Here is a 72,089-nt window from a genome sequence, read left to right as displayed (position 1 = left end):
TCTGCACCCGGCCGCCCCAGTGCCGCCTGTGTGACCTACTGGTGTGGTTCTGATCAGTGCCCGGTACTTAACTTTGCTTCCTGAGCTTGACTTTGTAAGTTGTTGAAACCCTGTTGTTGCTGAACATTCTTTTTCCTCGAAAGGATAACACTGAGAGAACTCACAAATTACTCTGCGTTGATTTCTGAAACTGCAAAGTATTTATGCTTAAACTTATACTTACCTGATTACTAAGTTCTTGGGTTTGAAACATATATAAAAAGAATTCTTATTTTTCGAAAATGATCTCAGATTTATTCTTTGAGTTTGTGTCTCATTTCTTGATAAGCCTAACTGCTCATCCACACTACCACAACATAGAGCATTAGTCCTATCTACATTTGCCTCTGCAAAACCAATTGGGGGTCCACTGGACTGTCTGCAGAGTGTACTTCATTTTAGTGCACTATATAGAGAGCCAGCTTCCTACATCAACTCAGTTCATTCCAATAACAACATTCTTCAAATGGAATTACAAATATGAATAATACATCAACACAACAGTAATCAATCCGCCAATATAACACAAAATCATCATCACCTATGTTCCCTGTAGGCTGCGTGCGTGCATGCAGCCTTGCTACTTCCAGCACTCAGACTCTCTCAGGGAGCATGCGCGTCATTCCCAGGACTAATAGACATAAGAGTAAGGTGTGAAAACTTCCCTTTTCACTTTTCATGGCAGGTGGCGCACCAGGAGCCCTAGAAAACCCACCAATGATAAAAGGGGCTGTTTCTTTGATTTGAGTGCAAAATGTTTTAGGAGGCCGGCAGCAGGCAGTGTGACATAAGCATGTGTGATTGTGTTTCACATGGCAATGAGAGGGTGAGTATGTGGAATTACTGCCAGAGCTGCTGACTTTCGAACTAGAAAACAGGTTCTAGCCTCTATGCTCAGGTAAGGCCACTCCAGTACTTTCTGGTCCTGTTTGCTACATGAAACTGCACAAAATTAAACTTTCAGGAAGTGTCTCAGTTCAGTTTAAAAACTCACTTTTAATAAATGCTTTGCACATAATGTGATGTACTATGGTCAGTGCCACTGGAATTATAATGCAAGGGCGCACCAAATTATGTGGCAGGGTAGACTAAACAGTGCGGCAAAAGAATGCAAATTATGCAGCATAATGTGCCCATCTTTTGATAGAATTTCTTCATTGTTTTTGCATTTTTACACATAATAAAACTATCTCTGCAAATATTTCAACTCATTAGTACCTGGTTAACATCCAAATGCAGAAATAAGCATATGAAAGATGACCAGTTGATATTTGCAAAGCGCCTTCTATTGCATGCAAACATATGTAGCCACATTTTACCTAATGTTTGATCTGTTTGAGTTAAAAAAAAAAAAATTGTCAAAATCAGCAGATTATTCAGCTGATGATGGTTTATGTGTTAAGTACGGCAAATCCATAATTATGAGAAAAAAGCCACAGCCGCGGGATCCAATAATTCCAGACTAAGATGAAACGATTGCACAGTTTAGTTTTTGAATCTTGCAAACACCTTACCATATACTTACATGATCTGTGCTGTATGACTGACATGCCGCAAATTTTCAATGCTAGGCTTGTGCATGGGCTCTTAAGAGCTAGAGTCGACCCTTGGGAATGTGGTCCCTGTTAATTTGTTGGCCCGCTGTCCTGCACCTTGCATCATGGTCAAAGCTACTGCAACTATGTGGCAGGAGAAGATCAAATTATGCGTCAGGGTTGAATGACATGGCAAGAAAAGGCAAATTATGTGGCATGATGCAACGTATTTTGTGATAGAATTATTTTCTTATTTTAGTATTTCCACACATGTGAATACTATCTGGGCAAATGTTGCACCTCATTGGTATCAATTTAACTCCCAAAAACAAAACTTTGCAACAGAAAGGTGACCAGTTAACCTCTGCAGAAGGGTCTTCCACTTCACAGCAATGCAAGTAGTCACAGTTTTAGTAACTTTTGATCCATTCGAGCTAGAAACTATTTCTTAGGGTTAAAATATGCAGATTATACAGCAGATAATGGATTATGTGTCACATGTGGCAAATACATAGTTATTCAGAAAAGGCCATGGCTTTGCATAATTCCAGTAGCTCTGAACTTAGAACAAAGGTGTGAGGATTCTGTCAAGTATAGGTTTAGGTTTTGTACTGGAAGAGAATCGTTCTTGTACAAAAAATAACACTTAAGACGTGTCCAACTGTATATGTGCAGTATAGTGCAGTGCAACACGCATACAAAGTTTGGAAAATATGGAGACTTTTGAAAGTTGTTCCACTGTTATGCCTGCCTCAATGAGACATATATTTGGTTCAAATCCCTGTGTGTAAATGTTAGTACACAGAGATTTACCTCAAAACCCATGCATGGTTGCTTTGGAACACCCATGTATCACCTATGTTACGCTCCCCTAATGCAAAGAGGCGTAAGGTAAGGCATTCTGCTACTTTGCGTTAATATGGGTGACTTTCCCACACAAATCCTGATTTTCATTGGAAAGAAAATCCCACCACAACACAGTGTGCTGGGTTTGCATCACTTTTGTGATGCAAACTCAGTGCAAAGTGTTAGTAAATCTGGACCAGTGTCTCTAAACAGGTACTTTTCAATATTTTTAGGACGATTCGTGTTCTTACTGCGGTCTATTGTAGATGACCATTGAAGAGCAAATTTGATGTGCTGCGTAAAATCAGAAAAAAATGAAGAAGCCAAAGACAAGGGGCCCCTGAAGCATGAGAGAAAAATGGTTTGCGCCTGGCATTGAGCATGCCAAATTTCTGTAGACATGTTGTGGATTGTAAAGAATGCCTAAACTTGCTCGAACAGCTATGATTTAGTTATGGTTAGCGAAGAGTGCTAAATCAGAAAATGTACTAAAAATGTAGCTGTGCCAATTCGTCTTACTGCACATTCATGTTTTAATCAAAATAGTAGGTCAGTTTCACTCTATTTTGGCACCTCATACTTATCTGCAGCAATCTTCACAGCACCATGTTTGAATCATGTCTTTGAACTTTATGAGCCTCAGCCAACACCTCCCATACAGTATGCACTACATCCAACATCCTTGTCAACCAAAGGGGTTCTTAGGATCACAATGCAAATTAGAATACATCACAGCATTGACCAGAGTGTTACGCCTTCTGTAAATACAAGAGGACCAAGCAACCACATCACTAAGTGTACTCTATAGCCATCAGAAGTGGTGAGGTGTGGATACTGGGGTCTTAGTGGTGGCAAGGGTAGGGACACCTGGCCTGACCCAGGCTGCCTGCCCCATTCCCTTGTGTGGGTTCTAGAGGAGGTTAGACAAGTGGGGCAGAGGCAATAGCGAGTGCCATTCTATACTGTGGTGCTAACATATGATTTTAGTCAGGGATGTGGCTATTTTTGCTGCAGTCAGTACAAAGGCACCATGGCCCAGATATAAGAGATGCCCAGTCTTCTCTGCACTGGTTGATGTTTATTTAATATTAAACACACAAAAGGTGATGGGAGGAATGCTTTCAATAAGTCTAACAACTGCCAATTACTCCAGGTAGCATTCCAACCCATTCTCCTTTTGCCAACCTTGCCACCTCTATTTGGACCCAGATATATGCAAATCAGTCTTGACCCTGCTCCAACCGGAACAGACCAGTCTGGGCTGCTAGACAAGGGGCTCCCTGAACTGCAACACAAGCAACCCATGACTGGTTTTGCCTTGATTGAGGCTCTTATTTTGGGTATAGCTTTGTTCCTGTGGCCCAGTGAGCAAGGAGCCCATGTCTTTGCATACCCTATGCATCTTAGTGCATTACAGCAAACGCACAAAAGGTTATGGGAGGAATGCTTGCACTAGGTTTAACCACTGCCAATCACTCCCGGTTGCATTCCAAACCATTGTTCTTTTGACCACCATGCCAACTCAGTTTGGATCCAGCCATATGCAAAATAGCCTTGACTCTGCCCTAATAGGAACAGTTCAGCCAAACTGCCAGGTCAGTTCTTCCTGAAGCAGTTCACAAGACACCATAGACAGGTTTGGCCCTAATTTGCTAAAAAAAATTGAAGTGTCTCTCTGGGTTTAGCTCTGTGTGGTCTCTTCAACAGGGAGGGGTTGGGAAAGAGTCACTAAAACACAGAGTGAAACCGGTCCCAGACAGGCACTGGTAAAACTCAGAACAGAGAATACAGTTGGAGCAGAGGCCAAACATTAATTCAATGGGTCATACAGGAGCTTGTCATAAGGTAGAAAAGAGAACAAGGAGACAGGGTGTAAGCTGATGGATGAGGCAAACGGGCAGCAGAAATGAAGAAAACCAGATGGATGAGATTCAATAGAGGTAGACAGAATGATGTTGGGATGAGGAGGTCAACTGCGGAGGCAAGATATTAAGGAGGGAAAAATGGAGGGGTGAGATTGTCATGTGCAGTGTAAGGAACCTTATCAAAACCAGACGATCTTGAAAACTAGAAACCCAGGGGTCTTTGGTGGTGTGGAATGCAATTTGCCTTACATTGTTTAGCCAAAATCACCAGCAAACATTCCTCTATGGCTAAACTGTCCCTGCCACACATTTATGAGCAAACCCTCTGGAACTATTATACCAAAATCTCAACCATTCTGTTTTCCCACACCATCTCTGTGAGAAATTTAGTTGTTGGTTGAAGGGAGTGGAGGCCTTCTCAAGCAACAGCCATAATCCTTGTCAGGGTGAACCACAAAAGTCACTAAATTAATCTCTGCTTAACCCTCTGTTAGTTTGGTGCAAAAGCAGAGGCAATGTGTAAAGTATTTATAAAGCACACAAATGGTAATAAAGTGAAAAGACAACACAGGGAGAATCCCACACTGATTTAGATTTTTTTTTTAAAGTTTAATAAATTTACACTAAAGTGAAAACAATCCAATCATTTGGTCTAAAGATTTAAATAGATTTAGGCCCTCATTATGACATTGTCGGTAAGTGATAAAGTGGCTGAAATATCGCCACCAGGATTTCCGGGGCGGTGCCAACGCCATCAAAAGCCTGGCGGAAACAGAACACAGAAAATGAAAGACTCACCAACAAGTACACAGAGGACTCCACCGCTGCCATGGAACCGGAACTTCAAGTCTTCCCGATGCTCTTCTACGTCATGCTCCACCTGGAACACCAACGCCAACGAAGACGACGGCGGTGAGTACAGCCCACTAGCACACAAGGGAGGGAGGGAGGAAAACGAGAGTGACACACACACGCACAACACACACCATACACACAACCAGCTGCAGACGTAAACCAATCACACACAACACACAGCACAATAAAACAAGGACCAGATTTCAGAAGTACTAAAATGTATTAGCAAGGGAAAAGCCAACACATGAACCAGATATGTACAATTGTCCACAAAGAGCCACTGCCCAGTCCAAAGTACAAAGTGCCCACATGGTCACAGGGCACAGTCCAAGGCCCAAAGTGTTTCCTGACAGCAGCTGTACTGAACTCTGCAGGTGCATAATTTTGCAAGTGGGCAGGCACCTCAGGGGGATGAGGGGTTGGGGGCACCTCAGCCGAATTTGGGAACTTCCCCACTGCTTCTGGAGGGGGCTCCATGCCCATTTCTCTGTGCTGGGGAGTGCAAGGCCACAGCCTCTCAGGTGGGTGACTTTCCCACTGCTTCTGGAGGGGGCACCATGCCCAATTCTCTGTGCTGGGGACTACAAGCCCACAGTCTCCCAGGTGGGTGACTTTCCCACTGCTTCTGGAGGGGGCTCCATGCCCTTTTATCTGTGCAGTGCACAGCCACAGTCTCTGAGGTGCGTGACTTTACCACTGCTCCTGGAGGGGGCTCCATGCCCATTTCTATGTGCTGTGGAGTACAAGGCCACACTCTCTCAGGTGGGTGACTTTCCCACTGCTTCTGGAGTGGGCTCCATGCCCAGTTCTCTGTGCTGGGGAGTGCAAGACCACAGTCTCTCAGGTGAGTGACTATCCCACTACTTCTGGATGGGGATCCCTGTACAGCAGTCCCAGGGGGGGTAGCCTACATGCCCTCTGCTGGAGGTGAGGGCTGTACTGTCTCAGCAGGTGAAGGTGCAGCCTCTGCAGGAGGAGTGGGCTGCACAGCCTCTGCTGGAGGTGAGGACTGCACTGTGTCAGTAGGTGAAGGTGCCTCCTGGGCAGCGTCTGCTGGAGGTGAGGTCTGCACTGTCTCAGCAGGTAAAGGGTCAGACTCTGCAGGAGTAGTGGGCTGCACTGCCTCAGCAGGAGGTGAGGGCTCCGTGACCAATGGTGGTGGTGGTGGTTTCATCCTGCCAGCCTCTGCTGGAGTTGAGGGCTTCTTCCCCTTCATGACAGATGTCGAGGGCTTCTTCACCTTCATGGCAGGAGGTGCGGACTCCTTCCCCTTCACGGCAGGAGTCGAGGTCTTCTACCCCTTCATGGCAGGAGGTGCGGCCTCCTTCCCCTTCATGGCAGGAGTCGAGGGCTTCTTCACCTTCATGCAGAGGCTGTGGGATCCTTACCCTTCCTGGCTGGTGGAGTGGGAACCATCACTGTCTTGCCTCCACGACTAGGAGGTACCTCCACTGTCCGCGTGGACTGTTTGGCTGAGGTGCTGGGCTGGGTCATTGGGACCCTGCTCTTACGGGCAGGATGGGGGGTGGGGGAGGGAAGAGGTCTAGTTGGGTGAGGAAAAGCTTCTTAGGGATGGTGGGGCGGGAAGCGGGAGGAGGGATAGGAGTGGAGGTTGAGGGAGTGGTTGTTGGAGGAGTACGTCAGCTGGACTTGGGTGCAGGTGCATGGGGAGTGTGCTGATGTGAGCTGGATGACTGTTGGATGTCTGAGTGCTTGCGTTTCTGACCTTTAGGAAGTGGGGAGACAGACAGGGTCAGAGAGGACACAGGGGACACGTGCATGGATGTTGTGGAGGTGTCTGCTAGTGAGGTGTGTTTGATGCTTGGTGTGGTGATGCTAGTGGTGGATGTTGAAGCCGTGCATGCAGTTGTGAGTGTGGATGTGACTGTGTGGAAGGTGGAGGAGGAGGAGGAGGAGGGGGAGACAGTGGAGGCAGTGGATGTGGTTGTGTCTGCAACTGTCTGTTGTTTGTGTGAGTGCTTGTGTGTTGAAGTGTGGTGCCTGTATTTGACTGTGCCACTCTTGTGTGTTGACTTGCGTGCATGCTCGTCTGTATGCGTGCATGGGATGGATTGGGGTTGAGGAGACTGTGAAGTGGTGGTTGGAGGGGGGATGGTAGGAACAGGGACAATGGCTGCCATCAGAGAGGAGGCCGGAGCCTCAAACGGGCCGCCAATCCACTGTGGATGCCCTCCAGGAATGCAATGCATTGCTGCATCTGGGATGCCAGCCCCTGGATGGCATTCACAATGGTTGACTGCCCTACAGAGATGTTTCTCAGGAGGTCAATAACCTCCTCATTCAGGGCAGCAGGGTGCACTGGGGCAGGGCCTGAGGTCCTGGGACGAAGGAGATGCCTCCCGCCTGGGTGAGCGGGCAAGGGCAACTCGCTGAGGGGCTATTGGGAGGGTGGTGCTTGTACAGAGGGTGGCAGCTGTACCTGCAATTGGGGTGGCCACAGAGGTGTCCGCCACCACCAGGGAGCTTCCATTGGAGGAGGTATCTGAGTCTGTGTTGTCACCTCCTGTCTCTGCCGTGATGTGTCCCTCGCCCTCGTCCCACTGGTTCCCTCTGCATCGGTGAACTCTGCCTCCTGGGTCCTGTGGGATGCAGCTCCCTCTGTCACCGGTGCCCCTGCTCCTCTGCCAGATGATGCTAATGCACACATGGACAGTATGACAGAGGATAATTGGGGGGGGGGAAGAGAACACTAGGTCAATTACTGCAACAAGACCACAGTTGGCATACACAGCACTGTCACACACAGGGATCTGGATTGAGCACAATGTATTGCACTTCCATTGATTTGGGTAGATGCCACAGCACGATGAGGCCAAACACTGCCAACTGCACACCTCCTGGGACTCACTAAGCACTGTCTGACATGGAATGCAAGCTCACTAGGTTACCTTGTTTTCCCTTTCAAACATTACTCTGGAGCTGGATCATGCTGCAATATCTGGACTGGCATGGAGGGGCACCCACTAACTGACACCCACCACCCGGATCCCATCCCACCTACTAAATATTGTTGTAACGGCCACTGTACCCACCCCCTTGTGGCTGCTGTGATGCCATCAAGCGCCCATCCTGCTCTAGGTAGGCCACCGCCAGTATGCAGGCCATCAGTGGGGTCCCCTTCCTCGTTGGGAGGCCATCCCCAGCTGGGCCTCCATGGTCTTCTGTGCCCAGTGTCTCAGGTCCTCCCACCGTTTCCGACAGTGGGTGCTCCACCAGCCATAGACCCCCAGGGTCCGCACGCCATTGGCAATAGCACGCCATAGTACCTTCTTTTGATGGGCGCTGACCCGCAGAGGCGATACAGACAGGAGGACCACGTTACACATACAACCCAGCCTGTCACACATATGGCCCACCAATCCCATTTCCTTCACCATTAGCACACACATCGGCCGGCACACACCATGTACACCACCACATGACATCACCCCCGATGACACGATAATTGCACACACATCTCCATGCATCCTTCACACATGCATCGTGCCGAAGGTGTACTCACATGTTAGTCTGGAGGCCCACACAGATGTCCATACTGGGATTGGACCCCCATCCACCAGTCGCTCCAACTTCTCCAAAGTGAAGGCGGGGGCCCTTAACCTGGTCACACGTGCCATGGTAGGTTCCAGACACAGGTCACAGCAGCACACGCAGTGCAGGTGTTCTTCTGTTGACGGTCAGGAAACAAGTGAGGAATCAGATAGAAAATGGCAGTCACGTCCGCGGCTGTATACACCATCACCGCCGGCGCAGATCCCCATTGGCCACTGTACTCCATAGAGCCCCATATTATCCAATGAGGAATTGCACGGCGGTGCATGACCGCCTTCCGCCACGACGCACAACATCGGCGGAGTTACCTCACTTCCACCTGTTCCTAAGTACAGGACAGGCGGTCGCCATGTCATGGTGCTGGACAACCATCAGATTAACCTTTACTGCATCACTGCCTAGATTTGCACATACCCTGTCATTCCCACTGTCCCATCACATACATGCAAACTGTACACTGAGGTTGTGGTTCCATTGTTCAAATTGTGACAGCCTACTCACTCTTGTGTCCCTTAGATATCTACCACTGCGAATAAATGGGATGAGAAGACGAACCCCCGTGTACAGACCCCTTGTGGACTTGACTACACTGGAGGACAGGCACATTATACTCACTTATAGACTGGACAGGGCCACAATCACAGAGCTGTGTGCCCAAACGGAGCTTGACCTGATATCAGCTATCCGTCATCCCACTGAGATTCCCCCTCTTGTGCAAGTGCTATCAATGCTCCATTTCTGGCATCTGGTTCTTTCCTAGTGACAGAGGGCTTGGCAGTTGGAATGTCACAGCCAATGTTTTCTATTGTGCTGGCAAGGGTCTTGACTGCCCTGGTGAAACATATGTGCAGCTACATTGCTTTACCCCAGTGGAAGATTTGGGCACTGTGAAGGCAGGATTCTATGCAATGGGCCATATGCCTACTATAATTGGAGTGATTGACGGTACACATATTGCGTTAGTCCCCCCGCCGTCAGAACGAACAGGTGTTCAGGAATCGTAAGAGTAGCCACTCACTGAATGTGCAAATGGTGTGCCTGGCGGACCAGTATATCTCCCACATCACTGCCAAGTATCCTGGGTCGGTGCATGACGCCTTTGTCCTGAGGAATAGCAGCATCCCAAATGTGATGGCCAACAAGAGAATCACGCTGAAAACTCCTCACCGACACTCACAAGGCACTGCACAACACCAGACCAGAATACCTCAACAGACGGCTCTCCTTCTACACCCCGACCCGACGGTTTAGCTCCCCGACCTTGCCCTCGCCACTGTCCCACGTATCCACAGAACGACCGCCAGTGGCAGATCGTTCTACCACCTCACCGCCAAGACGTGGAACACTCTTCCCACCCACCTGCGACAGACACAGGACCTACTTACCTTCAGGAGACATCTCAAGACATGGCTGTTCGAGCAGTAGCAGCCCCCCTCCCCTCAGCGTCTTGATACCCTCACAAGTGAGTAGTGTGCTTTGCAAATACTCTGATTGATTGATTGATAGCCCAACTACGGAAGTACAGGGGGTGGCTAATAGGTGATAGTACACAACGGGAGAGTATAAGGGAGCGGGAAAAGACACCCATCGTACTCGACTCCCCAAACACAATACTAAATCACAAAAGAGAGTACGGGGTTTTGGAATTATAAATGGATTGATAGTGTGCTAGTTGCGACACTAAACCAATCTTAGACCTCGATTAAAGGTAAATTGTGGATGGAACGTGGGGTGGTATGTGGTCTGTAGAGGGGGATTTCCTTTACGGACTAGGTGGTCTCACACACTATATAGTGTCATGCTTCATCATATGACCACCTAGCCCCACCCAGGTAGGACAATACCACCTGGGCGGACTCAACCTCACTAATAGGTGAGACAGATCTCCCACTCACTGTATGTCAGTGTATGCCTTCAGGTGTTCTCCCCATAGGATTGGGTAAGGCTAAATGTTGTCCCTAAATACTTGCAGGTGACTCTGGCAACCCAAACCTATTATGGCTGCTGACCCCTGTGAGGAATGCCAGGACAGGGCCTGAGGACCGTTATAATGAGGCAAATGGGTGAACCAGAAGAATAATCGAGCTGACCTTTGGCCTCCTGAAAGCAAGGTTGAGGTGCCTCCATCTGACAGGTGGATCCCTGTGCTACTCACCCGTAAAGATCTGCCAGATATTAGTGGCATGCTGCATGTTGCACAACCTGGCCCTCAGACGACATGTGCCTTTTCTTCAGGAGGAGGGGACTGGAGATGACCCTGTGGCAGCAGTGGATCCTGAGGACAGTGAGGATGAGGAGGCAAAGAATGAGGATGAGGACAACAGAACATCAGTTATAATATAATACTCCCAATGACAAACAGGTGAGACAGTGGAACTGACCATTACTCTGACTATTGATTTATCTGTGTGCCTGTGGCATGATAGCATTCATTTCCTCTGCATCACAACTTACTGTCACCTATGGCTTCTCATTTTCCAGATGTTGGTGATATGACAACATTGTCCTGAGGTGATCACTACTGACAGTTCCAAGTCATTCTTTGTTAGCTATCACAGTGTTCAGATCATTTGCACTCGATGTGACAGTTCTCACAAATGCACATTTAAGACACATAAGACAGTGTTACTCAAATTGTTTTCTATGGTATTTATTGTAGTGCTATAAAATTGAGGGTAAAGTGCAATGGAATGGGGTAATAGTGGAGGAATGTCCAGGGTATTGTTTCAGTCTGTTTGTAGCACATGTCCAGTGTCCAAGGGGCCATAGGAAGGGGAGCAATGGCTGTTGAAAGTGGACAAGGTGACAGGGTGGAACACAAGGGGAACAATCAGGAGAGTCTCATTTCCTGGCTGTGGTCTTGGTCTTGGTAAGTGTCTCTGGCTTTAGTCTGGTTCGGAAGGAACTTTTGCGGGGTGGTTCACCTTCTGCCGGGGGAGGGGTGCTGGTGGCCTGTAGGTCCTGTGCTGGGGCCTTCTGTCCACTAGCTGCAGCGGATGTTGTGGGCTGGTCAATAGACTGGCTAGTGGTAGGGGCCCGCTGCTGTGCAGTCCATTTCCTCATGATGTTGGCCATGTCTGTCAGCACCCCTGCTATGGAGATCATGGTGGTGTTGAGGGCCTGCAAGTCCTCCCTGATCTCTTGATGGTGTTCCTCCTGCAGCCGCTTGTTCTCCTGGATGTTGTTCAGGATCTGGCCCATCGTTTCCTGGGATTATTGGTAGGCCCCTAGGGCATTGGTGAATGCCTCCCGGAGAGTAGGTTCCCGGGGCCTGTCTATCCCCTGGCGCACGGCGGTCCTCTCAGTGTCTCTGTTGCCCTCTGCCGCTGTCCCATGAATGGTGTACCCAGTGCCACTGACCCCAGGTCCACGATTGTCTTGGGTATGAGGTGTGGACTCAGCACACTGCTGATTGACGTGTCCTGGGGACAGAGGTGTGGGGATGCTGGGTGGGTTCTGTAGTGTTGGTAACTGATGGGGAGGTTCTGTTGTGGACTGTGAGTGGGCTGGGGTGACCGACTGACCAGTGGTCCCTGATGGGCCAGGTTGTTGATCCAGATCCTGAAGTCCGGAGTTACTGTCATCACTGGGGGCATCTTCTGTTGTGGGACTGGATAGTTGTAGCACCTCCTCTCCACTGAGATTGGCTGGGGCACCTATGGGGATGTAAGTCAGGTGTTGGGCTTCATGCCTGTGACATGTTCTAGATCCCTCTCTTCCCCTCTATCGTTGCTGTTACCCTGCCACCTTTGTTTGTGTATGGTGGTGTATTGTGTGCTTGTTAGTTCTCCATGCTGTGCATGATTTGCTGATGGGTGTCCATGCAGGACTGTGAGGGCTTTCCATGCATTGGTATGGCATGCAGGGCCTGGGATTGGGGTTAGTGAGATGTGTAGGTGCAGTGTGTGGGATGTAGTGGAGTGATGGGAGTGAGGGTGAGGGGGTGTGATGGCATGCAGGTATGGGGGGTGATAAGTGTTAAATGTTAACTTACCAGTATCCAGTCCTCCAGCTACTCCAGCGAGTCTCTCAGGATGCAGTAATGTCAATACTTGCTCCTCCCATGCTGTGAGCTGTGGCGGAGGAGGTGGGGGTCCACCGCCAGTCCTCTGTATAGAGAGCTGGTGCCTTGTTGCCAAGGAACATACCTTCCCCCAAAGGTCGTTCCACCTCTTTCTGATGTAGTCCCTTGTTCTCGGATGCTGTCCCATAGGGTTCACCTTGTCCACGATTCTCTGCCATAGCTCCATCTTCCTTGCAATGGATATCTGCTGTACCTGTGCTCCAAACAGCTGTGGCTCTACCCTGACTATTTCCTCCACCATGACCCGCAACACCTCATCTGTGAAACGGGGGTGCGTTTGTGGGGTCATTAGTGTTGTGTGGTGTGTGTGTAAGTGTGTGGTTGTTGGGTGGTGTGATTGGGTGTGCATAGTGGAGTGTGTGAGGGATGTATGGGTGTGTGTGTGTATTTGTCGCAGTGGTCTTGATGTCTGTCTAGTGGCAATGATTTGTATTCATAAAGGGTTGTGAGTAATGTGGAGGGGTGTTTTATAGTGGTGTGAGTGGGTGTGGTGTGTGTATCGGTGTCAGGTGTGTGTTTTTTTAATTGCCCAATGTTGTGTAGTATAGTATTTGGGTGTCCATTCTGAGTGTAGTGGTGTGTACTGCCAATGGTTTACCACCGTTGAATGTCCGCCGTGGTGATTCGTGGGTCATGATGTGGTGGGCGTTGTTCGTTTGGCGTAACGGTATGTGTGTTGGTACTGACAGTTTACCACTGACCTTTGGGCTGGCGGATTTGTGTATGTGGCTGTATTCTGTCGGTTTGGTGTGTGTGTGTGTCATAATATGCCGAACGGATATTCACCACCACAGTGGTATGTTGGCAGCCGTCAGCGTAGCGGTAAGTGGTTTTTACCGCCAATGTCATGATGAGGGCCATAGTGTCAAAAAACACCACTCACAATCATGTGGTCATGTTAGACTGGGAGAAAGTCACAAGTTCAGGCCGATCGCAATAGAGCGGGGGCCGGAAACAGGGAGCAGGTTAGTCCAGCTGAAAAAGTTACTTTCTCAAAGTCCGAATGGAAGAGTCCAGTCTGTGGTGCAGGTGGCTGCAAGGAGCAGGGAGAGCACTGCGGATGTTTGTTGCAGTAGCATGAACAGCAGCCTGGGTGCCGTCGGTGTAGCACTGAGATCCTTTGAGGCGTTGCGGATGGCCGTTGCTGGACTTGTTGCTGGTCACCATGGGCTGTCAAAGCTATAATAGTGCAAAGTGCAGTTCTCATGTTACTGGTAATAACCGCCGGTCACTGAAGCGTGAAGTGCCGGTTTCACCAGAGCTTTGTGTTGGTGGTCAGCACAGGCAGCAAGATCTCAGCGTGAACTGGCCCGTTTGTGGTCACAAGGAGCCCAAAACTTCAGGATTTCTCCTTGTATTGAACTATCATATCTTATAGCAGTGGAAAAATGTACTCGCACAAGCCCCACACCCACTTTGCCCTGGGAGGTTGGTCAATAAATGAAAAGTAATGATTCAGTCAGAATGAGAGAAGGTGCTACAACGGACAACACTTCTGCTGTAAAGGAGTGTGAACATGGAAATTGCTAAAAGCAAATACCAAATATAACACCTTATACTTATCAGGAGCACATCATGTTAATTTAATCACACATGAGGTTACAAATAATATTCCAATTTATCGTAATATATCTTGCAAAGATGAATGATTAGTTATACATACAAAACACAATTTTAATACAAATTTCTTTCTTAAGTACAGTACAGAAAGGGCACTGGACAACATGCTCATCTATAAAATACAGCCCAATATAACAGCAATGCACAAAACATATAAAATTGTTCAATGTAAATGCAATTAGCTCAAAGATCAGCCATTAGATGATGAGCAAAAATGTTGGTTAATGTCCAGTCTGAATAAACAGCCAATGTGTGATTCGTCTACTAGACTTCTTCAGGGCTGTAAAATACAAAAAATGTCAGCAAACAAATATCAGTAATACAATTTTAAATGCAATTCATATGGAAAAGAGATCAAAAGGGGGATTGCACATCATTACTAATGCCACCCTTAGTGATACATATCATGATAAACTAAGAAAACTGCATTGTGCATAAAATGAGAAAGCACAGATATCCAAAGTCAGGTATAACCAAAACCAGAAACACCAATAAAACCCCATAGTATTGGGCATATTTAAAATTATTATGTGGATAAGCCTGTACACCAAAAGAAATGTATAAGTTGAAAGCAACCTATTCTGTGTGCAGAAAGGAAAAAAGCCTTTGATTTGTAAGGAATTAAATGACTGTGCAACTGACAGCAGATGCCCTTTGGAAATGCAGAGTATCAAAAGCATCCAAAGGCTGGAAGGGGAGCATCTGAAAACGATGTAAAAACTAATCTGTGAAAAAGATTTTGTATGTACACCTGAATAGTTAAGCAGTGTCAGGGCATAGCAGCCAAACACAGCTCCAACTAAAAATAATGAACAAATACCGATTTACACCTTATGTTGTTGTTCCTTATTCCCTAAAATAACGTTATACAAGGAAGGACCGTTTTCAATTGTAAATTCCAAACGGCCAACTAAAGATGCTATTTCAAACAAAAGCTCAAAGTTAGGTAGTGATGTCTGCTCAAGAAACGGGGCTATTGGGAGCAGCTGAGAATAGGCCCCTACGTTCCCACTCGGGCAGTCTATCAGGAGAGGGAGGAAACTGCTGCCAGGAGTAGAGCTGCAGGGCTTCGGAGCCATGCAAGATGCAGGTCAGGAGAGAAGGGCTGCATGGAGCACGGGAGGGCTTCGGTGCTGTTAACTGCGGAGCCCCCCAGTGAAAGTAAGAGGACAAAGGAGAGGAGGCAGCCGCTGTGAAAGTGCTGATGCCTCAACAGGAGGCCGAATTGAAGGCCTGGGTATGTCCGTATTGCGTGTATTGGGGCCGGATGGAAAACTTACCCAGCGACAGGAAGAGCAAGGCAGCGCTTCTATCCATGCAGCCAAGCTCCATGCATCGTGAGGAGTGTGAGAGGATGATGGAGGGAAACAAGTGTTTACACCAGGAGGTGGATTGAGATAGTACCCCCTCAGATAAAGTGACAGTGGAGGATGCATATAGGTGGGGGGATGGAAAGAAGTCTCAAGGGATGATTGAGTGGGCCCCTGTTAACTGGAGGACCAGGCACAGAAGGGGAAGGACAGGGAGGGGCATTATGGATGGGATGCTAGGACTGGATCACTCTAGACCCCCAGGGCCTACTGTAAAGATGGTCGGATGGGTGCCCTGGAAATCAGGTTTGCAGAGAGGGGGGTTGAGTAGGCCAGCATAGGGTGGACTTGCAGGGGCAGGACAGGGGGGAAGGATTAGTGACAAGAAAAGGTAGGACATCTGCCATTGTAGCGGCCATGTTGGAATGGAGTAGAGAAGATGATGAGGATCAAAGGGTGCGAGCATCAGTGGGTTCTGGTGCTACCAGCAGAGATGAGGGTGGGAAAATGTCTGTAAAGGGAGAGCATTATTAAGAGCAGGAGTATAAGTAAAAGGGGATATGGGGGATCAGGCATGCACAATTCTGGGTCGCCAGCACACTGGACCGATTTATATTTTGCAGGGGGAGGACAGTCACCAGTTTCCAGACTCAGCAGAGCTGGGTGCAGCTCATATGTGCAGAGGAGAAGAGAAGGTTGGGCCCAGAACGGTTCACCAGATGCCTGCGTGGGAGCTTGGTGCAGCCAGCAGAAGTAGGTCCAGAACGACTTCATTGGCTCCGGCAGCAGGTAGGTCTGGGGCTACCTCTAGCATGTTTCATACAGAGGAAGGATGTGTGGGAACGGCAGATCGGTATGGTGGGGTCTGTACAGCCCCCCCTGGGCACCGGGTGTTGGTCCATACATTGGGAGGAATATGAGTTTGCCAAAAGGTCAGAGATCCTGCTGTCTAGCAACAACTGGCCAGTGGCGTTTCTAATATACGCCAGCGTCTATTGTGAGAAATTCACAGAATTCAGCACAGTGCTATTCAGAAACATAGACGTAATACACAAGGCACAGTTTACTTGGGGGGATATGCCTGGGCTTAATACGACAAAGACTGCAGGGCAAGATTGGCTTGGGATCCCCAGATTAGGGGGGGGGGAAAGCTGGATACTGACTTATGGCAGCACACCATGGGCCCGGCAAAATTCAGGAAGACGGTTTTCATAGACAGTGTTTTGCAGATAGTATACAAGCCCTTTCAGGGGTACCCCACCCAGGAGGGGTTAAAAGGAGTATGCTGGGACTACAATAAAGGCTTGTGTACTCGAGAATACTGTAAATTCCAGCACACATGCTCTAAGTGTGCAAGCATGCATGCACTCATTTACTTCTTTGGGAATACAGGGGGTTTCCAGGGACAGCACGCAGGCCAGTGGCAACCATACGTGAGTAGACAGGGATCACTCCAGACCCAGCAATTCTCAAATGGAGGGGGTAGAGGGGCACAAGGACCTGCAGGCAGGAGTTCATACTCCGGTTAAATTGCATAGATTGGATTGTTGGCTGGACTTTTATGACTGTGCAGTAGAGGTAGGGAGTTTGAGGGATGGTTTCAAATGGAGTTTTTAATTGGACAATGAGGGCCCCAGAGTTCGCTGGAGGGTGGATAATCTGTGCTTTGCACAACAGCACAAAGGGGCAGTACAGGGCAAACTTGACAAGGAAATTGCATAAGGGAGAATGACACGTTCTTTTGAGATTAGCCAATGAAGAACCTGATTGTGTCTCTGATTGAAGTGATGACAGAAAGAAAAGGGACAGTTCTGTCTTATTTAGCATTTGTTGTGGCCAGAGGGTGGGTCAGTGAATGACTTTATTCATGAGGTTTTTTCAGTATCATATTCCTCAGTGGAGGTGGCCATGGCCTTAGTGGCAGAGGCAAGTCAAAGAGCCTTGATAGCAAAAAGTGATGCCACGTCAACCTTTCAGCTTCTTCCGGTGCACCCAGATGATTTTCAGCTGTTGGGTATGTACTTTGAGGGGACGGGGTACATGGATTAGGCTTTACTAATAGGGTGCTCCACGTCCTGTGCCCTCTTCAAATGCTTCATTTCATTTTTTGCAGTGGCTTTTCAGTTGGTACACAGGTCACCGGCTAGTGATGCACTACCTAGATGACTTCTACTTTGTGGGGACGTCTGGCTCTGCAGACTGCCAACTTGTGTTGGCAAGGTTCAAAGAGCTCATGAATGACTTGGGGGTCCCACTCACACCAGAAATGATGGAAGGCTTAAGTACAGTTTTCTTCCTATGGATAGAACTGGACACACAGCACCTGGAGGTGAGGCTCCCGCGGGATAAAAAGATGGTGACGCTAGAACTAGTGACAAACTTGCTGGCAGAAGAGAAAGTGAAAGTGAAAGAAGTCCAAGTACTGCTGGGTCATCTCAATTTTGCTTGTAGAGCCATCAGGGCAGGTGGGACTTTCTGTAGGGGACTGGGCTTGTCTGTCGCAGGGGGAGCCACACCAACACATGAGTTTGTTAGCATGTGGTCTTCTTTTTTGATGTCTTTCAATGGCATTCCAATAGCGGGAGGAGGTGATGGAGTGGGATGTTTAAATATTTTCTGACTTCTGACAAATATTTTGCCAAAATCGGTGGTGTGCAGAGGTGTGGCCTGTTTCTAGAAGACAGAAGGTAGAAGCACTGCTTTCCTGGAGGTTTTTCCTGCTAGTGGTGGCAATCAAGCTGTGAGGGGCAGAATTGGCACACTGCAGGGTGTTGTTCCAATTGAACAATATGGCTGTGGTACATGACATTGCAGATGCTTTTTCTTGCTTTCTGTGGGAGATATTCCGTGGGTTGGCCAAGGAAACAGACAGATACAAGACAACCATTCAAGTGGAGCTGTGGTCAGTAGGCAAAAAAGAGTGGTACAATTGATGGTAGGAGCCCTTGCGGAGTCCACTAAAAGAGCAGACAGGTCCGCTTGGGCAGAGTTCTTAGAGTCTGGGGCACAACACAGGAGGGAGGCGCTTGGAGCAGAGCCGAGTCGAGGATGTGGTTCAATATATTTTAGATCTGATGGACAAGGAGATGTCTCCGGTGACCATTGCGTGGAAGTTCGTGGGTATCTCCTTTATGGGAAAATCTTAGGGTATGGTCCATCAGGTTGGGAGCTGAGTCAAAGAATGCTGGAGGGTTGGACACAAGAACAGGGACGGTCAGGAAGACTTTGGAGACCTATTTCATTTGATATGTGTGGATGTATGCTGAAGCTGTTACCTCAGAAATGCAAAGGTGAAGAAGAGGCATGCATATTTTCCGTGGTCATGACCTGGATGTTTTATGAGGCTTTTAGAGTGTCTGTGTTGTTTGGCACCAAATACAGGAGCAGGATTCTGTGGGGGATGTATCCTTGAACTTGGGCAGTGTGTAGTGAGACTGGGCAGTTCAGAAACTGATCAAAGGGCTGAGGGGAACAATGTGGTGCTGCAGGGTTTCTCAGTCAGAGATTTGTCCAGTAGCCTGGGGTACAAAATGGGCATGCTGTACGGCGAGCGGGTAGGGATGGTGTTGCAGTAGCAGGGAATAGGGTGACCGCATTATAGCTGCTTTCCATCTTGCACAAGGCCATTGCACTTTTGGGTGTCCCCCCTTCTTGTTTTGGAACACATTCATTCAGAATTGGCGCAGTAACTGAAGCAGGCAACTGTGGATAGGGACGGGAGGATATTATGAGGTTGTGCTTATGGTCTTCAGATTGTTATTGAATAAATGAGCGCACTGGAGAAGGGAGCAGCAGCGTTCCTTCCTTTTCTGCATGATATTTACCTCCTTTTCTGTTGTAGGCTCTGTTTGGAGGCCAGAGGTGGAGGACATATCCATTTGGGTGGTAGGACACTCCTTAGTCAAGTGGGCAGAACAGCAGGCGGCACAGAGAGCAGTTGGGCCCAATTTGGGTTGACATCTTCATGGATTTCAGTGACTTGGAAGAGAAAGGGAGGCATGAGATTGAGTGAGCCTCAAGTTGTATGAACGGCATGTTGGTGAGGGCAAATTCCTGGATGTGTTGATCTTGCATTTAGGTGAAAGTGATTTGGTGCAGGAGAAGACTGTGGGGCTGATGAGCGCCATGAAACATGACTTGAGACAACTGAAGGTGCAGTGGTTAGGTTGCTTCATTCTTACCACCCAGACAGTCGAGGTGGCAGTGAAGCTTGGAGCTGTGGACAGAGCTTGCAGAAAGGTTGACAAGGAAATGAGTCATTTTTGTAGGCACTTAGGTTTTGGCTGGCTTTGCCACTCAGAATTTCACTATGATAATGTTGAATTTGTTCGCAGCGATGGTGTACATCTCTCTAGGATGGGAATGGAATTGCACATAAGAGAGTTGAAGGAAGTAGTGGATAGAACATTAAATGTCTGGATCAGAGGGGGGAGACAGCATGAGATCAGAAAAGAGACAGTGGAGAAACAAAAGGGGAGGCAGAAAAGTCAGGGGCTGCCTTATTCCAGGTGGAGGTGGCATGGAAAGCTGTTTTCAGAAGGTTACACTATGTGATGTTGAGTTTACAGTAGTAAAACACAGCGAATGGGGGGTAGGCAAGAAGTTTAAGGTCAACAGATAATTGATTAGAGAATAGTTGTTTAGAGTTAAGACTTCGTGGGCAAATAGTTGGGGTGAGGGTGTAGGTTTTGGTCAATAGGTTAACCCCTTCTGTGCCGCGGACGTAGTGGTTACGTCCCACGGCACAGTGCTGCTGTGCCGAGGACGTAACCACTACGTCCTCGGCACACAGCCCAGAGGGAGCGCTCTCGCTCCCTCTGTGCGCTTCCCTCCCACCCCCCAAAGTCGGGGATGGAAGGGGAAGCCCTTCCCCTTCCACCCCCGACCCCCCCCACCCCCCCATAATGACGTCAGCACGCGATCGCGCGCTGACTTCAATATGGGATCCTCGCCGCACAGGAAGCCATTTGCTTCCTGTGCGGCGACGATAGAAGAGGTGAGTTCCTCTTCCCGGTGGGTGGGGGGTTGGGGCTAAAGAGGCACCGGGGAAAAGGAAAGGCTTTTCCTTTTCCCCGGTGTCTCTTTGAGCATTCCTGCTGCCCGATCGCATTGCGATCGGGCAGCAGGAATGCCCACTAGACACCAGGGATTTGTTTTCTTTATTGTTTTTTACTGTTTTTGGCACGCGGGGAGCGGCCCCTTGGGCAAGGGTCGCTCCCCTTTAGGGGGGCAATTACTACGGCCATTTCTGCCCCCCTTGGGGGCAGATTGGCTACTTTTCAGCCAGATCTGCCCCCAAGGGGGGCAGAAAACACTAGATCACCAGGGATTATTTTTTTTTTTTGCATTTATGTGTTGGGGGTGCCCCCTTGGGCAAGGGGCGCCCCCCCCAAGGGGGCAGAGAACTGTTGGCCTTTTCTGCCCCCCTTGGGGGCAGATCGGCCTATTTTTTTTAGGTCCATCTGCCCCCAAGGGGGGCAGAAGCCACTTAGGCACCAGGGATTGTGTGTGTAGTGGATGGGGGGGCGCCCCCTTGGGCAAGGGTCGCTCCCCTTTGGGGGGCATGTCTTTTCGGGTCATTTCTGCCCCCCTTGAGGGCAGATTGGCTACTTTTTAGCCAGATCTGCCCCCAAGGGGGGCAGAAAACACTAGATCACCATGGTTTTTAATTTTTATGTGTATTTATGTGGGGGGGTGCCCCCTTGGGCAAGGGGCGCCCCCCCCAAGGGGGCAGAGAACTGTTGGCCTTTCCTGCCCCCCTTGGGGGCAAATCGGCCTATTTTTTTTAGGTCCATCTGCCCCCAAGGGGGGCAGAAGCCACTTAGGCACCAGGGATTGTGTGTGTAGTGGATGGGGGGGCACCCCCTTGGGCAAGGGTCGCTCCCCTTTGGGAGGCATGTCTTTTAGGGCCATTTCTGCCCCCCTTGAGGGCAGATCAGCCTATTATTTTTAGGCTGGTCTGCCCCCAAGGGGGGCAGAAACTACTAGAACGCCAGGGATTTTTTTTTATTTGTTTATTTTTGTGGGGGGGGCGTCCCCTTGGTCACGGGGCGCCCCCCCAAGGGGGGCATTGACCTGTTCCCCATTTCTACACCCCCTGGGGGCAGATGGGCCTATTTTCTTAGGCCCACCTGCCCCCAAGGGGGGCAGAAGCCACTTAGACACCAGGGATAGTGTGTGTGTGTGTGTGTGTGTGTGTGTGTGTGTGTTAGTGGATGGGTGGGGCCTTGGGCAAGGGTCGCCCCCCACTTTGGGGGCACATGTACCCAGGCCATTTCTGCACCCCTTGGAGACAGATCAGCCTATTATTTTTAGGCTGGTCTGCCCCCAAGGGGGGCAGAAACTACTAGAACGCCAGGGATTTTTTTTTATTTGTTTATTTTTGTGGGGGGCGTCCCCTTGGTCACGGGGCGCCCCCCCAAGGGGGGCATTGACCTGTTGCCCATTTCTACACCCCCTGGGGGCAGATGGGCCTATTTTCTTAGGCCCACCTGCCCCCAAGGAGGGCAGAAGCCACTTAGACACCAGGGATAGTGTGTGTGTGTGTTAGTGGATGGGTGGGGCCTTGGGCAAGGGTCGCCCCCCACTTTGGGGGCACATGTACCCAGGCCATTTCTGCACCCCTTGGAGACAGATCAGCCTATTATTTTTAGGCTGGTCTGCCCCCAAGGGGGGCAGAAACTACTAGAACGCCAGGGTTTTTTTTTTATTTGTTTATTTTTGTGGGGGGGGCGTCCCCTTGGTCACGTAGCGCCCCCCCCAAGGGGGGCATTGACCTGTTGCCCATTTCTACACCCCCTGGGGGCAGATGGGCCTATTTTCTTAGGCCCACCTGCCCCCAAGGGGGGCAGAAGCCACTTAGACACCAGGGATAGTGTGTGTGTGTGTGTGTGTGTGTGTGTGTGTGTGTGTGTGTGTGTGTGTTAGTGGATGGGTGGGGCCTTGGGCAAGGGTCGCCCCCCACTTTGGGGGCACATGTACGCAGGCCATTTCTGCACCCCTTGGAGACAGATCAGCCTATTATTTTTAGGCTGGTCTGCCCCCAAGGGGGGCAGAAACTACTAGAACGCCAGGGATTTTTTTTTATTTGTTTATTTTTGTGGGGGGGCGTCCCCTTGGTCACGGGGCGCCCCCCCAAGGGGGGCATTGACCTGTTGCCCATTTCTACACCCCCTGGGGGCAGATAGGCCTATTTTCTTAGGCCCACCTGCCCCCAAGGGGGGCAGAAGCCACTTAGGCACCAGGGATAGTGTTGTGTGTGTTTTATTTTTTTTTTTTTGCTTTTTTTTTTTAGGGCTGTCCCCTTTGGCAAGGGTCGCTCTCCATGGGGACACACTACTAAAGGTATTTTCTGGCTTCCTTGGGGTAGACAGGTCTATTTTATTAGTAGGCCCATCTGCCCCATGGCAGAATCCACTTAGGCACCAATTTCTAAATGTTTGATGGTGGGGTGTTTGTCAACTGAAGAAGTCTTTGCATTTGTGATAAAAAATGTTTTCCTCCTTTTTGTTCTAGTTCAAAGCTTTTGCTTTATTTGCTGTGGCTCCTTGCGGTTTTGGCGGTGGTTGACCTGCAGTTTGCACAGTTGCATGTTTTAGGTAAGTAAAAACAATTTACTCCAAAGGAGTATTGTTGCCATGCATGAATGACATGTTTGTAGGGGGTGTACTAAATGCAGGATTGTGTGTGAAATTGTCCTTAGGTTTGTGCACAATGATATTTGTTTTGTCTTATTTCTAATTTGCCTTTCTTTCTTTATTTTTAGTGGGATATCATTGGTGATTGCTGTGTAGTTGCTGGTGAATCAAGCTTTTTCAGGCAAGTGAGCGGTATAGTTTTTGAGTTTATAACTCTTACTAACAAAGCTACACTTTGTCACTTGTCTTACACAGTGCTGGTTGTTGGTGGTGAATTTGTCCAGTTAATTTTAGCAGGAGATATCATGGCTAGCCGCAGGATGACCGCTCAGCAGGTGGTTGGTATGCTTTTTGAGTCACAGTCTGATCATGACTATGAGACAGACTCTGCATCTGAGGCAGAGGAGGAAGTCAGAGATTCTGGCAGTGATGTTTCTCTTGGAGGGGAATCTTCTGATGATGAAGCCACACTCAGTGCAGATGAAGGGCCTGTTGTAGAGGAGGACATTGATGTGCCAATAGTGCAGCAACCTGGGGCTGAAAGGTTTCCCGTTATAAGACCTGATGTCTGGGTTGCCCCAAACATGCAGCAGCCAGAGTTGCCTGCCTTTACTGGTCTCCCGGGGTGTAACGCCAATACAGAGAACTTTATGCCTATCAATTTCTTTGAGTTATTCATGGATGATGTGTTTTTGGAAGAGATTGTTGAGCAGACTAATTTGTATGCGGAGCAGCATTTAAGGGACAACGCTGCTAGACTTAGGCCACACTCTAGAGCTGCCCAGTGGATTCCCACTAATTTGGAGGAGTTAAAAAAGTTTTTGGGTTTGACTTTTTTGATGGGGTTGATAAGGAAGCCGTCACTGGCTTCTTATTGGTCTACTAGTCCCTTGATGGCAACAGCTATATTTCCAGCGACCATGAGTCGTAATCGGTATTTGCTTCTTCTTAGGATGCTGCATTTTGTTGACAATGCATTAGCCTTGCCACGAGATCACCCAGATTCTGACGTCTTTTTAAGATTAGGCCTGTCCTTGATCATTTTGTAGATCGGTTTTCGGAGGTCTATGTTCCAGGCAAAGAGTTAAGTGTGGACGAGTCTTTGGTCCTCTTCAAGGGTCGTTTGGTTTTTAGGCAGTACATTCCTAGCAAAAGGGCACGATATGGAATTAAATTGTATATGCTGTCTGAAAGTAGGACAGGATATGTGTATAGTTTCCGTGTGTACACTGGTAGGGATTCCAATATTGACCCCCCTGGTTGTCCTCCCACTTTTGGAGTTACTGAGAAAATTGTGTGGGATCTTGGTAGACGACTGTTCAACAAAGGTCACCATTTGTATGTAGATAACTTCTACACTGGTGTGCAATTGTTCAAGGAATTGTTTAGAGTGGACACAGTTGCTTGTGGCACAATCCGTTCTAACCGGAAAGGCTATCCAAGGGAGCTTGTCTGTAAAAAACTTGAGAGAGGACAGTGCTGTGCCTTGCGGAACGAGGAGCTGCTAGCTTTGAAATTTTCAGATAAGAGGGATGTCTACATGCTAAGTACCATCCATGATGAGAGTACTTCCCCTGTGACTGTTTGGGGCCAGGTTGCTGAAGTGCGCAAACCTGTGTGCATTTTAGATTATAATAAGCACATGGGAGGTGTAGATAGAGTTGACCAGAGGTTGGAACCTTATACTGCTATTCGTAAGTCTTACGTTTGGTATAAGAAGTTAGCACTTCACCTCTTCCACTTAGCAACCTTCAATGCTTTTATTGTGTTTAGGGATAGGTCTCCAGAGTCAAAGATGACATTTGTGAAATTTCAGGAGTCAGTGATAGAGAGCCTTATTGTGGTGGAACAGGCCAGAGTTCCTAGAGAAGCAGTGGTGGAGGATGTGGCTAGATTGAAAGATCGCCACTTTGCTGAGCACATTCCTCCCACACCCAAAAAAGACTTTCCAGCTAAGAAATGTAGAGTGTGTTTTCGAAGAGGTATCCGGAGGGAGTCTCGAATGTACTGCCCGGATTGTCCTTCAAAGCCTGGGCTGTGTGTCGGTGCTTGTTTTAAGAATTACCACACCCAGAAGAATTTCTGGGAACAACCATGAGTGTAAACTCATGTCTGTTTTGTATTTTCATGTGTTTAGTTTCATGGTTAGCATTTCTGTCATGTTCTTAGTTAGAGCTTTTGTGTTTGTAGTTTTGTAATTCTTTCTACTTAGTTAGGGGTTCCTCTGTTAAAAAAAAAAAAAAAAAAATGATGCCATTGTGGGTGGAGTGGGGCTTGGCTGAGAGTGTACATATTGACTTGCTATTGGCTACTGCAACACACTGCCAGCCAAACACCAGTCCACACACTCCCATCAGCTGGTGTGATTGTTGTATCAGGCACGTGGGCGTATGTAAGTGTTGGGCCCTTGAGTGGCGCTGTCTGTCGATGTGAGTGTTGTAATGTGCTGGGCCCGTGGCTGGCGGTGTGAATGGCCTTGTGTGTGTCATGTATGAAAGTTGTGTGAATGGACTGTAAAGCGGTTGGTGCCTTGTCGCGGCTTTACAGCTCACGAGCTGTGAGTCATTGGTTCAGTTTTTTGCCTTTCAGTTACTAACAGTGCATTTCATTTTTGTGAAAGCTCTTGTTAGTAAAATTTGATCCACTGAACCATCACTCACCCTCGTGCCAAATCCAACCAGTATGTGTGGTAAAAATGACAAAACCTGCTCCGCTGTAATCAGGCATCGCAGCACACCTGTGACACGCTAGGTGCCTCAGGTGGGACCCCGATGATGAAGCATGCCACCAACTTGGTTGGTGGGTGAGGGGTCTTTTTCACATAACCTAACTGTGTTTCTTTTCAAAATTTTAGTGTTTGGCACATCACGGACGTATGTGGGCACATCAAAACGATATATTACAAAACTACCTGTGTTTGGGGGGGAGAGGGCACCTATGTTTTTGGTCCTGTGTGCGGCCTTCATCTAGGGAAACCTACCAAACCCAGACATTTTATAAAACTAGACACCCCAAGGAGTCCAGGGAGGTGTGGCTTGCGTGGATCCCCCAACATTTTCTTACCCAGACTCCTCTGTAAACCTCAATGTGCTTAAAAAAAGCATATTTTCCTGACTTTTCTTCGTAGGATCACCACTCCAGCACAAAATTCCTACTCCCCAGTGTTCCCCTCAGCCTCCCAAGTAAAATGACACCTCACTTATGTGGGTCCCCAAAGCAGAGTCAGTCTAAAGATGTATAAAAGAATATGTCCTTATAAACTTGCTGTGCTATCCCCTCTATCTCTACAAGTTTTGGGCCTTATTCGGTTGCAGGCACCTGGCCCACCCACACAAGTGAGGTATCATTTTTATCGGGAGACTTGGGGGAACGCTGGGTGGAAGGAAATTTGTGGCTCCACTCAGATTCCAGAACTTTGAGGTTTGCAAACGATTCTGGGTAACATAACCTGGTCCGAGCCACACAACTCACCCCATCTTGGATTCCCCTAGGTCTCTAGTTTTCAGAAATGCACAGGTTTGGTAGGTTACCCTAGGTGCCGGCTGAGCTAGAGGCCAAAATCTACAGGTAGGCACTGTTTTCAATGTTTGCAAAAAACACCTCTGTTTTCCTTCACCAATTTGGCTGTGTCCACGTTGCGCTTTGGGGCGTTTCCTGTCGCGGGCGCTAGGCCTACCCACACAAGTGAGGTATCATTTTTATCGGGAGACGTGGGGGAACGCTGGGTGGAAGGAAATTCGTGGCTCCTGTCAGATTCCAGAACTTTCTGCCACAGAAATGTGAGGAACATGTGTTTTTTTAGCCAAATTTTGAGGTTTGCAAAGGATTCTGGGTAACAGAACCTGGTCCGAGCCACACAAGTCACCCCATCTTGGATTCCCCTAGGTCTCTAGTTTTCAGAAATGCACAGGTTTGGTAGGTTTCCCCAGGTGGCGGCTGAGCTACAGGCCAAAATCTACAGGTAGGCACTTTGCAAAAAACACCTCTGTTTTCCTTCACCAATTTGGCTGTGTCCACGTTGCGCTTTGGGGCGTTTCCTGTCGCGGGCGCTAGGCCTACCCACACAAGTGAGGTATCATTTTTATCGGGAGACGTGGGGGAACGCTGGGTGGAAGGAAATTCGTGGCTCCTCTCAGATTCCAGAACTTTCTGCCACAGAAATGTGAGGAACATGTGTTTTTTTAGCCAAATTTTGAGGTTTGCAAAGGATTCTGGGTAACAGAACCTGGTCCGAGCCACACAAGTCACCCCATCTTGGATTCCCCTAGGTCTCTAGTTTTCAGAAATGCACAGGTTTGGTAGGTTTCCCTGGGTGGCGGCTGAGCTACAGGCCAAAATCTACAGGTAGGCACTTTGCAAAAAACACCTCTGTTTTCCTTCACCAATTTGGCTGTGTCCACGTTGCGCTTTGGGGCGTTTCCTGTCGCGGGCGCTAGGCCTACCCACACAAGTGAGGTATCATTTTTATCGGGAGACGTGGGGGAACGCTGGGTGGAAGGAAATTCGTGGCTCCTCTCAGATTCCAGAACTTTCTGCCACAGAAATGTGAGGAACATGTGTTTTTTTAGCCACATTTTGAGGTTTGCAAAGGATTCTGGGTAACAGAACCTGGTCCGAGCCACACAAGTCACCCCATCTTGGATTCCCCTAGGTCTCTAGTTTTCAGAAATGCACAGGTTTGGTAGGTTTCCCTAGGTGGCGGCTGAGCTACAGGCCAAAATCTACAGGTAGGCACTTTGCAAAAAACACCTCTGTTTTCCTTCACCAATTTGGCTGTGTCCACGTTGCGCTTTGGGGCGTTTCCTGTCGCGGGCGCTAGGCCTACCCACACAAGTGAGGTATCATTTTTATCGGGAGACGTGGGGGAACGCTGGGTGGAAGGAAATTCGTGGCTCCTCTCAGATTCCAGAACTTTCTGCCACAGAAATGTGAGGAACATGTGTTTTTTTAGCCACATTTTGAGGTTTGCAAAGGATTCTGGGTAACAGAACCTGGTCCGAGCCACACAAGTCACCCCATCTTGGATTCCCCTAGGTCTCTAGTTTTCAGAAATGCACAGGTTTGGTAGGTTTCCCTAGGTGGCGGCTGAGCTACAGGCCAAAACCTACAGGTAGGCACTTTGCAAAAAACACCTCTGTTTTCCTTCACCAATTTGGCTGTGTCCACGTTGCGCTTTGGGGCGTTTCCTGTTGCGGGCGCTAGGCCTACCCACACAAGTGAGGTATCATTTTTATCGGGAGACGTGGGGGAACGCTGGGTGAAAGGAAATTCGTGGCTCCTCTCAGATTCCAGAACTTTCTGCCACAGAAATGTGAGGAACATGTGTTTTTTTAGCCAAATTTTGAGGTTTGCAAAGGATTCTGTGTAACAGAACCTGGTCCGAGCCACACAAGTCACCCCATCTTGGATTCCCCTAGGTCTCTAGTTTTCAGAAATGCACAGGTTTGGTAGGTTTCCCTAGGTGGCGGCTAAGCTACAGGCCAAAATCTACAGGTAGGCACTTTGCAAAAAACACCTCTGTTTTCCTTCACCAATTTGGCTGTGTCCACGTTGCGCTTTGGGGCGTTTCCTGTCGCGGGCGCTAGGCCTACCCACACAAGTGAGGTATCATTTTTATCGGGAGACGTAGGGGAACGCTGGGGGGAAGGAAATTCGTCGCTCCTCTCAGATTCCAGAACTTTCTGCCACAGAAATGTGAGGAACATGTGTTTTTTTAGCCACATTTGGAGGTTTGCAAAGGATTCTGGGTAACAGAACCTGGTCCGAACCACACAAGTCACCCCATCTTGGATTCCCCTAGGTCTCTAGTTTTCAGAAATGCAAAGGTTTGGTAGGTTTCCCTAGGTGGCCGCTGAGCTACAGGCCAAAATCTACAGGTAGGCACTTTGCAAAAAACACCTCTGTTTTCTGTGATGTGTCCACGTTGTGTTTTGGGGCATATCCTGTCGCGGGCGCTAGGCCTACCCACACAAGTGAGGTATCATTTTTATCGGGAGACTTGGGGGAACATAGAATAGCAAAACAAGTGTTATTGCCCCTTGTCTTTCTCTACATTTTTTCCTTCCAAATGTAAGACAGTGTGTAAAAAAGACGTCTATTTGAGAAATGCCCTGTAATTCACATGCTAGTATGGGCACCCCGGAATTCAGAGATGTGCAAATAACCACTGCTTCTCAACACCTTATCTTGTGCCCATTTTGGAAATACAAAGGTTTTCTTGATAGCTATTTTTTACTCTTTATATTTCAGCAAATGAATTGCTGTATACCCGGCATAGATTGAAAACCCACTGCAGGGTGCAGGTCATTTATTGGCTCTGGGTAGCTAGAGTTCTTGATGAACCTATAAGCCCTATATATCCCCGCAACCAGAAGAGTCCAGCAGACGTAACGGTATATTGCTTTCGAAAATCTGACATTGCTGGAAAAAGTTACAGAGTAAAACGTAGAGAAAAATTGATGTTTTTTTCACCTCAATTTCAATATTTTTCTTTTTCAGTTGTTATTTTCTGTAGGAAACCCTTGTAGGATCTACACAAATGACTCCTTGCTGAATTCAGATTTTTGTCTACTTTTCAAAAATGTTGCGGTTTCTGGGATCCAGTGTTGGTTTCATGCCCATTTCTGTCACTGACTGGAAGGAGGCTGAAAGCACAAAAAATCGTAAAAATGGGGTATGTCCCAGTAAAATGCCAAAATTGTGTTGAAAAATTGGGTTTTCTGATTCAAGGCTGCCTGTTCCTGAAAGCTGGGAAGCTGGTGATTTTATCACCGCAAACCCTTTGTTGATGCCTGTAACCGGGCGCCTCCGGACGCCGGTTCTTTGTCGGAGCGAACGACCGCCGGGGGATACCCTGGGGGCACCCGAGGGATTTCTGACGTGATGACGTCCAACGTCATCCGTCAGACAAAAACAGGAAGGACGGCCGACGGAGGAGAAGCGCCGCGTGACCCAGAGAGAGACGCCGACGTCAGGGAGAGCCGGAGAGACGAACGCCACGGACCGCCAAGAGAGAAAGGAAACCCCGCCGTGGACGAGGAACAACGGAAGGAGAGCGGAAACCCTTGGGCGCCTCCCGCCCCTGCCGAGACGAAGTCGGGAGATCCCCTACAAGCCGGCCGCGTCCCTGGAGGGGCGTGGCCAAGTCAGGTACGAGCGTACCGGGGCTGGGACTGGGGTTCTGGGTGGTTGGCTGGGTTTAAGGGGGCTAAGAAGGGAGGGCTGAGGTCGTGTAGGGTAGGGGAGCCAATTTGAACAGGACCACAGTTAACTGAAGAATAATCACACCAGGACCGTACCCAGACCAGTGAATAATACTGTAAGGGGGTCACAGAAAGGGCACAACGAAAGGAAGTCACAAGAGAAAAGTAACCCCGCATTCCTCCACCTCCACAGAATCCCCCCCCCCTTTCACTCCTTACTAACCCCAATTAACCGTATATAAATAGTTTTCCCCACTTACCTGTTCCTTTCTCCTTCTTTGTTTTGGGAAATCCTGGGACCATGAGAGCCGGGTGAACAAGACCTCTCCCTCCGAACCGGACCAGGCCGTCCCGGGAACACCAAGGAACCCTGAAAAGAAAAGGGATTTATATTAGTTTTGGACTTGGAATATAACAGTTTTGCGGAAAAGCTAGTGCTACAATCCCAACGAACAAGAAAATAAACGTACTACACCCTTAAGTGCCGCGTCTGTCACCTTCTTCCAATATCCCCTCGACTCGGGATAAAAGACCCCGTCACAATGCCCTTTTCAGGGAAAAAACCACAAGCCTTCTTCTGCAGCCCATTTCCCCAATTTTTTTGAAAAAAACGAAATTTTCACTGTTTTTTGGCTAATTTCTTGGCCTCCTTCTGGGGAACCCACAAAGTCTGGGTACCTCTAGAATCCCTAGGATTTTGGAAAAAAAGGACGCAAATTTGGCGTGGGTAGCTTATGTGAACAAAAAGTTATGAGGGCCTAAGCGCGAACTGCTCCAAATAGCCAAAAAAAGGCTTGGCACAGGAGGGGGAAAAGGCCTGGCAGCGAAGGGGTTAAAAGTTAGCAAGGGGGTAGTTTTAGAAGCCTTTGGCCAAGGTTGGTGATTGTTAATGTGAAGCTGTTTCAATAAAAGCAGCTTTTTCCACACTTATAAGAGGGTCATTTTTTTGTCCGCAACCTATTTCCCAATGGGAGCTTGGGGGGCAGCCGAGCGAAGCAAGGTCTGTCCCCGGAGGATTTTGGGAAAGGGGTGCAGTCTGTATTCACTGTCCCTTTAAGACTACGTTTGGGTAACTTGGGCTTCCATGGACCCCAATATAGCCCAATTTACATATAAAAGGGCTCTTTTGCCCCCCCGCCACCATTTTAGATTTGGTGCCCTGGTGGTTAGGTTTAGGCCCCTTTAGGCAGATTTTCCCCCACCATCCCTCCCATTAGTTATCATTGGTCTGGGGCTCAAATTGATGGTTAAGTTATCCTGAGGTATGTTTTGGCCGGGTCAGGTGCACATATGGGGATTTTTTGTGCTGTAGTTTGTCACTTGAGACAGGTGTATAGCTGTGGCATTGAAAGCTTTTTCAGAAGGTTACAAAATGTGACGTTGAGTTTAAAATGGTAAAACACAGGGAATGGTGGGGTAGGCAGGAAGTTTAAGGTTAAAAGTCAGTTGATTAGAGAATAGTTGTTTAGCGTTAAGAATTACAGCTTTCGAATGGCGGATTATATTTAAAGTTGGTCATGGTGATGTATTATGGATGTGCATATCGGGGAGGGGTCTCGTGGGGGGAATAGTTGGTGTGGGGATGTAGGTTTTAGTCAGTAATTACATTTTTAGTGTGGAGGGGGGTTAGTAAGGCCCTTGTCCTAGGTTGGTGATTGTTAATGTGCACCCGTTTCAATAAAAGTGGTGTTGGGAGCAGGGTTCTGGTTGCAGTACCCACCCACTTGGTGCATATCTTTTAGATGTAAATTTGAGTGAAGTGCACTGGGTTCCTGCTAACCAGGTCCCCAATGACAGTATCCCGTCCCCAAAACAATACATCTGGTCACTTGATCCCCAAGAGACAGGCTCTTCAGCCCTCTGTAATTCTCTAGTAAGTGGTACCTCTGTTACCTAAGGTATGGTTACTGAAGAGGGGCCCTCAGAACTGCAGCACAGCTCTCTGAGGGACCCAGCAGCAACCTTATGCAGACTGTCATTACAGGCTTCGTGACAAAGTGCTCCAAAAATTGAAAGCACAACAAGGCACACACTTGTGTGCCATGTCCCCTAAGACCCTGCTTGTAATATCTGTAAGTCACCACTACAGCAGGCCTTCAGACCTAATGCAGAGTTCATTATATGACAAGTGAGGGCATATATGCATGAACAAATATGCCCCTACTATGTTTTTGTCAATTCTTAGACATAGTAAGTGTACAGGAAAGCCATTTTAAATACATATGCTAGACACTGGTCACTACAAGTTCCCCAGCTACATGATGGCTTCTCTGAACCTAGGGATGTTTGGTATCAAACATCTCAAATTAATAAACCTTCACTGATTCCAGTGATGGATTTAATAATACATGCAGAAAGACGGCACCTTATAGGTGCCCCCTGAATAAACCTACCAACTGCTAGTGAGCACTGTCTCACTGGCCTTCCTCAGAAGAAGATGCCAACCACCCAGCCTCAGGATCCATCTGGCACCCGGACAGGTGGGAAGATTTGCTATGCAGGAGGCTTGTCACACTTCCAGACTAGGAACACCCCTGGGGTGGCCAGCCTGAAGTGGACACAACTTAGGAAATTCCACCATCTTGCATGTGGTGGAATTCAGGAACTTTAAACAGGGTGATGCCCACTTCCCAAAGGAAATGGTCCTCTAGGGGGTGTAGTGACCCCAACGGTGGGTAGCCTATTATCTACTAAGTTTCACTGCCCTTAACACACCCTAAATTGAGTATTTAGGGGACCCTTTGATAACAGATCATCAGATCTTTGCTGGACACAAAAAGAGAATTGGACAAGATGCCTGCTGAACCCGAGAACCAAGCAGCACGACTGACTTGGCTCCAACTCTGCCAGCCTGCCTGCTGCTTCCGACCTTTGAGCAACAACTGACCTTTCCTGCTGCTGAAGCCTTCAAGAAATGGGGAGAGCTGCCAGTGGCCGCAAATCACCAAGACAAACTCCTTCAGAGTGGAGGAGCTCATCCCCGGCACCTGCAGGCACCCAAGAAAGAACTGAGAGGGCCAGGACTGCCACAAATCTGACTCCTGCATCAGCACTGCACCTGTGCCATCTAGCCCATGTTGAAGTGGGCAAATGGTGTTAGCGTAGTCCCCAGACCCTCCACAAGAGAAGCCCACTCTGTGCATGCCCACTGTGAACTTCACGATGGCGTCTGCAGATGGTTTCTGCAGACCCCCCCGCAACTACCAGTGAACAGGAGTCAAAACCCAATTCCTTAGGACACCTCTGCACCTGTCTGCCCCGGACCTAGAAGAGGAGAACCAAGGGTGCCCCCATGTCTCCACACCTTGTGAGACCTGAGCCCACTTGTTGTCTGGGTCAGACTGAACCCACAGTCCAAACCTGCAGAGTGCTTCTGTGGGCCCCCTGCAACTGCTAGGAACTCCAGTGCTGGACCTGATGCCAGAAGATACTCCTGCATCCTCACGCTACAGTACGAGTAGGAGTGGACTGATGGTGTTCCCATGTGACCAAGGACCTCAAGGGTTGAGCCTCTCTGTTGATTCCTCTGGACTGTCCCTCCAGTCCTTCACTGCAGCAACTTTGTAATTGGACAGGTCCCCATAGACTTGAATGGGACACCCAACGCTGTAACACACCTCTGTACCTGGACACAACAGAGCTCCCCGAGGTGACCTGTTGGTGTGGCCTTGGACCTTGCCCCAAAACCCCCTTAAGTCCACGAGACTGGTCCCATAAGTTGTTGTACTTTACGTGGACTGACGTCTTTGTTTTCCTCCATAGGGTTCCATTGCAGCTGTCTGAAAAATGCAGTGTCTACTTTTAAAAACTCAAAAAAATCCTAACTTGAAAAGTAGTTACCTGACTCCTGTGATCTTGGTATCAAAGTTTATATAAAAGTATGTGTTATTTTTATATATTGGTGTTTAATTTCTTTAATAAGTGTATCTCACTCATTTGTGCCTCTGTGATACCTCTGGGGATTGTGTGGACTTTTTGCAGTGTGCCTCATTTTGGTCCACTATTTAAAGAGTCAGCTTCCTACAATCGGCCAAGTTTTTTGACTGCACCCTACTTCCCAATCTAAAAAATAAGCAACATAGGAAAATTCAGTTGCTTAGTAAAGCAACAAAAGCTCGACACTTCCTATGAGTCAGCACGCAGCAGTACTTCATTGTAGATAAGCCAGGAGCACTGAATAATATTAGACAAGAATAAACTCCAAAAATGAGGCGACACCACTCAGCATTATATAAAGAACCAAAAAAACAAAAAGCATGCAATTAACCACTGCTGTCTAGAGCCAGTTCAAAACCAGTGATCTAAATGACAAAGAGACTGTAATTTAACATGCGCCAAGTCCACGTTTTAGTGTTGAATAAGTATTAATTAGCACAATGCCAGATGTATTCACAAAGTCATACGATGCTAACTAGACAAAGGTAAATCACTCACCCCAAATGTCCGAATCCACATCCGAATGTTCCATGTCTCAAGTCTGAAAGTGCAACTCAACGTGCTTTGATTTTTTCACCTATATCAACTTTTAGAATCAAAGAAAGACAGGGCAGAATTCAACAACCGGAAAACCACGCGAGGAAATACAAAGGTGGACTTGTAATATTTAAACATCAGACTGACCTCAAGTAATGGATCAAAAAGGAGAAAGTTATTGTGTCCCAACTGATATCTTAATTAGACAGTGAAGAGTACCATTACAAACCTGATACATACCAACTAAAAACCAAAAGTGAAAAGATCTAATAGTGAGCATGCACTCTAGGCATATTTGTAAGAATCATAAAATGAAATCGACCAAAAGGGAAGTGCATGGTAACGAGCAAGTGAAACTCATCAAATACTGCAAGTTAAACTGTTACTTGAAGGGCCAAAATCAGAAAAATAACAAACATAAGTGTATGTAGGCACATCAAAGAGAGCATTTCACAGGGAGGTAGTCTCAGGTATAACCAACAAGAAGAAGGAGAAGAACTAAGAGAAGAGGGACCAGGAGGACAATTTTCACATTTCGTAGTGGACCCCATGCAAGTGATGTTCTTGGAAGCAGGCACATCCAGAGAAAAACTATACTTTAGAAGCTTGGCCAATGGAAGGGTACGTGCTGGAGATCAAAGAACCAGATCTATGTGTATGGGGACAAGGCTGGAATGATTATTGAACTGTTGGACAGATGGATGGATTGAGACTGTGTACAGAGTAATAGGAGGGACCTGGAAGGAAGGGACTCTTTGCGTGGGACAAGCCCAGAAGGGCTGTATCAAAGGTTTATGAGGCACTTCTTTAATTTCTTTCTGATTCACATGAGATGTAGGAGATGTTGTATTTTTGAGGATGCTATTGTATATGTTTGCTGCATGGATTCCGAATGGTTGTCTCATGGACATTATTTTTTGATCTGGTGATATCATGCCTTTTTCTGTTCTGTTGACCTTCAAAGATGTTTTTATTCCAGGTGGGCTGGTCTGTTGAAAATTTTGCACGCAACAGCAAATTTTTAGGAGGGCGCGAATTGAGAGGGGCATTGAGATGGGATTATAATTCTTTTCTTTAACCCCTTTATATTTGGGTTGTGACTTAAAGGACAGATTTAAAGGGACCAGCTTGGAGTCAGGAACACTACTGAGCAAGATGAGGCAGATGGGACAAGAGCCACAGCTTGGACCGAGGTTTGCAAATCGTTAATGGCTGAATGTGTAGAAGGAAGCTGATCAAAAATGTATTAAGTAACATATGCATTATAAGGCGAATACAAAATTGTGAGATGCTGAAACAAACATGGGGCACTAGAGAGGCCAACATGTAGTTCATAAGCCAGACTGTCTAGGACTGAATTACTGTTATAGGAAACTAATTTAGAGACATTGTTTTTAAGTGGTACCGTAAGTGTTCACAAACATTCAGATTCACAGTATCCAAGAAGTTGTTTTGGCGAATTTTGAAACGCCTATCCAGACATAATTGCATAAATATTGAGTAATAAAGATTGAGTATTAGATTCTTTTCCAATACTGTCTCAAAAAACACGACGAATTGGCCTTTTTTTCTTGAAAGGGGATTGTTCGCCTTCACACCGCCGTCTGGTGTGGCGGTAACTTCTGCGCTCTTCTAATGAAGGGCCACTAGACAGAACAGTCACTTGTGGCAGGTAGCAAAGAAATTTCAATAAAGTAAACTCGCGGCATTATCAAAATTATACATTTGGAGCTGTTAGCGTGGCCTAGAAAAAGACGAGGACTGGCTCGTCTCATTAAAAGGCAAGAAATAGTAGAATTAGCTTGAACCTAATTACAAGCCACACTATCTAATGTAAAAACATGACTGTTTTTTTCACTCCCATTCATTTTGACTAGTAATTAGTTTTGGCCCCTAAAATGCCACCCTTTAATCATCCAAACACAGATGTGATTTGCTGTGCAATTTAATCTTGCTTTAATGACGAACTAATGGACGCATCGCAAATTACTTTCCCTGTTGGAGAAAAATTCTATTTCCTGCTTTTTCAGAAGATCAAGAGTATCTTGCGATAATAGCCCGGCCAGCCCTGGCAGGCTCGGCGCACAGAGCAAACAACCTCTTTTACTCAACTCCCAATTCAATGGAGGAAAAAGAGGGTGCAATTAGCCACAAAGCAGGGGGAAGCGCGGCATTATAGCCGAATCATTTTCTGCGGCTCAACCCCCAGCAACCAGTGCCTTGTTAGAGCCGGGGCCAAAGTGTCAGGGCTGAACAATGCGCCGTGATAAATTACTCTCTTCAAACAGCTGCACTGCTAATTTTCAATTATACTCACAAATGGTCCTGAGATTGGAAGAAAATGGAGTGCACGGGGAGAACAGTCGTAGATTTTCATGTTTGTTTGGTTGAGAGGGCGGAGGCGGGAGGCCGACATCTTGAAAAAAAAGAAAGCTCTCTGGTGTGTTGAGTCAGTGACTCGAAGGATGATGAGATTTTTCAAACTTGTGAAATGCAACTGATTTCCCGTTTCAAGGCTGAAAATCATTTTTTAAAACATCTGTGTGCTAATGAATCGAATTCTTTTCGAGAATTAAAGATTGTTTGCTGTCTTGATCTGTTTTCGAGAATTTGTTTCACTTAATTATTTAGTGGTCTCTTCAGTTAGAGTTAAAGACTCAGACACCCGCTAATAATGAAAAACAGCTACCGCCTTTTCCGGTGGTTTACAGGAAAGTGGCGGATTAGCTATGATGCGCCACTTTCTTGCACCTCCCTAGCGACACCATGCGTGCGCTGTATTTACAATACGGTGAACGTTAGGACAATAGCATCAACATTTATGGCACTATTGTGGTACTTTGCAGGATTAGCACCATAAATCGTGGCGCTAATCCTGTAAAGTAAAGGGAGGCCCATTGAAAGTAATGGGCGCATTATTTATACACCTGCTCTGAGCAGGTGTTAAAAATGGCGCAGTGAAATTTCACTGCTCTATTTTTACAGGCCTCCCTGTGGGAGAACGTCCGCCTGGCGGGTCATGATGTGGCAGGAAGGGTTACAAAGTGGCGCAATGCAAGCATTGCGCCACTTTGTAAATATACGAAGGAGAATGGCTTCCTTAACGCCACATTAGCGTAAAAAAAAAATACACTAGTGTGTTGCTAAGTGACACCAGGGTCTTGTAAATCTGTCCCTAAGGGGAGAAGCCAAGCAGCCTTCTCACAGCAGCTCTAGCACTAAAGCACACTTCTTTTAAGACAACTGTGCGTGTGACTAGGCTAAAAGGTACTCACCAGCCCTGCCAAGTTTTCCAGATCCTTACATGATGTGCTGCTCAGTCCAGGTTTTTTCTTTGAATTCTGAGACTTGTAGTCTTGTTTTTTCCATTATAAAATGGGACTTCAAGTCTCAGAATTCAAAGGAAAAAAACTTGGCCAGGAGCAGCACATCATGCATGGCCCTAGGGAACTCAGCGGCTATGACTCATTGTGCAGCCAACAAACAAAATGGGCTGACCCACTACCCCATGCTCCATGCCTTTTTCAGTAGGAGAATAGGGAATGACAGTTGAACAGACAAAAGGATGCAGGGAGCTGATCAAAAATCACTCTGTGAATGTATTTTTATTGGAAATATTTTGGTAAACATGAGGCTAGCAAGAGAAGCTAAAACTGTTTATGCCAGACGTAAAGAGATACCTCAAGCAAAAAGTGACTAGAAAACTAATATTGGCTGGAAATATAAGTGCCATGGTTTTCCCAAATTCAGTGCTTAAAGTCTTTGCCAGCATTCAGACTTTTAAGTTGGATATATTGATGCCTTTCACTTGCAGTACTGACTGCACATATCAGAATGTTCCCAGACTTTGAATTCTTTGTGACAATTTAAACCTCTGAGCAGTGTATTCACTTTGCTTTTTGGGGACCTGATAATGCCTGTCCTAGCCGCCTTCTTCGGATGAAGCGAAGGAAGGAGGAAATAAGTTGCAGGAGTCGTCCCTTCTCTATTACAATCAAGTCTGGAAATCTTTTACTAATCCAAAAAGCTGCAATACTTTGCCTAGAATGGGAAACGTATATGTCCTTCATGGCTTGACATATATGGACTGAATGCTTATCAGTTCTCTTCATCATGCTGATTTCAAGATTTACCCATGGTGAAAAATCTTTCCTTCTCAGCCTATATCAGTCATCCTATAGTACAAAATAGTAATCCATCAAAGCGCATTTGAAGCACCAAGGCGAGGTCAGATAGGAACAAGCAAGAGTTCAACAAAACATGAGATTAGTGACAAGAAAATTTACAATTACTTTCTAGTCCCTTTCACATCACAATTCCTATTGAATGAAGATTTCCCAAGGCAGAGAAAGACAAGCCTGACACTTTGAAACAGTAGGTCACATGGTTTATTGAACATTAACGTGACCCTGGTCAAAAATAACACACTACTATGTCAGCAGGTCTGATGCTAAACCTCCTAACACTTCAGGACAATGTTGAAGAAAAATACATTGAGTAGCCCAGGTTGCACCATTGCTGATGTCCCTCCAGAGTTCCTGTCTAAGTTCAGACCAGAATGCTGCAATATGCCTCTCGTGACCTTGGACAGAATATATTAACGCAACCTCAGATTATGCATATGGTTTGAACTTTGCAGGTACATCTACTGACACAGATTGGGCATCTATGGATCACAACTCTGTGCCTTTCAACCCTAGTGAGCGCAAAAGTGAGGGGTGAGGCTATATACCTCTCAGAAGATAAGGAAATAGGCCATAATTTGCGATCAGTGACAGAAAGTTAAATTCTTCTATGGATGCTGGGTGTGTAGAATAATACCCTGCTAGAAATGGAAAGACAAGAAACCTTTGTCGCAAGAGGGGAACTTGGATACAGTACCACCTTATTCAGATAAATCTTAAAGGGGCAAATGAGTGAATGATCTCACAGTACCTCTCAAAAATCCAGACGACATCTTGAAACAAGGAAGCATTCGAGGTCAAGTGTGTTGGTTGCCCCTGTTGGCCAGTGGTCCGTCCTAATATGGATCTGTAAAACGTGGTCACGTAAAACCCCTTCAGCTGTCAATGGTAACAGTGGAGAACAGTCACAGGCTTCTCAGAGAGATAATTTGGGAGAGGTGCAAGCTCAAAACTCAGCAATCACCCATCAGTGTAAAACTGATGTCCAACCCAGTGCTTTACTTTGGTAAAGAAAAGTACTCTAATGCCCATGTTAACCTTCACAGTACAGACTACAGGTACATTTACTTTTCTAGTGCTTGGCACTGTGCCTTGGGTTCTGCTCACCCTCCTTTGTGTAACTAAGCAAGTCCCCACACCTGTGTTCGAGCTCTGTAGGGCAAGGGTCAAGGGTCACATTCATATTACCCCTCTCAATAGTTTGTGCACTGTTATAATAACATTGCCCGTGTTACAGCTGTAACTACAGTGGAATTGTTCCAGACTTCCTTGGGTGTTCAGCAGGACATTTCTCACTCCCTCCTCTGGGAAGAGATGCTCTGGCAAGAAGTTCTTCCCTTGTAAGGGCAGAGGCTGCAGAACGCAAGAGTGGAGGTCGCCGACCGGCTTCCTTGTAGATGTGTGCCGTTCCATTCATTCCTCTGGCTTTTGATTAACCTGTTTCAGGACTCGGCTCAGTTCCTGGGATTTGGTCACAAGTGGTTAAAGATTACAGTGGCAGGGTCCCCTGTCATAGCTGCCAAGTTTTATTGCTTATGTGTGACATTTCCATGGTTTTCATGCACATATGAGTGGCATTTAGCTGCCATTTGTGTGCCACTTAGACTGGCACTTTCTCATGAGTAAAATCAAGCAATGAAGTGCATTCAAAGAGAGAACTAACACAAATTGCACCCTTTTGAAAATGAGAAGCTCTAAAAATATCTTGAAACTACTGCAAAACCCCTAAAATGGAAGATTAACACTTGCTTTATAATTAACACTAAATCACTGGGGCCCGTATTTATACTTTTTTTGCGCCGCATTTGCGTCGTTTTTTGATGCAAAAACGGCGCAAACTTGCAAAATACCATTGTATTTTGTAGGTTTGCGCCGTTTTGCGTCAAAAAGCGGCGCAAATGCGGTGCTAAAAAAAGTATAAATACGGGCCTGGGTGTTTTACTACCTCCTATCTTAGAGTGTATGTAATACATTTTTAAAACAATCAGTATATTCACAATTCTTTCAACACAGGCAGGGACCTTGTAGCACTCTACTGTATGAGTCTCTATCCCCCACTTGCACTCTGGTTACGCACAAAACATCTTCAGCAATTGCATTAATCAACTGGGGTTTCATAACGTTAACCTAAAAAAATGCATTTCTCATCAATTTCTTCAACTTGCATGATTTACCATCTTTCATTAAGGAGTGTGGTTATTCTGTATGTAGTTACTTAAAATGAAAGATGAACAAAATCATTCTAGAATATTTTTCCCCAGATTTATTGTAAAACCTACCAGCCACACCTCCTCCTTTACAGCAGAGGAATGTTACCCTGCTGCTAAAATATTATGTAAAGCTCAAAAATAAAATGGCAATAAAATTATTTAATTAACATTTTATTTTTCACTGCTCACGAGCTGAGCATCAGGGCAGGGCAGGGCAGGGCCACCAGTGCTGCTAATTGGCAGCAGGGGATTAGTGGTGCACAATCCAGTTTAATGTGAGCATGCTCTTTTGTGACGGCCAGTTTGACATGCGCTCTTTAAACGTCTCCAGCCCAAGCTGACTTGGATAGCTGGGCGAGAGCAGTCACAGGCCCCAGGTGCCTAAGGGAGCATTGAGCCAGCCCGCTCCAACCAATCCTGGAAGCATGCGAGAAGAGTCTGGTGTGGTTAAGATTGTTGGCTCTGAAAGCATGTGCTCCCTCACTGGAGGACACCAAGGATGACCGGAGGAGGGGAGTCAGTGGGTAAGTACATGTTTTACTTTGAATTTAGAGGCCCACTGATGGGCACTGTGAGAAACTCTACCTGCCTTCAGCCTCAACCCCAGAGCTCACCATTGTGCATGGAGCTGGAAATTGCCACACAACACTATGGCAATTAATCCATAACTATCAAGCATTCTTCTCTGTGTGAAACACAAAACAATCCTACCCCGTGGCATTTCTGTTCACCCAGCTTGTAATATAACTAAAGATAAACATGCCTCCGAACAGTGTAAACTAACAGGAATTGCAGCCTAGTACAGTCATTAGGCTGAGTGCATGAATCACCTGACTGCTGCTATTCCACAAGTGCCTGGGAAGCATCTTCGAAACTGAGCACTTCACCCACTAGCATTGCCTTCAGCTGAGACACGCCTTGGGGCTGAAGTTCTTCAGGCAGAATGGGAGAGGGCTTCAGCTGTAGACGGCAGTATAAGTTTGTGTCCATGCCAACAGAGAGTCACAGGCATCAGCTGTCCACTCGTCTCCTCACTTTGGTGAATTTCACAAGTATGTGAATAATAAAATAATAAATTATGCGGCCAATGAAATCCGCGTTCAATGCAGGCCTGCAGGGACTGCAGAGAGCAACCACATGGCCGTCCCTGGTGCTCCCAAACAGCATCCTGTCCCCTCAGGCACTGCCCTTTCTGACCAACTGCCACCACTATTTGTAGAGGCCGCCCCCAAAGGGGGAATTGAGGGCCGACACCATAACGGCCGCCTTGGACCCACAAGGACCACTTTGACCATCAAAGGTAGCACCCCACCTCCGTTGAATTGGCCTGAAGGTGGGGGAGCGTGCCAGGTGAGGTGCAAAGGACAGGGCCAATGGGGGCCGGAAATTGTTCATACCTCCCAACGGGGAACTTAGGCTAACCATGAGTGGGAGCAAAACATGACAGTACAAATCGCGCTGTCCCTCTAAAGGGCATTTCAGCAAACGGAGACTGCAGGTGCTTTTTGAACCCGTACTCCAGGACATCAGCATTTGTCACAATGCTAAGATTTAAGGGGGCTAAATGGATAGATAAAGGAGTTTAGCCTTTTTTGAGGCAGGCACACCTTAAATTAAGGAAGTGTGCTAAAGAAAGCCCATTCACCTGGGAATGCCTTAGGACAAGGTGAAAAGGGCTGTCAGAGGGAGTAAGCGGAGCATGGTACTCGCAGCCCAGACCCGCCGGACGGATGGCAGGATATAAAAAAACACACAAGGTAGCAAGTTGGGCCTAAATGAGTACAAAAGGCTACCCCCTCAGAAAAAATGGGAAACCAACAGTATTTAGTGAAACCCCTTCCAAAGCGGCATGCAGGATTGCCTAGCGAAGAAATTGACCGAAAACAGGACAAGCAGAGGCCAGGACTGGAAAGAACTGTAACAACAGGTTATGATGGCTAAAGGTGGATCAATTACAATTGATTTATGACTTTGTGACATTGATTTATGATACCCATCATTGATTTATGCCCGAGTGACATGTTTATGATGCCTCCGTGACTTATGATGGTTGAACTAGCAATCTTGCCTGTTTTTAAATAAATAACTGCGGCCTTTTATATTGTACAAAATGATTGCAGTACGTTTGATTATTTACTTTATAATTGGCTAAGGTGAAAATGTCATGGGTATATTGGAATGAGACTGGAATGATCCAGGTGTAGGAGTTATAAGTGGAGTATTCATTGGTCACACGAGGACCAATCATGCCAGTCAACCTCCTCCTGGTCACACATGGACAAAAAGACAACACTCAGATGGCATGTGACACGGTCAAGGAAAAGCAAAGCTGTCACGCCTCAGTGTCGGTCTCTCGGGCCAATAACCCTGCATGGTCAGTGCAGTGGGGCAGGCGCCTTGTCAGAATATAACAACAGGCAAGGCACAGTCCCTGAATCCACGTGCAGCACTGTCACCTGCAGATGGCAATTGGTTTGCCTGCTTGGCACCAGAATCTGTTGGATCAAAAAGCAAAGCGGCACCCCATATCTACTTGTGACATCAGATGGTCTGTCTTTCATTGTTTATGTCCACCATGCGTGCCCCACTGACAGCACCTAGTTGGTACCTGGGCTTACCTGACATGGGTGATTTAATGATTTCCCCGAAGCACTCATAGTTAATTTATTATGTATTATTGTTAGTTTGAGCACATGCTGTCCTAATAGCAACTCTGCCTGCCGCACACTTGCTGCAGCTCCCCATAGCGTGTCATGGGGCACTATAATGTGTGATTAATGCATTTTAGTGTGGTGATACGGACACCAGCACTAACAGCAGCACTAAAATGTATTAGTCTAATCCTTGATGCATGGTACTTGTCATGGCTGCACCTTGGGTGCAGACTTTGTTGCGGAACACTCCACTTCAGATAGAGTTTTCTCGATTCATTGGGATAGCAGGTTTGGGCACAGTTCCTAAATGCAGCTGCACAATCTGCTTGAGTAAAATTTTTCAATGGAGCAGCATTGTCCACTCAAGCACAATTCTTCAATGTATGGGCACTGTCGGCTTGGGCATGCATAACATGCACTTGAGATGTTAGCTGTAGTTCCTGGGTTAGCACATAGAAGCAGAAAATTATATCAGTTCCAGTGGCAGAGATAAAGGTATTGTCACAACTGTGAATTCGCAAAACATACTACATAGCCACCACCGCCATACCTGATAAACCAACAACAGGGTTGGGCGTTCACTCTCAGTAAATGAAGGCACGCTTGGTGAACCCCTCCAGGTCACAGAACAGGTCCAGGACCTCTCTTGCCAAGGGACAGGAATAGGCCTCACTAGATTAGTGTTAGGCTAATGATACTGTTATAGTGTTCCTCTATGGCTACTGCTGCCTTTAATACTGGTACTAATGACAGAAAGCCTCTGAGTCATATGCCTTGTCACATTCTCTGATCCATCTTTCTACTTAACCCCTTCTGGTAAAGGGTTATGGGCTAGTCAGACATTGTGTGCCACTGGCAAGAATTCAATTCACCTAAAACTTACAAGGAAGCTGACAGCAAACTTGAGATGTGTTGCAGCACTTGTAAGTCCATTACTAAAGTAAAGATTTTTGGACAGTGGTTGCAAAGAGAGGAGTCCCAGTTGATAGGTAGAGGTGGGTTAAATTCCGAAGTGAATTTATAAACCATCAAAAGTTGCAGTTTTTTTATGTAAGTTGGAAGTAAGGTTGCTCCTTGGACAAAGAAATAAACTAAGCCCAATACAGTTGCTTTTAGTAGCACTGTGAGGTGTCAGGAAGTGATAATAATAACTGAGTTAAGGTTAATACCTCGTTCTGACCCCCTGAGGGGCTTGTGAAGGTGCCTGTTCCAGAGGGGACACCTGTGTGCACTGCCAACCTGCAGAGTCCTCCTGACACTCTACCAGACAGGCTGCACACACATAACCCCTATTGGGGAACGTGTTTTATTGCACAGTCAGGGACAAGGGATTGTAATTAACTTAATGAAAGTGATAATCAAGGCAATTACATTGCTTGGCCCCTGACAGTTGCTGTAGCATTGCCATTCTTTGCAGGAATCAATGCTCTTCAGGGTGGATGAATCTTTGGACCCAGTAAGTAGTGTGGTAGAACCATCAATAGAGTTTCATTACAACCCCAAACAATTTAAACACCATGACCAATGTGGCCACGGATGAAAAATTCCAATCCGAATAAAATTAAAGGATTTATTACAACCAAAAGCTCAAAGTCATGTAGACACATTATTATAAAGATACATAACCACAAAAGGTATTGGTGAACTAACATTAATAAAACTAAACATTCACTATGAATAATGCATATCATCAAAAAATATCTGAGATACTTAAATAATATGTTGCTCAGAGTTAACAATCATTGGTCAATTCAAATTCAGCAGGGTCAATAATCTTTGGCTGGTGTCAGGAATAAGACCATGCTCGGTCCAGGTCCGGCCCAAAACTCTGCTGTGTGGCTCTGCGGCGCATTCTGCGCACCACTTGTCATCCCCTCTTGCTCCAAAGGTGGCCATCAGCGTCATCTGCCCTGTGGCAAAGCTCATAGAGCTGCAGGTTCAGGACATTGGTGGACAAGATGCACTTATCAGTGCTATTATTCCCATGTTTTTAGAGGCAGCAACCATCTTGGGATGTGGCAGGCCTATAAAGCCCAGCCACACCCAAGCACATTGCTCACTATTTTGAAAACTTTGATGCAGTCAGACCTCGTGGGGGATTCTCTGAAGAAGAGCAGAGTTCCTGCATGGCAGAGTGGCATCCGATCGAAGTATCTTTGTTTCCATGGTGAATTAAAAAACGAGTAGGTTGTACTCGTAGCGGTAAGGCCTTGATGACTTAGATTTTGGAGGAAGTCATTACTTCCAGAAGTAAAGCGCCCCTTAGCACAACGAGCAAAGCATATTCAGGTTCAAGGTTACAGCGGCCTAGGCACGATGATCAAAGGCGTTTCAGTCGGCAGATGTAAAGCGCTCCAGGCACTGCAAATCAAGCGCTTCAGTCCACAGGTGTAAAGTGCTCTTGGCACGACAATTCAGGCACTTCAGTCCACAGATGTAAAGCGCTCTTGGCATGGCAGTTCAGGCGCTTCAGTCCACAGGTGTAAGGCACTCTTGGCCCAGCAATTTAAGCGCTCCAGTCCACAGATGTAAAGCGCTCTTGGCACGGCAATTGCATCGCTTCAGTCCATAGGTGTAAAGCGCTCTTGGCACAGCAATTCAAGCGCTTCAGTTCACAGATGAAAAGCGCTCTTGGCACGGCAATCAAAGCGCTTCAATCCATAGGAGTAAAATGTTCTTAGTACAACAATCAAAGTGATTCAGGCCACATAAGTAAAGCGCTTCAAGTTCAATGAGTAAAATCTTTTCGGCCTTTATAGTTGTGAATATGAAAGTATTTCTGGAGATAAGCAAATCATAGTTTTCATTGTTTTTTGGAAAGCATAATATGTGAAAAGCATATTTAATTCTTTGAGGATTTTCTAGGTCATGATCAAAGGTTTATGTTATGAATGCATAGATGTTACAGGATTGATATTCTGAGTATAATCATAGTCCAAGGCTCTTGCCATCTCTTGGTTCTGAGATCGTAGTTTATTATTGTTCCATGATGATCATAGTCTAAAGCTCTTGCCATCTCTTGGTTCGGAGGTCATAGTTTATTCTTGTCCCATGATTCAAAGAAGGGGCTTTGCCCTCATTTCAAAAGGGGTCTCCATCAGATATCGGAGACGCATTTGAGTCAAGAGTCTATTCATGAGTTATATTTCTATGAATGAGTAAATGCATATTTGTTCTAACCTTTTCTTTTCAGATCTCACTCCCTGTTGTTCCCTACCCTAATTCCCTTCCCCCGACTGGCTTCATCAGAACTCTGTGCTATAATAGCTTTCTGAGTTGGTGACTCCGGAAGGTGGGCCTTTTGTTCAGCAACGTGCAGATCCCAAGGAAAGGACACTGTGGCAGCTGGGCACAGGTCACCATGACAACTAACCAAATCAAGGAAATACATGTGTGGAGAGGAACATGAGACAAAAGACAAAAATTGGAAGAAGATAATCCTGGACTACAGAGCACTACCTAAGTTAAACAAAAGATAAGAAAAAAGGGAAAGCGTCAGCATATCACAAGGTCAGTCAAAGGTCTTCTGAAGAGGAAATAAAAAGGATGGCTAAACCTAAAAGGGTATTTCAAAAGGGGCAATGGTTGAGAGGGAAATACCTCTACAAGGAATACAGCACTCAAGAAATGCTCATCGGCAAAGCATCAGGATCAGCAAGCATCACAGCAGCATCTGGGGACTGCAAAGATGTCGGGACTGCTCAGGGCTGCTGCAATGCTCAAACGTCCATCTATAATTTAGAATTTCCACAGCAATCTTATTTGTTAAAGGTATCAGTTCATGTTACATTGAATAGGCATCATCCAATATAAATTGATCACCAGACTCCAAGATGAAAAAGTCCAATTCTTTCCCAGGTCTGTCATGGGAACATCTTCCATCTGTGTGACTCAACACACGTTTGAAGCAATTGTATACATACCAGTCCATGTTTCACAATGTTCTTCAATAAAGGATACTATGCTACATTCTCTCTATACTGAAACGCAACAATAGAGTCTATTACCAACTAGCTAAGCTTCTCATGAGAACATAACGTAATAGAAAGTTCAGGTTAGAAATTGAATCAGCATTTCTAGCATTAATATGAATAATGCATTTCATTTCAAATGCAAAAGCATTGTTACTGCACTTTCTATGTTTAGCCATTAAAACAGCAATTAACATAAGAAAGAAATTGTCACATTCTGATGATCTTTGTGACATGAATTATTCTAGACTACATCACGGTGCTAGATACTTCACAAAATTCTTCATTCCAAGTACTTCCCACTCGGCAGTGTGGGGAATAATAGTGTTGCAGAGAATTCCATCTGTGATCCGTCTTTACTTATTCCATGACAGGTGGTTGTGAAACCGGAAGAAAGAGGCACAAATGCTCGTGGTTTTGCATCTGCTTAGGAGAGGTTAAAGAGAATTGCCCATCTTTAAATCTCTATTGGTAGGTGTTAGAAATGGGGTTTGTGGTTGGCAGTCAGGTTACCCTCTGTCCAAGCAAGAACCCTCACTCTAGTCAGGGTAAGTCACACACAATCCAAAATCAGCCTGTGCCCACCCTCTGGTAGCTTGGCACGAGCAGTCAGGCTTAACTTAGAAGGCAATACCATAATATAGCACCACAAAAATACACCACACAGTGTTTAGAAAAATATATAATATTTAAATGGGTATTTGCAGGTCAAAACGATCAAAGATGCAATATGAATTTGTAAAGATATCACTAAAAAGTGATATAAAGTGTCTTAAGTCTTTAAAAAGCAAACAAAGTCTCTTTCAAGCACAAAGTACCTGGTTTGGAGTGGAAAATCTCTGCAAAAGGCTGCAGAAGAAGAGATACGTGGAAAAATGGTGTGTGCCTCGATTTCTCCCCAGCGCACACGGACTTGCGTCGTTATTTTTCACGCGGGGAAGTCATGCGTTGTTTTCCGGTGCGCGGACAGTCTCTTTCTGTGGGTCGCTGGATTACCAGATGTCCCGGGGTCTGTGCGTGGATTCTCCTGCTTGTTTTCCGGCTGCGCGTCGTTCCGCGGGGCTGTGCGTCGAAGTTTCGCTCTCACGGCAGGCGTCGCGTCGATTTCCCCTCTGGAAGTTGGGCGGCGTTGTCCTTGCGAGGCCATGCGTCGAAGTTCCGGTCGCCCCGAAGGTGTCGCGTCGATCAGCGTCGGTGTGCGGTGTTTTTCTCGCCACTGAACAAGCTGTGCTTCGAAATTTTCGGCGCACGAAGAGTCCAAATGAAAAAGAGAAGTCTTTTTGGTCCTCAGACTTCAGGGAACAGGATGCAAGCTCTATCCAAGCCCTTGGAGAGCACTTTTTACAGCCAGACAAGAGTTCAGCAAGGCAGCAGGCCAACAGCAAGGCAGCAGGCCAACAGCAAGGCAGCAGTCCTTTGGAGAAAGCAGACAGGTGAGTCCTTTGAGCAGCCAGGCAGTTCTTCTTGGCAGGATGTAGTTTCTGGTTCAGGTTTCTTCTCCAGCAAGTGTCTGACGAGGTATGGCAGAGGCCCTGTTTTATACTAAATTGTGCCTTTGAAGTGGGGGTGACTTCAAAGAGTGGCTAAGAAATGCACCAGGTCCCCTTTCAGTTCAATCCTGTCTGCCAGGGTCCCAGTGGGGGGTGGCAGTCCTTTGTGTGAGGGCAGGCCCTCCACCCTCCCAACCCAGGAAGACCCATTCAAAATGCAGATGTATGCAAGTGAGACTGAGTACCCTGTGTTTGGGGGGTGTCTGAGTGAATGGACAAGGAGCTGTCAACTAAACCTAGCCAGACGTGGATTGAAAGGCACAGAAAGATTTAAGTGCAAAGAAATTGTCACTTTCTATAAGTGGCATTTCTAGAATAGTAATATTAAATCCGACTTCACCAGTCAGCAGGATTTTGTATTACCATTCTGGCCATACTAAATCTGACCTTCTGCGCCTTTCAGATCAGAAGCTGCCACTTCAACAATGTATGAGGGCAGCCCCAATGTTAGCCTATGAAGGGAGCAGGCCTCACAGTAGTGTAAAAACGAATTTAGGAGTTTTACACTACCAGGACATATAAACTACACAGGTGCATGGCCTGCCTTTTACCCACACAGCACCCTGCTCTAGGGGTTACCTAGGGCACACATTAGGGGTGACTTATATGTAGAAAAAGGGGAGTTTTAGGCTTGGCAAGTACTTTTAAGTCGAAGTGTCAGTGAAACTGCACACACAGGCCTTGCAATGGCAGGCCTGAGACAAGGTTAAGGGGCTACTGAAGTGGGTGGCACAACCAGTGCTGCAGGCCCACTAGTAGCATTTAATCTACAGGCCCTAGGCACATATAGTGCATTCTACTAGGGTCTTACAAGTAAATCAAATAGTCAATCATGGATAAACCAATCAATAGTACCAATTACACAGAGAGCATATGCACTTTAGCACTGGTTAGCAGTGGCAAAGTGCCAAGAGGTCAAAAGCCAACAACAACAGGTCAGAAAAAATAGGAGGAAGGAGGCAAAAAGTTTGGAGATGACCCTGTCAAAAAGCCAGGTCCAACAGTAGGAATGCAGGTTACACCATAATCAAATGTATTCTCAAATTAAAGGGTATTCTGTCTAAAATGCAGAAGAGGCTGAAGTCAAATTATTAGAATATAATTTCAGCCTATAAAACCATTGAGGCCTTAACACCTTGTCCTGTTTTTATAAAATCCTTTTTCAAAATCAAAGTAAAGTTTGAGGTACTCACCAAGGTGTTGGGCAACAAGGCAATGACGTCAGGAAAGAAATAGTGGAGTAAAGTCTCCAAGAAAACGAAGAGGGAGCAGTACTAAATCTTCCAAATGAGAAGACAATTTGGTCTTGCCCTCTTATTCTTCAAAACAATTGAGAACATCAGAAGTCCACAATTCCAGACATTAGAAAACAATTTGAGACTTCTGAGAATCACGTTGGAGGGAAGAAGGGCACATTTCTCAACAAGGGAAAGAACACAATCAATGGTACAATAATCCTTATCAATGGGAGCGTTGTAAGGGATTCTATGATTGTATTAGAGATGATTAACTCTCTTACGTAGAGCTCTATCACATTTCCAGAAGCCGCCTCACTGGAAACCTAATTTCTATGTCAAGCCCAGACTTTTCCTCTACATTCCTTCAACCAACAGTGGCCTAAACTAATTCCTTTAATGGATCTAGACATGTTATAAATAATACAGAATTGAAAAACAGTCCAAAATCTTTTTTTGAAGATATAAAACCCTAAGGTTTGAAATTCTAGGATAGAAATTAGATTGAAGAAATTACTATAGATACAAAAAAGTGGTTTAGGGACTTTTCCATTTCCAAAAAGATTATTGGGCCACCAATTTAAGTAAAATTAACACATTTATAAACTAGGTAATCGTGTTCATAGCTATCCAGCGTGAGCAATGAAAATGAATATTTTTTGAAAAGTTTCTATTCCTGCCCATTTTAAACAGGTGAATTAAACATTACAAAAGATAATGTAGATCTTTTTTTCAGAACATGAAGGTCCTCGGCATCCTCCAAGCAGGATTATCTAGGTTGTTCCTGGGTTCAGTGGAAATACAGTACTAGATAGAAGGGTCTTCACTATGAAGACGAAAATTAGTAGAAATTGATGTTGCTTTCTCGATTGAATGGCAAGCAGGGAGACCAGGTCTCCGGAGAGCACATTATACATAATTCTGCCAGGGCTGGGACAAGGAAGTAACAAGGAGTGGTAATGGTGCTTTGCAGATTAAGGCCCGTATTTATACTTTTTTAGCGCACAAGTTGCGCCGCTTTTTGATGCAAAAGCGGCGCAAACTTTTATACAATTGTATTTTGTAGGTTTGCGCTTCTTTTGCGTGAAAAAAAACACAAATGCGGCACTAAAAAAATATAAATATGGGCCTAAATGCTTAAACACATTGCCAAAATGCATGCATTTTCGTAAGCTAACCCAAGGTGCAAATAGTCTTTTTATGTGTTTCAAATTAAATAATTTCACTTAAAATGTGGAATACGGCCATAGTTCCTGCCTCATAATATCTCTGCCCTTGATGAATATTTGCTGTAATTGTCCAGGGGGTACTTGTAATCAGTAAGAATGAAATAGATCCCTTTAAGGCAGAAATGGCTGCCCTGCAGGTTTTGGGACCCATTCCTTGATTGACCTGTGAAGCTCTGATTCATTCATCATTTGGAGCTTCCAGCTTTGGTGTGCGAGATGTTCAAATGCCTACTCACATCATTTGAAGCAAAATTCACGTTGTCTTGCCATTTGCTAAATTAGGGCTGCAACATCAATAACATCATTGGCCAACCAGTCCCGATGAAGACTTTTAAAAAAAATTCCTTCCCACCTAGAGGTTGAAACATAGATTTATTCTCTAATAAACTGCATTAATTTAAATCTGATACATAGGAGATTCCTACTCTTCATTACCATAACGCCACCTACCAATTAATATTATCACAATTTTGTTCCGTCTTACCCATTAGTTCCTTGTTCTTCATTTTATTCTTGCTTTTATACATCACATATGTGACATAAGACAATGTACTGCCACATCACTTAGTTTTGCAGCACCTTGAAATTTGCATGCATCCAATGTAGTTCTGTTGTTTGCACCAAACTGGTTTTCATTGTATATTGCTTGGCCATTTTTTCATTTTTGCATGGTTTTTATATTATAACTGTATAGACTGTAATTCTACAAATATATATATATATATATATATATATATTGTGTGGTGTGGGTGTGTGTGTGTATGTGTGTGTATATATATATATCTTGAATCCTACAACAATATAATTTTCTAGCATCCAAATGGGTCCCATTCATGCTTATTGTAATACTAACAGATAAGATTTCAGTAGAAGTTTAAAACTTTGCGCGTTGTTGGTGCCAAGGAGGGCAGGAGCCCTTTAAACTGCTAAACGCGCTCCCGCCCTGCGGGAAGCGCGTGTTGTTGGTGACACCAGGAGGAGGGCATGAGCCCTTTAAATTGGTGATCGCGCTCCCGCCCTGAAGGAAGCGCGCGTTGTTGGTGCCGAGGAGGGCAGGAGCCCTTTAAACTGCTGAACGCGCTCCCGCCCTGCGGGAAGCGCGCGTTGTTGGTGACGCCAGGAGGAGGGCAGGAGCCCTTTAAACTGCTGAACGCGCTCCCGCCCTGCGGGAAGCGCACGTTGTTGGTGACGCCAGGAGGAGGGCAGGAGCCCTTTAAATTGCTGAACGCACTCCCGCCCTGCGGAAGGCGCGTGTTGTTGGTGACGCCAGGAGGAGGGCAGGAGGCCTTTAAATTGCTGAACGCGCTCTGGCCCCGGGGGACGCGAGCGGGCGGCACCCGGGCAAAGCCCGGGCCAAGGGCAGGCCCATCCTTCGCCCGTCATCGCCAGGAAGAGACTGGGCTAGGCCCTCTCCCTTTCATTTCTTCTACTGGAGGGTTTGGATTTATGGAGTGCTGCTGAATCAAGGAAGGCAGAGAGGATTCCTCGCCATCTGCATCTTGGGTATTTAAACTTACTTTAATTTAACTCGCCCCTTGTACCCAGCTGATCTACACCCGTTAAGGGCGACAGCAAGACCCACTGTGTTACAATCTGAGGGGGGGTTTGGTGGGGCAGGAGGGTGTGGTTGGACAATTTCTCCTAAGACAGAGGGTAGGACCTGAGTATAACTCGGCCTTTCTTCTCCCTAGTCTGGGGCACTGAGTCAAACACATCCATTAAAGAATTATACGACGCCTCTCTCTTGGATGAAGGACTAGCCTGCCTAAATGGGGAAACGTAAAGGAGACAGTGGGGGAAGGGATTTCATTCAGGAGGCCCCCCCACCCAGGTTGATAACAAGCTCCTTAACTTCAGTAATGGGTGCCATTGAGACGGAGATAGGGAGAGTAGAGGCCACTCTAGAGTCGTCTCTTGAGAAAGCAGGAAGGGCGCGGGGTGAGGGAAGGACTATGCCTGTAATATCTTCATTATGCAAGACAAAGACAGGAAACCCTTGTATAACAACGGAAATTGATTTAATTACTCCCACAACCCCGGAGAGTCCACCCCCCAAAAAAAGTAGGCAAGTAATTCCCCCCCATACTGCAGTAATTCCCATAGGTCAAGCTGGATCTCCTACAGACTGTCATGAGTTTGGAAAGCCTCTAACAGGAACAGAGAAGAAAAAGAGGAAATGTCTATCTAATCCTCTAAAAAAAACTATAGGGAAACAGCTAAAAGATTGTAAAAATCCAGATCAAATTATAACTTGTTTTTCTCAGATTGAAGACCAACTTAGAGATATAAAAAAGCTGTGTTCATCGGTTCTGGAGAGAGTGGCCTTCCTTGAGCAGAAGGTTGAGCTTATAACAAATATAAACCCCATACCATTGAGAGTAGAACCTCAGAATAATTATTCCGTCCCTGAATGCTTACCAGCCCCGCCCATTCACCAGCACCAAAACTATAGATTGATTCCTGCCCAGAACCCAACCCTAAAACCTCTGAATTCAGAAGTACCCCAGGATTCAATAAATTTACAGTCTCAGTGGTGTACAACCAAACGGGAAGGCTTAGCGGGTCAGGAGATTAAAAGAACTCAAATAGCCTGCCCGAGGATCCAACTGGTATGTGCTCCTTATATTTTAATCCTGGAAAATGTCCCTATATTAGAAAATACTCACCATGAGTCACATGCGTCACTGCTAAATAAAGTGACACATTGGGTAGGAAAGCATTCGGGAGGGCGGGTAGATTTCTATAGGGACATTTAACTGTAAGAAGGGTCCCTTGGGTTGGCTCTTCCCCTAAAGTATCACCTGGGGATTGTATTATAATAAACTTTAGGAGTCCCTGGATTATCAATGCTTTGTATCACCATCTTTTGACTATATGACCATCTGTAGGGCATACAAGAGTACAACGTCTGACAAAGTTTATTCTCCTGACATTAAATCCATGTCATTCTGATTCAACTCGTCCTGGGAATCCGATTTTCAGCAATCCTGGTCCCTCTAACTCCCCTGATACTGTCTTGGCATTGTCTAATAGATATGAGCCTCTTGTCTCACTGGAGCAATTAGATTGACCATTAGTAACTGGGCCTTTATTGCAAGGCCCCTTGGAGTCAAATATACTGTCACAGTCCCTCTCGCAATCCAAGGGAGCCTCCAATTTACATGACACACAGGGTATGACAGCCCTAGGGATTATCTCCTGGAACGTTGCGGGTTTAAAATCAAAAATGGGAAACCCTGACTGGATAAATTTAGTGACTGAAAATCTTTTTATTTGCTGCCAGGAGACCTGGCTCACAGAATCCCCGCATATTAATGGTTACACCACATATAGTGTTCCTGCAATTAAGGCGTCCGCAGGCAGAGCTAAGGGCGGTTTGGCCACCTTCCTATCTGTAGAGGCCGGAGGGATGGAAGCACGTGTTGTGGGCTCATCTCCTTTCTTTTTGGCTCTATTTTTGAAATTAGTAGAGCCCTTTGATATACTACTGATCAACTATTATAATAATACCTTTGACAATTCTGACACAAGTGTGGTGGGTAGCCTGGAGATGTTAATACATAAGGTAACAACTATTAGTAAAAAGGACTTAAGAATAGTCTGGGCTGGTGATTTTAATGCCCACCTGTGCGAGCCAGAGTTCTTGGATTGTTGTGGACTCTTGGATGAAAATGATAACCCAATTCAACATTTCAAACACTCTCCATATGGGAATGCTCTTAACTCTCTGATAACAGCAAATTCTCTATTTTTCCCCATGCCAATTACTAGAGGGATACCAACATTTGTAAGGGGGGATACTCATACTACCATTGACTATATTATTTACTCTAGAGAATTATCCTCTATTGCAGGGCAATTCAGGGTGATCCCGACCTGTATTAGTGAACATAACCCCTTATCTATTGTGATTAACTTGGACTTGACGGGCGATTCAAGAAGTGAGAAGCGTCACCCTGCTATGAAGCTCTCAACCCAAAAAGGAATCACAATTAAATGGGGAAAGATAACCAGCAATACTTTCTTTAAAGACCTATTGCTGAATAAATGGTCAGACGTTATGATATCTTTGGATGAAGATAGGACCCCCCATGAAATTGTCCGTGCATTCTCCTCTCTGACAAAGTACATGGCGGAGAAACTACAGCCCTCTGGCACTAACAAAGTCAATGGCTCAGGATGGTTTAACCATGCATGCACCACATCCTTAAGCAAGCTAAAGAAAATAATTAATACATTTCCCCAAGATCGACAAGCAATTAAAATTGCTAGGAAAAAGTATAAGGAAGTACTTGCCAAAAGGAAAGCTGAACTAAGTGAGTCTGCGTGGGAGGAATTGATGGAAGCAAGTAAAATTAAAGATACAACTGTATTCTGGCGTGTGGTTAACTCTTCACTGCTGAATGACAAACACGAGATGTCGATGGATACTGTCATTCCAGCCAAGACTTGAGTGGACTATTTCAAAAAAACTTTTGCTACAGAGACAAATGTTCATTTAGAAATGTTAATCTGTTCGAAACTTATAGGAAATGATTAGTTAAGTCTGGCCTTTAGTAATATTATAAGCGTGGACGATGTTAAACAAGCCATCCAAGACTGCCCCTCTGAGAAAGCCCCCGGGCCAGACAGAATTCCTGCCGATTTATATAAAGCGCTTCCTGATTTCTGGGGGCCACTGCTTACCAATGTCTTGAGATCAGCTGTGGCAGGCCCTTTAGTAGATTCTTGGAAAGAGGCGATCATCGTCCCGATCTTTAAGAAGGGAGACAGGGCAGACCCTTTGTGCTATCGCCCAATTTCTTTACTGGATAGTTCAGTCAAAATTTTAGGTCGAGTGATCTTAAATAAGCTAGAAAAATGGGTGACTGAATCTCACTCCCTTTCAGAAATACAATTTGGCTTTCGGCCAGGTGTGGGCACAGTAGAACAAACTCTTAACTTGACCCTCATAGTCCAGAAATATACCAAAGTCAAAAGGGGGTGTATACACCTAGCATTCATGGATCTGTCCTGTGCCTTTGATACAGTTAACAGGGAGAAACTGTGGATGGTAATGCTGGACATGGGCGTGGATAAAGATATAGTCATTTTACTTAGTAAACTTCACGCCTGTACAGAGGCTCGGGTCCGCTATTCCCGGGAGGGAGGTTTGACAGAGAAATTTCCCTCACTAAAGGGGGTTAGACAGGGTTGTGTCCTTGCCCCTTTTCTTTTTTTTCTGTATATAAATGGGTTAGAGAAATTTCTTTGTGAATTAGGGAAGGATTCCCCAGTCATCAATAACTTCCCAATTCCTGTACTCCTGTATGTGGACGATGCCGTCCTCATCTCAAGGACAGCAAATGGCCTCCAGATTTTATTAAATGCTTTTAATACTTTTATGGGGAACCTCGGTCTTAAAATTAATAGAACTAAATCATTTGTGATGAACGCCGGACCTAAATTAGCGAAAACAAAACAAATTGTTTTAGATGGGCATGAGATACTCAAGGTCCCACATTTTACGTATCTAGGGGTCCCCATTGATGTGGATTTTAATTGGAAATTTTAGTTAATATACGTTCAATACAATTCCAAAAAGCCATAGAAGCAGTTTTTAGGTTTGCGAAAAGACTCCCACATAAACCTGTTAAAGAAATGATGACTGTCTTCTCCTCTAAGTGTCTTTCTATTGTGACATTTGGAGCCGGGGTTTGGGGGTATGCAGAATGTACAGGACTTCAGACTGTAGAAAATAAATTTTTAAGAAGGTTATTAGCAGTCCCCCAATCTACACCAGTAATGTTTTGTCATAAAGAAGTAGGCTTGAGACATATATCTAGCCATATAAAGCTTCAACCTGTATTACTGTGGGTAAAAATCTGGACTAAGCCAGAAGCGTCTTTATGTAGAAAGGTGATACAGGATTGTCTCCTATTATCACGATCTCTGGATATACCCTGGCTTAGATATGTCTATTCCTCCCTCCTATCATTAGGATTAGGAGAATTTTTCCTTAAACCGGATACTTTAACAAGACAGGACATTAAGAAGGTTAAAGACATATTCTGGCAGAAAAATCAGGACATGGAGCCAGACTCGGGAGTAATTAGATCATGGATGAGGCATGAGACACAACAACTTCAACCAAAGCTATATTTGACTATTATCAATCACGAGCGACAAAGGTTTTTACTCACGAGGTTACGTTTAAATACCTTACACTACCTGGTAGCATTTCCAGTATGCGGAACCTGGTTCAAGAACCTTCCTCCTTTTCGCTGTGATGGAAAGACATCTCAGAGTACATTGCACTTTATGCTTTTTTGCACTTTATATGTTGTTCCGAGAAAAAGGTTTTTACGTCCGTTATTCTTGCCTAAAAGCATTAGAACTAGCCAGCTTGCTTATTCTCACTTACATAACTTGGGAAACATGGACATAATTCAGGCTGTGTTAAATTTTATATATGCTGCTCAGGGTATTTGGAAAATGTATTAATAACGTTTTTTAGCAATTTTATGAATGAGAAATTTGTATGTTTTATTTATTTGATGTCTTTTATGGTCTTTTTGTACCGAATAAAGTAATGAATGAATGAACAGTACATCAGATGTCCACTGTGTAACTCTGCCATCACCATATTTTCCATTGTCTGTGTAAGTTCCCCTGTCCTTCTCTTTTTGGTAAAGTAATATTGGGACCCTGATTTTGAGGGATGCTTAAAGTGCAAACTGGTGTTCCTCAGTGACACTCTATAGTGTGGCCTACGATGGTGGGACCTTACTTTGGTCACTTTTTAGTCGTGAGGGGGATCTTTGGGTTGAGTACGAAAGTAAATGTCTGAGAGATTTATAAGGTGCAATGAATATCCAAGGGAATCTTGCCAATAACAACCAAGAAACATGTCTTCTGGTTTCAACATGTAAATTAAGTCCAGTGACCTAAGGCAGACAGGACCCGCTTCACATGTATTTCTTTGTGTGTTTGAGATTTATGTGGGCACTTATTTGCAGCATAACATACACATTCGTAAAATACTTCCTGATCCCTGCATCACTGAAATATGATATTAAAATTACTCCTAGTTAATTGAAGACATTGATTGCAAATGTATTACCTGGAAAGCCTGGTGACTGTCTGCCAGAAAAGTGTCCTAGAGGATAAACCTGGTTAGCAGCACATACACATTAGCAATTACTTTGTAGTCTGGGAAAAGGGTTGGCTGCTATATTGTGTTCAGCAAAATGTGGTGCCCTCCCCAGAAACCCACCTAAGGGGTGTAACTCTACATCTACCTAGTTGGTTGGAATTTTAACCTTTTGTGGAGTGCACAGACTCTTTCGCCAATCTGTCAAGCTTAAAAAAACCAAGGCGAGCTTTCCTCAAGCTTACTGAACATCATTGTTATGGTTTCAAGTTTCAGTTAAAGCCAATTATGACTGATAAAGCACCATCAAGGGAAATCCCTGCTTTTTCATTAGAAACTGGGACTCAGACTTTGCTGCCATTTTATTGCTTTTGTGCCATCTGGTGTCAAAGCAGTACAAGTGCACCCCTAGCTCTAAGCCCTTTTCTGTGATGGTTGCTGCTAATTTGGCCAACATAGTCCATTGTGAGTAAGTTAACATATCATGTGATGACCCAGAGGTTCCCTGGGGCCCCAGGATCTAGTTCCACTCCAGCTTTGAGAAAAGGGCTCATCTCATATTTTGTACATGTTGCTATCTAGTGGCAACCGGTAAGCAGCTGAATCCTGAGCAGCGGTCTCATCCTAGGGTGTGTTGTCCCCTATGGCCACTTGTAGCATGTCTAACAGATTTACGCATGGTAATGTGTAAGGAAAAATTAAAAAAAGTTAGTTTAATGTAAAAATACTAAATACAAAAAACAAGGTTACAGCACTGCTACCTTAATTTTAAAATAAATCTTTTGAAATATTTCAAAGTAAATTACAATTATTTTTATGAAGTTTACATTAAAAAATAAGTTCCAACCTAAAGAAAAAATGGTTTTTATTATGTATTAATACTTAAAAGCGATGTAAAGAATTACTTAGAAATATTAATTTATATTTTAATAAATATATGTTTACCTTAAATATTAAATTCAAACTAGGATAATAAAATAGTTTATAACTGAATAATAAGTATGAGTTGTTATATTTTGTATCATTAAATTATATGTATTTATATTTTAACTCTTTTAAATAACTCAATTTAATTTAATATTATTTCCTATGGGGTTTTATTGTACCTCTATTATTTTCTGTAGGATGAGGTTACAATAACAGTGGTTGGCCATTTGTGGTGCTCGACTTACTATTGTTTTTTGTTAGTAACTTACACTCTGATTTGGTGAATGAACTAAAAGTAGCAAACTTACTAAAAATGTAAGTTGCCTTCGTGAATCAGGCCTTACATCTCCTAGTGTTGCTAAAATGTCTCCCTTCCCTGAACTGTCTTTTTATTGCTTGGCTGTTCATTGACCAGTGGCATAGCAAGGGTTATATAGGCTGTAATAAAGAAAGGGAAAAAGGCCCCCTGCTACCCGGTTTGGTAACAAACGACAGCCATAAATGGGGTGCAGTGAGCCCCTCACCCCCTAGACTTGATTATTGCTGCACCTGCTGAATAATGGTAGCTACCTGTCTCAAAGTTCTGCATTCTACCCATCATTCCCCCTCGCCTCACTATCTCCATCCCCTGCTCATCTCGGTTCTCCTTTCAACCTCTTTCCTCCCTATCTTTGTATCTTCTTCTCCTGTTCTCTTGTCTTCATCTACTTCCTCCTTTCCACTTTTTCTATAATCGCTTCCGTAAGAAACCCCTCCTTTTTTCCCTTCTTTTCTTCCCCTGCTATTGTTCCACATCCTTTCTCTTCTATCTGCTACCTGTCCTTCAAACCCTTCACACTCTTCTTACTCTAACTGTTCTCTCTACCTCCTCCCTCCTGTTCTTTTCCTGCTTTCCTTATATCAATCCCATTCTCTCCTCTCACTCTTATCAACTTTTCTGTCACCTTTTTCCCTTCTTGCTGTATTTCCCCCTTTCCTTCCCTTTCATGTCTTTGTCTCTTCATCCTCAATCCTTTCCTCTATAACCCTCCCACCACCACCCCATCCCCTCTCCGATGGAAAACATATTGCTAGAGTCCAGGCAAACTCTGGGTTTAAATATTTCAGAAAGGGTGATCTATTATCTAAGTGCAGCCATAGCAGGGCAGCCCGGGCCCCTCACAGCTCTGGGGCCTGGGGCCACTGCACTGACTTCAATACTGATACCCTCTCCCCAGTAAAAAACCCGCTGGCTTTGGCAGTGATTTAGCACCCAGGCTTATGATCCGCCTGATCAGAGACAATACTTGCGTGGTGTCTTGCGAGGTTGCCCCCACCCCCTAGTTTAGGAGTCATGGACACACAGCCACTGAGTCCCTCAGGTATTCCTGCATTCAGTGACCGGATCCTGTAACTCACTTCCTCAAACTGATTACTTTGTTCCCAATGTTTGCAATCAGAGGGCTCAGAACCCCAAAACATAGACAAATATTGGCTCAGAACCTTGATTCTAAGAAAGTTCACCTCATTTTATGGATCCCATATCCCACCTCCCACACTGTGGTTAGTTTCTTTGAAATGGTGGTTTCCCATGCCTTAATTGATTTTTTTTTTTTTTTACCATGGGTGAATGGAACATATGACCCCATCGTCCTCAGCTTTTCAAAAAAATGATTCAATGTGTTCCTCCTCCGTACTCTTGCTTCTCTTCTCCACGGATTGGTTTGTTTTCCTCATCAGCACCTGTACTCTGTGTAATTTGTTTCATCAATGTTTTACTGTGCATCTGGTCTTCCCTTTTGCAATGAAATAATGTTTATATTTTGAGGTACCATTAAAGTGTTGTCACAACTCTTCCCATACATTCATAACGTTTTCGTGTCTGTGATGGTTCTGTTGTGCTGTGTTACAGTTGATCCCCACACCACCTCCACTGGGCTAGAGCTTAACTGCTCATTACCTGCTCGTCTGTCATCTTCATACAGTCATTAAACTATGGGGTATCTTCCGACCTCACAGAATACAAAACTGTGATGAGGAAGACCCGGACCCAGAGTAATGAAGTTTAACCCTGTAGGAAGTTGGCTCTGTATGTGCTATTTCAAAGTAAGGAATAGCATGCACAGAGTCCAAGGGTTCCCCTTAGAGGTAAAATAGTGGTAAAAATAGATAATACCAATGCTCTATTTTGTGGTAGTGTGGTCGAGCAGTAGGCTTATCCAAGGAGTAGTGTTAAGCATTTGTTGTACATACACATAGACAATAAATGAGGTACACACACTCAGAGACAAATCCAGCCAATAGGTTTTTATATAGAAAAATATCTTTTCTTAGTTTATTTTAAGAACCACAGGTTCAAATTCTACATGTAATATCTCATTCGAAAGGTATTGCAGGTAAGTACTTTAGGAACTTCAAATCATCAAAATTGCATGTATACTTTTCAAGTTATTCACAAATAGCTGTTTTAAAAGTGGACACAGTGCAATTTTCACAGTTCCTAGGGGAGGTAAGTATTTGTTAGGTTAACCAGGTAAGTAAGACACTTACAGGGCTTAGTTCTTGGTCCAAGGTAGCCCACCGTTGGGGGTTCAGAGCAACCCCAAAGTCACCACACCAGCAGCTCAGGGCCGGTCAGGTGCAGAGTTCAAAGTGGTGCCCAAAACACATAGGCTAGAATGGAGAGAAGGGGGTGCCCCGGTTCCGGTCTGCTTGCAGGTAAGTACCCGCGTCTTCGGAGGGCAGACCAGGGGGGTTTTGTAGGGCACCGGGGGGGACACAGGTCCACACAGAAATTTCACCCTCAGCAGCGCGGGGGCGGCCGGGTGCAGTGTAAAAACAAGCGTCGGGTTTTCAATGTTAGTCTATGAGAGATCTCGGGATCTCTTCAGCGCTGCAGGCAGGCAAGGGGGGGATTCCTCGGGGAAACCTCCACTTGGTCAAGGGAGAGGGACTCCTGGGGGTCACTCCTCCAGTGAAAGTCCGGTCCTTCAGGTCCTGGGGGCTGCGGGTGCAGGGTCTCTCCCAGGTGTCGGGACTTAGGATTCAAAGAGTCGCGGTCAGGGGAAGCCTCGGGATTCCCTCTGCAGGCGGCGCTGTGGGGGCTCAGGGGGGACAGGTTTTTGTACTCACAGTCTTAGAGTAGTCCTGGGGTCCCTCCTGAGGTGTTGGATCGCCACCAGCCGAGTCGGGGTCGCCGGGTGCAGTGTTGCAAGTCTCACGCTTCTTGCGGGGAGCTTGCAGGGTTCTTTACAGCTGCTGGAAACAAAGTTGCAGCTTTTCTTGGAGCAGGTCCGCTGTCCTCGGGAGTTTCTTGTCTTTTCGAAGCAGGGGCAGTCCTCAGAGGATGTCGAGGTCGCTGGTCCCTTTGGAAGGCGTCGCTGGAGCAGGATCTTTGGAAGGCAGGAGACAGGCCGGTGAGTTTCTGGAGCCAAGGCAGTTGTCGTCTTCTGGTCTTCCTCTGCAGGGGTTTTCAGCTAGGCAGTCCTTCTTCTTGTAGTTGCAGGAATCTAATTTTCTAGGGTTCAGGGTAGCCCTTAAATACTAAATTTAAGGGCGTGTTTAGGTCTGGGGGGTTAGTAGCCAATGGCTACTAGCCCTGAGGGTGGGTACACCCTCTTTGTGCCTCCTCCCAAGGGGAGGGGGTCACAATCCTAACCCTATTGGGGGAATCCTCCATCTGCAAGATGGAGGATTTCTAAAAGTTAGAGTCACTTCAGCTCAGGACACCTTAGGGGCTGTCCTGACTGGCCAGTGACTCCTCCTTGTTGCTTTCTTTGTTCCCTCCAGCCTTGCCGCCAAAAGTGGGGGCCGTGGCCGGAGGGGGCGGGCAACTCCACTAAGCTGGAGTGCCCTGCTGGGCTGTGACAAAGGGGTGAGCCTTTGAGGCTCACCGCCAGGTGTCACAGCTCCTGCCTGGGGGAGGTGTTAGCATCTCCACCCAGTGCAGGCTTTGTTACTGGCCTCAGAGTGACAAAGGCACTCTCCCCATGGGGCCAGCAACATGTCTCTGGTGTGGCAGGCTGCTGGAACTAGTCAGCCTACACAGACAGTCGGTTAAGTTTCAGGGGGCACCTCTAAGGTGCCCTCTGTGGTGTATTTTACAATAAAATGTACACTGGCATCAGTGTGCATTTATTGTGCTGAGAAGTTTGACACCAAACTTCCCAGTTTTCAGTGTAGCCATTATGGTGCTGTGGAGTTCGAGTTTGACAGACTCCCAGACCATATACTCTTATGGCTACCCTGCACTTACAATGTCTAAGGTTTTGTTTAGACACTGTAGGGGTACCATGCTCATGCACTGGTACCCTCACCTATGGTATAGTGCACCCTGCCTTAGGGCTGTAAGGCCTGCTAGAGGGGTGTCTTACCTATACTGCATAGGCAGTGAGAGGCTGGCATGGCACCCTGAGGGGAGTGCCATGTCGACTTACTCGTTTTGTCCTCACTAGCACACACAAGCTGGCAAGCAGTGTGTCTGTGCTGAGTGAGAGGTCTCCAGGGTGGCATAAGACATGCTGCAGCCCTTAGAGACCTTCCTTGGCATCAGGGCCCTTGGTACTAGAAGTACCAGTTACCAGGGACTTATCTGGATGCCAGGGTCTGCCAATTGTGGATACAAAAGTACAGGTTAGGGAAAGAACACTGGTGCTGGGGCCTGGTTAGCAGGCCTCAGCACACTTTCAATTGTAAACATAGCATCAGCAAAAGCAAAAAGTCAGGGGGCAACCATGCCAAGGAGGCATTTCCTTACACAACCCCCCCCCCAAACGAAAGAGGATGAGACTAACCTTTCCCAAGAGAGTCTTCATTTTCTAAGTGGAAGAACCTGGAAAGGCCATCTGCATTGGCATGGGCAGTCCCAGGTCTGTGTTCCACTATAAAGTCCATTCCCTGTAGGGAGATGGACCACCTCAACAGTTTAGGATTTTCACCTTTCATTTGCATCAGCCATTTGAGAGGTCTGTGGTCAGTTTGAACTAGGAAGTGAGTCCCAAAGAGGTATGGTCTCAGCTTCTTCAGGGACCAAACCACAGCAAAGGCCTCCCTCTCAATGGCACTCCAACGCTGCTCCCTGGGGAGTAACCTCCTGCTAATGAAAGCAACAGGCTGGTCAAGGCCATCATCATTTGTTTGGGACAAAACTGCCCCTATCCCATGTTCAGAGGCATCTGTCTGCACAATGAACTGCTTAGAATAATCTGGAGCTTTTAGAACTGGTGCTGAGCACATTGCCTGTTTCAGGGTGTCAAAGGCCTGTTGGCATTCCACAGTCCAGTTCACTTTCTTGGGCATTTTCTTGGAGGTGAGTTCAGTGAGGGCTGTCACAATGGATCCATATCCCTTCACAAACCTCCTGTAATACCCAGTCAAGCCAAGGAATGCCCTGACTTGAGTCTGGGTTTTTGGAGCTACCCAGTCCAGAATATTCTGGATCTTTGGTTGGAGTGGCTGAACTTGGCCTCCACCTACCAGGTGGCCCAAGTAAACCACAGTTCCCTGCCCTATCTGGCATTTGGATGCCTTGATAGAGAGGCCTGCAGATTGCAGAGCCTTCAAAACCTTCTTCAGGTGGACCAGGTGATCCTGCCAGGTGGAGCTAAAGACAGCAATATCATCAAGATAAGCTGTGCTAAAGGACTCCAAGCCAGCAAGGACTTGATTCACCAACCTTTGGAAGGTGGCAGGGGCATTCTTTAAACCAAAGGGCATAACAGTAAACTGATAATGCCCATCAGGTGTGGAGAATGCTGTTTTCTCTTTTGCTCCAGGTGCCATTTTTATTTGCCAGTACCCTGCTGTCAAGTCAAAGGTACTTAAGAATTTGGCAGCACCTAATTTATCTATGAGCTCATCAGCTCTTGGAATTGGATGAGCATCTGTCTTGGTGACAGAATTGAGCCCTCTGTAGTCCACACAAAACCTCATCTCTTTCTTTCCATCTTTGGTGTGAGGTTTGGGGACTAAGACCACTGGGCTAGCCCAGGGGCTGTCAGAGCGCTCAATCACTCCCAATTCCAGCATCTTGTGGACTTCCACCTTGATGCTTTCCTTAACATGGTCAGATTGTCTAAAGATTTTGTTCTTGACAGGCATGCTGTCTCCTGTGTCCACATCATGGGTACACAGGTGTGTCTGACCAGGGGTTAAGGAGAAGAGTTCAGGAAACTGTTGTAGGACTCTCCTACAATCAGCTTGCTGTTGGCCAGAGAGGGTGTCTGAGTAGATCACTCCATCTACTGTGCCATCTTTTGGGTCTGATGACAGAAGATCAGGGAGAGGTTCACTCTCTGCCTCCTGATCCTCATCTGTTACCATCAACAGATTGACATCAGCCCTGTCGTGGAAGAGCTTAAGGCGGTTTACATGGATCACCCTCTTGGGGCTTCTGCTTGTGCCCAGGTCCACCAGGTAGGTGACCTGACTCTTCCTTTCTAGTACTGGGTAAGGGCCACTCCATTTGTCCTGGAGTGCCCTGGGAGCCACAGGCTCCAGAACCCAGACTTTCTGCCCTGGTTGGAACTCAACCAGTGCAGCCTTTTGGTCATACCAAAACTTCTGGAGCTGTTGGCTGGCCTCAAGGTTTTTGGTTGCCTTTTCCATGTACTCTGCCATTCTAGAGCGAAGGCCAAGTACATAGTCCACTATGTCCTGTTTAGGCTCATGGAGAGGTCTCTCCCAGCCTTCTTTAACAAGGGCAAGTGGTCCCCTTACAGGATGACCAAACAGAAGTTCAAAGGGTGAGAACCCTACTCCCTTCTGTGGCACCTCTCTGTAAGCGAAAAGCAGACATGGCAAGAGGACATCCCATCTCCTTTTGAGTTTTTCTGGGAGCCCCATGATCATGCCCTTTAATGTCTTGTTGAATCTCTCAACTAAGCCATTAGTTTGTGGATGGTATGGTGTAGTGAATTTATAAGTCACCCCACACTCATTCCACATGTGCTTTAGGTATGCTGACATGAAGTTGGTACCTCTGTCAGACACCACCTCCTTAGGGAAACCCACTCTGGTAAAGATACCAATGAGGGCCTTGGCTACTGCAGGGGCAGTAGTCGACCTAAGGGGAATAGCTTCAGGATACCTGGTAGCATGATCCACTACTACCAGGATATACATATTTCCTGAGGCTGTGGGAGGTTCTAGTGGACCAACTATGTCCACACCCACTCTTTCAAAGGGAACCCCCACCACTGGAAGTGGAATGAGGGGGGCCTTTGGATGCCCGCCTGTCTTACCACTGGCTTGACAGGTGGGGCAGGAGAGGCAAAACTCCTTAACCATGTTGGACATATTGGGCCAGTAGAAGTGGTTGACTAACCTCTCCCACGTCTTGGTTTGTCCCAAATGTCCAGCAAGGGGAATGTCATGGGCCAATGTTAGGATGAACTTCCTGAACAGCTGAGGCACTACCACTCTCCTAGTGGCACCAGGTTTGGGGTCTCTGGGCTCAGTGTACAGGAGTCCATCTTCCCAATAGACCCTATGTGTTCCATTTTTCTTGCCTTTGGACTCTTCAGCAGCTTGCTGCCTAAGGCCTTCAAGAGAGGGACAGGTTTCTTGTCCCTTACACAGCTCCTCCCTTGAGGGTCCCCCTGGGCCTAAGAGCTCAACCTGATAAGGTTCAAGCTCCAAAGGCTCAGTTCCCTCAGAGGGCAGAACTTCTTCCTGAGAAGAGAGGTTCCCTTTCTTCTGCTGTGTTGCAGTTGGTTTCCCAACTGACTTTCCTGTTCTCTTGGTAGGCTGGGCCATTCTTCCAGACTCCAGCTCTACTTGTTCACCCTGTGCCTTGCATTGTGCTCTTGTTTTCACACACACCAGTTCAGGGATACCCAGCATTGCTGCATGGGTTTTTAGTTCTACCTCAGCCCATGCTGAGGACTCCAGGTCATTTCCAAGCAGACAGTCCACTGGGATATTTGAGGAGACCACCACCTGTTTCAGGCCATTGACCCCTCCCCATTCTAAAGTAACCATTGCCATGGGATGTACTTTTCTCTGATTGTCAGCGTTGGTGACTGTGTAAGTTTTTCCAGTCAGGTATTGGCCAGGGGAAACCAGTTTCTCTGTCACCATGGTGACACTGGCACCTGTATCCCTCAGGCCCTCTATTCTAGCCCCATTAATTAAGAGTTGCTGTCTGTATTTTTGCATGTTAGGTGGCCAGACAGCTAGTGTGGCTAAATCCACCCCACCCTCAGAAACTAGAGTAGCTTCAGTGTGGACCCTGATTTGCTCTGGGCACACTGTTGATCCCACTTGGAGACTAGCCATACCAGTGTTACCTGGATGGGAGTTTGGAGTGGAACCTTTCTTGGGACAGGCCTTGTCTCCAGTTTGGTGTCCATGCTGTTTACAGCTATGACACCAGGCCTTTTTGGGATCAAAGTTTTTACCCTTGTACCCATTGTTTTGTGAAGAGGCTCTGGGCCCACCCTCCTGTGCAGGTTTTTGGGGGCCTGTAGAAGACTCTTTACTATTTTTAGTTTTGGTTGTCTCATCACCCTTCCCCTGGGGAGTCTTTGTGACCCCTTTCTTTTGGTCACCCCCTGTGGAAGTCTTGGACACCCTTGTCTTGACCCAATGGTCCGCCTTCTTTCCCAATTCTTGGGGAGAAATTGGTCCTAGGTCTACCAGATGCTGATGCAGTTTATCATTGAAACAATTACTTAACAGGTGTTCTTTCACAAATAAATTGTACAGCCCATCATAATTACTTACACCACTGCCTTGAATCCAACCATCTAGTGTTTTCACTGAGTAGTCAACAAAGTCAACCCAGGTCTGGCTCGAGGATTTTTGAGCCCCCCTGAACCTAATCCTGTACTCCTCAGTGGAGAATCCAAAGCCCTCAATCAGGGTACCCTTCATGAGGTCATAAGATTCTGCATCTTGTCCAGAGAGTGTGAGGAGTCTATCCCTACACTTTCCTGTGAACATTTCCCAAAGGAGAGCACCCCAGTGAGATCTGTTCACTTTTCTGGTTACACAAGCCCTCTCAAAAGCTGTGAACCATTTGGTGATGTCATCACCATCTTCATATTTAGTTACAATCCCTTTGGGGATTTTCAACATGTCAGGAGAATCTCTGACCCTATTTATGTTGCTGCCACCATTGATGGGTCCTAGGCCCATCTCTTGTCTTTCCCTCTCTATGGCTAGGATCTGTCTTTCCAAAGCCAATCTTTTGGCCATCCTGGCTAACTGGATGTCCTCTTCACTGGGGCTATCCTCAGTGATTTCAGAGGTGTTGGTCTCTCCTGTGAGGGAACCAGCATCTCTGACTATTATTTTAGGAGTCAGGGTTTGAGGGACCCTGTTCTCCCTAGATAGGACTGGTAGGGGGGAATTTTCCTCCAAGTCACTATCCTCTTCCTCTGAGTTGCCACCCTCAGAGGGGTTGGCCTTTTCAAACTCTGCCAAAAGCTCCTGGAGCTGTATTTTGGTAGGTTTGGGGCCCATTGTTATTTTCTTTATTTTACAGAGTGACCTTAGCTCCCTCATCTTAAGATGGAGGTAAGGTGTGGTGTCGAGTTCCACCACAGTCACATCTGTGCTAGACATTTTGCTTCTAAAAGTTGGAATACTTTTTAAGAATCTACAACTGGTTCTAGAATCTAATTCAAACTTTTACAAACTTTTAAACTCTAAAAGAAATGCTAAACAGGATCTAACACAAGGCCCTAGCAGGTCTTTTAAGAATTTAGAAAACTTTTCAAATTGCAAAAATCAATTTCTAATGACAATTTTGGAATTTGTCGTGTGATCAGGTATTGGCTGAGTAGTCCAGCAAATGCAAAGTCTTGTACCCCACCGCTGATCCACCAATGTAGGAAGTTGGCTCTGTATGTGCTATTTCAAAGTAAGGAATAGCATGCACAGAGTCCAAGGGTTCCCCTTAGAGGTAAAATAGTGGTAAAAATAGATAATACCAATGCTCTATTTTGTGGTAGTGTGGTCGAGCAGTAGGCTTATCCAAGGAGTAGTGTTAAGCATTTGTTGTACATACACATAGACAATAAATGAGGTACACACACTCAGAGACAAATCCAGCCAATAGGTTTTTATATAGAAAAATATATTTTCTTAGTTTATTTTAAGAACCACAGGTTCAAATTCTACATGTAATATCTCATTCGAAAGGTATTGCAGGTAAGTACTTTAGGAACTTCAAATCATCAAAATTGCATGTATACTTTTCAAGTTATTCACAAATAGCTGTTTTAAAAGTGGACACAGTGCAATTTTCACAGTTCCTAGGGGAGGTAAGTATTTGTTAGGTTAACCAGGTAAGTAAGACACTTACAGGGCTTAGTTCTTGGTCCAAGGTAGCCCACCGTTGGGGGTTCAGAGCAACCCCAAAGTCACCACACCAGCAGCTCAGGGCCGGTCAGGTGCAGAGTTCAAAGTGGTGCCCAAAACACATAGGCTAGAATGGAGAGAAGGGGGTGCCCCGGTTCCGGTCTGCTTGCAGGTAAGTACCCGCGTCTTCGGAGGGCAGACCAGGGGGGTTTTGTAGGGCACCGGGGGGGACACAGGTCCACACAGAAATGTCACCCTCAGCAGCGCGGGGGCGGCCGGGTGCAGTGTAAAAACAAGCGTCGGGTTTTCAATGTTAGTCTATGAGAGATCTCGGGATCTCTTCAGCGCTGCAGGCAGGCAAGGGGGGGATTCCTCGGGGAAACCTCCACTTGGTCAAGGGAGAGGGACTCCTGGGGGTCACTCCTCCAGTGAAAGTCCGGTCCTTCAGGTCCTGGGGGCTGCGGGTGCAGGGTCTCTCCCAGGTGTCGGGACTTAGGATTCAAAGAGTCGCGGTCAGGGGAAGCCTCGGGATTCCCTCTGCAGGCGGCGCTGTGGGGGCTCAGGGGGGACAGGTTTTTGTACTCACAGTCTTAGAGTAGTCCTGGGGTCCCTCCTGAGGTGTTGGATCGCTACCAGCCGAGTCGGGGTCGCCGGGTGCAGTGTTGCAAGTCTCACGCTTCTTGCGGGGAGCTTGCAGGGTTCTTTACAGCTGCTGGAAACAAAGTTGCAGCTTTTCTTGGAGCAGGTCCGCTGTCCTCGGGAGTTTCTTGTCTTTTCGAAGCAGGGGCAGTCCTCAGAGGATGTCGAGGTCGCTGGTCCCTTTGGAAGGCGTCGCTGGAGCAGGATCTTTGGAAGGCAGGAGACAGGCCGGTGAGTTTCTGGAGCCAAGGCAGTTGTCGTCTTCTGGTCTTCCTCTGCAGGGGTTTTCAGCTAGGCAGTCCTTCTTCTTGTAGTTGCAGGAATCTAATTTTCTAGGGTTCAGGGTAGCCCTTAAATACTAAATTTAAGGGCGTGTTTAGGTCTGGGGGGTTAGTAGCCAATGGCTACTAGCCCTGAGGGTGGGTACACCCTCTTTGTGCCTCCTCCCAAGGGGAGGGGGTCACAATCCTAACCCTATTGGGGGAATCCTCCATCTGCAAGATGGAGGATTTCTAAAAGTTAGAGTCACTTCAGCTCAGGACACCTTAGGGGCTGTCCTGACTGGCCAGTGACTCCTCCTTGTTGCTTTCTTTGTTCCCTCCAGCCTTGCCGCCAAAAGTGGGGGCCGTGGCCGGAGGGGGCGGGCAACTCCACTAAGCTGGAGTGCCCTGCTGGGCTGTGACAAAGGGGTGAGCCTTTGAGGCTCACCGCCAGGTGTCACAGCTCCTGCCTGGGGGAGGTGTTAGCATCTCCACCCAGTGCAGGCTTTGTTACTGGCCTCAGAGTGACAAAGGCACTCTCCCCATGGGGCCAGCAACATGTCTCTGGTGTGGCAGGCTGCTGGAACTAGTCAGCCTACACAGACAGTCGGTTAAGTTTCAGGGGGCACCTCTAAGGTGCCCTCTGTGGTGTATTTTACAATAAAATGTACACTGGCATCAGTGTGCATTTATTGTGCTGAGAAGTTTGACACCAAACTTCCCAGTTTTCAGTGTAGCCATTATGGTGCTGTGGAGTTCGAGTTTGACAGACTCC

At 46.3% G+C, this 72,089-nt stretch overlaps 1 long non-coding RNA gene across 1 annotated transcript; it reads right to left on the bottom strand.

Moving 5' to 3' along the window:
- Positions 1–14,470: 14,470 nt before the first annotated feature.
- LOC138266560 (uncharacterized) lies at positions 14,471–37,447 on the bottom strand. Its single transcript, XR_011199547.1, has 3 exons — positions 37,357–37,447; positions 30,827–30,936; positions 14,471–14,697 (listed from the first exon to the last, which is right to left on the bottom strand). It is a non-coding gene; the product is annotated as an uncharacterized lncRNA (long non-coding RNA).
- Positions 37,448–72,089: the final 34,642 nt, after the last annotated feature.

This window comes from Pleurodeles waltl, chromosome 11 (assembly GCF_031143425.1).
Source record: "Pleurodeles waltl isolate 20211129_DDA chromosome 11, aPleWal1.hap1.20221129, whole genome shotgun sequence".
Lineage (NCBI taxonomy): Eukaryota > Metazoa > Chordata > Amphibia > Caudata > Salamandridae > Pleurodeles > Pleurodeles waltl.
This window is presented reverse-complemented; position numbering and strand designations above follow the sequence as displayed.